The sequence below is a fragment of the Artibeus jamaicensis genome, unplaced genomic scaffold (assembly GCF_021234435.1).
Source record: "Artibeus jamaicensis isolate MK-2021 breed Jamaican fruit bat unplaced genomic scaffold, CSHL_Jam_final contig_601, whole genome shotgun sequence".
Taxonomy (NCBI): domain Eukaryota; kingdom Metazoa; phylum Chordata; class Mammalia; order Chiroptera; family Phyllostomidae; genus Artibeus; species Artibeus jamaicensis.
This window is the reverse complement of record NW_026521902.1, coordinates 3,153,668-3,223,649: the sequence shown is the minus strand read 5'-3', so window position 1 is coordinate 3,223,649 and position 69,982 is coordinate 3,153,668. Positions and strand designations below refer to the sequence as shown.

The 69,982-nt window shown below is 44.3% G+C and overlaps 4 protein-coding genes, 1 long non-coding RNA gene and 1 pseudogene across 8 annotated transcripts in view; 2 read left to right on the top strand and 4 right to left on the bottom strand.

Moving 5' to 3' along the window:
- The window catches only part of TAP2 (transporter 2, ATP binding cassette subfamily B member), a 12,908-nt gene extending 4,571 nt beyond the window's left edge, over positions 1-8,337 (bottom strand). The window contains exons 1-5 of the mRNA XM_037146061.2: positions 8,194-8,337; positions 7,276-7,775; positions 7,074-7,188; positions 2,161-2,291; positions 1,767-1,972 (exon numbers count right to left, since the gene is read on the bottom strand). Of these exons, the coding sequence (XP_037001956.2) occupies positions 1,767-1,972; positions 2,161-2,291; positions 7,074-7,188; positions 7,276-7,768 (945 nt within the window). The 5' untranslated portion in view covers positions 7,769-7,775; positions 8,194-8,337. The remainder of the gene's footprint in view (positions 1-1,766; positions 1,973-2,160; positions 2,292-7,073; positions 7,189-7,275; positions 7,776-8,193) is intronic.
- A 1,440-nt stretch (positions 8,338-9,777) lies between these two features.
- Positions 9,778-13,101, bottom strand: PSMB8 (proteasome 20S subunit beta 8). The gene is made up of 6 exons (XM_037146059.2): positions 12,596-13,101; positions 11,724-11,871; positions 11,456-11,567; positions 10,894-11,023; positions 10,314-10,518; positions 9,778-10,079 (listed from the first exon to the last, which is right to left on the bottom strand). Exons 1-6 carry the CDS (start codon positions 12,740-12,742, stop codon positions 9,991-9,993), a joined length of 831 nt encoding a protein of 276 aa, XP_037001954.2. The 5' UTR covers positions 12,743-13,101; the 3' UTR covers positions 9,778-9,990.
- Positions 13,102-14,029: 928 nt separating this feature from the next.
- Positions 14,030-21,919, bottom strand: TAP1 (transporter 1, ATP binding cassette subfamily B member). Of its 3 annotated transcripts, none has more exons than XM_037146058.2 (11): positions 21,788-21,919; positions 20,349-20,463; positions 20,083-20,213; positions 18,951-19,156; positions 18,317-18,514; positions 17,358-17,486; positions 17,012-17,200; positions 16,303-16,476; positions 15,889-16,051; positions 15,406-15,542; positions 14,030-14,627 (listed from the first exon to the last, which is right to left on the bottom strand). In XM_037146058.2, the coding sequence occupies exons 2-11, from the start codon at positions 20,456-20,458 to the stop codon at positions 14,415-14,417; spliced, it is 1,650 nt and encodes a 549-aa protein (XP_037001953.2). In that variant the 5' UTR covers positions 20,459-20,463; positions 21,788-21,919; the 3' UTR covers positions 14,030-14,414. The 3 variants fall into 3 exon arrangements, with proteins under 3 accessions (XP_037001953.2, XP_037001951.2, XP_037001952.2); XM_037146056.2 differs by lacking the exon at positions 21,788-21,919 and adding an exon at positions 20,944-21,743; XM_037146057.2 differs by lacking the exons at positions 17,358-17,486; positions 21,788-21,919 and adding an exon at positions 20,944-21,744.
- A 132-nt stretch (positions 21,920-22,051) lies between these two features.
- PSMB9 (proteasome 20S subunit beta 9) lies at positions 22,052-26,768 on the top strand. Its single transcript, XM_037146060.2, has 6 exons — positions 22,052-22,204; positions 23,928-23,995; positions 24,707-24,838; positions 25,496-25,625; positions 25,873-26,014; positions 26,590-26,768. The coding sequence occupies exons 1-6, from the start codon at positions 22,145-22,147 to the stop codon at positions 26,715-26,717; spliced, it is 660 nt and encodes a 219-aa protein (XP_037001955.2). The 5' UTR covers positions 22,052-22,144; the 3' UTR covers positions 26,718-26,768.
- Positions 26,769-55,608: 28,840 nt separating this feature from the next.
- On the bottom strand, positions 55,609-57,204 carry LOC119038049 (40S ribosomal protein S3a-like; annotated as a pseudogene).
- Positions 57,205-69,055: 11,851 nt separating this feature from the next.
- Positions 69,056-69,982, top strand: part of LOC128628231 (uncharacterized) — a 1,349-nt gene continuing 422 nt past the window's right edge. Inside the window, exons 1-2 of one of the 2 annotated variants that reach the window (XR_008392554.1) lie at positions 69,056-69,119; positions 69,212-69,982. The exon at positions 69,212-69,982 is cut by the window's right edge and continues 49 nt beyond it. This is a non-coding gene — a long non-coding RNA (uncharacterized LOC128628231). The remainder of the gene's footprint in view (positions 69,120-69,211) is intronic. The other variant, XR_008392553.1, reaches the window with a different exon arrangement.

Here is a 69,982-nt window from a genome sequence, read left to right as displayed (position 1 = left end):
TGTAGCTCAGTGGATTGAGCGTGGGCCTGGGAACCAGAGGATCGCGGTTCGATTCCCAGTCAGGGCACATGCCTGGGTTGCAGGCCGGTTCCCTGCAGGCTATTTCCCAGCAGGGGAAGCACTAGAGGCAACCATACATTGATGTTTCTCTCCCTCTCTCCTTCCCCTCTAAAGATAAATAAATATTTTTTTTAAATGAACAATGGGCTTGAATAGACATTTCTCCCAAAAAGACATAAAAATGGCCAATAAGCATTTGAAAAGATGCTCAGCATCACTCATCACTAGGGAAATGAACATCAAAGCCACAACGAGGTATCAGCTCACAATCATTAGGATGCTTATTTTAAGTGACATATACATTATTAGGCCCTTAAAAATAGAAATCCTGCCTTTTGTAGCAACATGGACCTTGATGACATTATGCTCAGTGAGATAAGTCAGATAAAGACAAAAACCATGTGAGCTCATTTATTAGTGAAATCTAAAAAAAAAAAAAAATTCACCCAATTGAAAGAAAAAGATATCGATTTGTGGTTACCAAAGGCAAGTGTGGACAATAGGAAAATTGGATGATGGTGGTCAAAAGGTACAAACTTCCAGTTAAAAATAAGTAAGTACAAGAAATGGAATAAAAAAACACAGAAGGTAAGTGTTGCAGAAGGATGTGGAAAAATTGAACCAAACCCTGTGCATAGCTGGTGGGAATGTAAAATGGTGCAGCGCTGTGGAAAACTGCGCGGTGGTGCTCCAAACATTAAAAATAAAGTTACCATGCAATCCAGCCATCCTACCCCTGGGTACACGCCCACAGAATTGAACACAGGGATGCAAATAGATACTTGTGTGTTTATGTTCACAGTAATATTATTCACAACAGCCAAAAGGTGGGAGCAAGCCAAGTGCACGTCGACAGATGGCTGGGTGAACAAAACCTGCTGTCTGCACTGACGGAATATTATTCAGCCTTAAAGAGGAGAAAAACTCTAACACATGCGACCACATGGATGAACCTTGAAGACCTTATGCTAAATAAATGTCAGTCACAAAAAGACAAGTATGTATGAACCCATTTATAGGATACTTAAGTCACCAAATTCACAGAGACAAAAAGTAGAATGGTGGTTGCCAGGGGCTGGACGAGAGGGAATGGGGAGTAGTTGTTTAATGAGCACCAAGTGTCAGCTTGGGAAGATGAAAAGAATTCTGCAGATGGATGGTGATGGTGGTTGTACGACAATGTGAGTGTATTTAATGCCACTGAAATGGCACTTTGAAAAATAGCTTACAAAGGTAAATTTTACATCATGAACCTTTTACCTCAAATTTTTTTAAGAGAGAAGGTGGAGTAACATTCAGATTCAGGTTCTACTGACTTCATGTTCTACTTTCTCTGATTGGAGAATCTGAGAAAGACTATAAAGGGGAAAACTTTATAATCTGATTATAAAGGGGAAAACTCTATCTAAAACCCCTCTAAGATGGCATTTTTAAGCTTTTGTGGGGAAGGTATGTACGAACACCTTTGAGAACCTGATGACAATTATCGTCTCCCTGGAAAAACGTGTCTTCCTCCTTCCTTCCCTTTCTCTCAAACACACACACACACACACACACACACACACACACACACACACACACTCTTGCATACGGCCCCAGGGGTCCTGGACCTTCTAAAGCCTGTCAGAACTACTGCTCTAAGGGCTGAGAAGAGAAGATCTCCAGGACCAATTCTTCTCTGGGGGTTCCCTAACAGCCACATGTACCTGATGACGGACATTGTACACCTTTTCAGCCGCTATCGCAAGAGGCACATCGAGCAGAGACAGGAGGGTGAGTCGAGGTGACAGTCTGAACATGAAGCCGTACAGTCCCAGCACTTTCACCAGGCTTCGCAGGAGCACATTGGCATTTAAAGGAAGCCAGGAGCTCATCAGTTTGGTATCGGAGTTCAGCCGTGAATTCAGCTCCCCTGGGCAAGACATAGCAGACAGGGAAACCCTGTGCAACTAAACCCTCAGAAATCCGCTCCAGACCTTCCCCTCTGACACAGCCCCCTCCTCTGAGCAGCCTCCCTCACTTGCAGAGAGACAGGTGCAGGTGAAGGGACAGGCTGTGTGCAGGTGCAGGGGAACCCCACACCTGGACTCCAGGTCCCACCTGTCTTGGTCTCCTGGAAGAAACCGAGGTCCTGGCGCAGAAGGGAGGAGAAAAGCTGCTCTCGGATCCGCAAGTTGACTCTGGACATGGTGAAGGTGAAGCAGCCTCCTCGGCAACCTGCGGATAGTGAGCTGCAGAGTAGGGAGGGGACAGGAGAATGAAGGGGATAGAGAACAGAGAGTGAGGGAAAAGAAGAGGAAGCACAGAATGAAAAGAAATGCAAAGTCGGGGGAAGTATACCATGAGAAGGAGAGAAACAGGAGAGGGAGCGTGGCAAGAGGGGCAGAAACAAACAAAGGAAGAAAAAAGGGCATGATGAGCTCTACATGAGAACAAAATCCTAACCCCTAACCCAGACAAACTCACCAGTATTTATGGAGTTCACTCTGTGCTAGACACAAGGGGAAAATACAATAGAAGTGAAAGACACTGTAAATAGAAACAGGCAGTGCTGACAAGGCCCCCCCCCAGCTAGCCCTCCATCCAGGCGTCCCTGCTGCCTTGGTCCTTTTACTCCCCAACCTCAAAGTCCTTCTTCCTAGTCCTGGACACTTCGGATACTTCAGGTACTTCACTGTGTGAACCACAGCAACAAACTCTGCCCCACCAAACTCCTGAGCCCCGGTCATGCTGTTCCCCATTAGAGGAGTCCCTGAAACTGGACAACTCCTCTTACACCAACCAGATTTTTACAATAAAATGTGAAGGAAAAATGTGAAAACATGGAAGCAGGTATTTTATAAAATATAGGTTTCTTATACAAATCTAGTTACTATATTTAGAAGACTATGAGGAGATAAAATGATGGTGTGGACTTTGGTGATCAAAATGAGAATGAAGAGAGAGGACACAATGAAGAAAGAAAACTACAGACCAACATCACTGAAGAAAATAGATGATAAAATCCTCAACAAATATTGGCAAACCAAATCTAGCAATACGTTAAAAAAATCATACACCAAGATTAAGTGGGATTCATCCCAGAGATGCAAGGATGGTACGATATTCACAAATCAATAAATGCAATACATCACATAAATAATACAAAAGACAAAAACCACATGATCATATCAACAGATGCTGAAAAAGTATTTGATAAGGCACAGCACCCATTTACGATAAAAAACACTCAAGAAAGTAGGAACAGAGGAAGCATACTTCAACAATAATAAAGGCCATATATGAGGAATCTACAACTAATATCATACTCAAGAGTCAAAATTTTAAAGTTTTCTCCATAAGTCAGGCATAAGACATGGGTGTATGCTTTCACCACTTCTATTCAATGTAGTATTGGAAATTCTAGCCACAGGAATCAGACAAGAAAAAGAAATAAAAGGCATCCAATTTAGAAAGAAGGAAGTAGAGCTGTCACTGTTTGCAGATGTCATGATAGTGTACATAGAAAACCCTACAGACTCCACAAAAAAACTACTCAACTTAATAAATGAATTTCGCAAAACAGTGGGATACAAAGTCAAAATTCGAAAATTGAAGGCACTTTTGTACACCAACACTGAAACATCAGAAACAGAAATTAGGGGAAAAATTCCATTTACCATAGCAACAAGAAAAATAAAACACTTAGGAATAAACTTAACCAAGGAGGTAAAAGACCTATACTCAGAAAACTACATAACACTGAAGAAAGAAATTAAGAAAGACACAAATAAATGGAAGCATTTAACATATTCATGGACTGAAAGAACATCACTAAAATTCCCATACTACCCAAAGCAATCTATAAATTCAAGGCAATCTCTATCAAAATACCAATGACATTTTTCACAGATATAGAACAAATATTTCAAAAATTTATATGGAACCATAAACAATTCTGAATAGCCTCAGCAATTCTGAGAAAGAAGAACAAAGCAGGAAGAATCACAATACCTGATATCAAACTATATTACAAGGCCACTGTAATCAAAATAGTCTGGTACTGGCATAAGAACAGACACATAGATCAATGGAACAGCATAGAGAGTCCAGAAATAAAGCCATGTCAATATGGTCACTTAATATTTAACAAAGGGGACAGGAACATAAAATGGAGTAAAAAGAGCCTCTTTAATAAATGATGTTGAGAGATTTGGACAAGTACATGCAAAAAAATGAAACTAAACTACCAACTTATACCATACACCAAAATAAATTCAAAATGGATAAAAGACAAATATAAATCATGACATCATAAAAGTCCTACAGAACATAGGCAGGAAAATTTTAGATATCCCACAAAGCAATATTTTCACCAATACATCCCCTAGGGCAAGGGAAGGAAGGACTAAACAAATGAAACTGCATCAAACTAAAAAGCTTCTGCGCGGCTTAAGAAAACATCAACAAAATGGAAAGGGAACCCACTCTACTGGAAAACATATTTGCCAATGATGCCTCAGACAAGGGTTTGATCTCCAAAACGTATAAAGAACTCACACAACTCCACACCAAGAAATCAAACAATCCAATTAAAAAATGGGCAAAGGACCTGAACAGACATTTCTCTTAGGAAGACATACAGAGGGCCCAGAGACACATGAAAAGATGCTTAGCATCACTAACCATTAGAGAGATGCAAATTAAAACCACCATGAGATACCTCTTCACACTGGTCAGAATGGCCATTATTAATAAATCAACAAACAAGCGCTGGCAAGTTTGTAGAGAGAAGGGAACCCTAGTACATTTTTGGTGGGAATTCAGACTGGTACAGCCACTGTGGAAAACAGTATGGAATTTCCTCAAAAAACTAAAGATGCAACTGCCTTTCAGTCCAACGATCCCACTGCTGGGACTATACCCCAAAAATCCTGAATCACCAATTCAAAAGAACCTATGCACCCCAATGTTCATAGCAGCATTATTTATAACAGCCAAGTGCTGGAAAGAGGGTAAGGGCCCATCAGTAAATGAGTGGATCAAAAAAAACTGTGGTACATTTACACAATGGAATGCTATGCAGCAGTAAGAAAGAAGGCGCTCCTACCCTTTGTGACAGCATGAATGGATCTAGAGAACATCATGCTGAGTGAAATAAGCCAGGTGGTGAAAGACAAATGACATATGATCTCACCTGTAAGTGGAACCTAATCAACAAAATAAACAAGTGATCAAAACAGAGTACGAGACAGTAAAATTAAGAACAAACTGACAGTGACTAGAGGGGAGGAGGAAGGGGAATAACGGGACAAAGAAGGGGAAGGGGCAAGCAGAAGAACAGGAAGAGAGGACTCATGGGTATGAACAGCCGGAGGCGGGGGGTGGGAGTTGACTGTGGGAGTGGGATGGGGACCAGGTAGGGGTGAGCAATGGGGAAAAAGGTGGGACAACTGTAACTGAATAACAATAAATAAAATGAAAAATAAAATAAAAATAAAAATAATGGCCCTGGCTGGTATGACTCAGTAGATTGAGTGGCAGCCTGCGAACCAAAAGGTCACCGATTCGATTCCCAGTCAGGGCACATTCCTGGGTTGCTGGGTCAGGTACCCAGTGAGGGGAGCACAAGAGGCAACCACTCATTGTTGTTTCTCTCCCTCTCTTTCTCCTTCCCTTCTTCTCTCTCTAAATATAAGTAAATACAATCTCCTTTAAAATTGTTTTTTAAAAGAATGACAAGAAGGGAGCTACAGGAGAAACATTTTGGAAACAGAAATGACAGGGCTGGTTTTGACTATGAGAAAGGCATTGGTGTTGCTGGTGCTTATAGTGTAGGATACTGATGGTCTCATAAAGGGGAATAAGGAGATGAAGCCACTTCCAAGAAGACCAGGAGGGAGTGTGATGTAGTTGGAGCTCTGGGTATGTGGAGCATGAGATGAGAGTGGGCTGTCCAATGGGGCTCTCAAAGAGGCAGCTGGATTACAAGACCAGAGCTGGGCAGGGAAATATGGACTTTGGAGTCACCTACAGAAACGAACATTTTCCTCAATAGGAAAAATGTTCTTAAAGGTAAAGGACTGAGTCATGAGAAAAGTCCATGTTTAAGGGTCCAGAAGAGAAAAGCTCACCTGAGTAGGGAGAGTAGGTTGGGAAGTAGAAAGGGAGTTCAGAAATGCTAACTTGAGAAAGAGATCAATAATAAGAGATTATTCTAGTGCCAAATGCTACAGAGAAACAAAGAGAATTGAGGACCTATTTTTTAAGTTTAATTTTAATACAAACTTCTGGGTAATTGGTTTCAGCAAAAAGTAGCAAGAATGAAATGACGACACGATGAAGAAGAATTGGTTTCTGTGACACTCTGAATGAAGTATGACCCTAAAAGGAGAGCTATCAGGTTCTAGGGGGAGGACAGGGAGGTACTGGCAGGACCCTGAGAGTGAGCAATGCCTTGAATTTTGCATCCTAGGTGCCTCACTCACCTCATCCCAGTCCCAGCCTTAGTTAGTTAGGTAGCTGACAGCAGATTCCTGTCTAAAAGGAGAGGAATAGCAAATGAAGTGGAAAAGAGAAAAGATGCATCAGGGAACAACTTCACAGAGTCACAGGAGAGTCAGGGGGAAGGCCAAAGGAAGAAATACGCCTACCCTAACAAGAGGATAACTTTGGAAACAAACTTAAGGTGGGAGGTAGAAGACAAAAGAGAACTGGAATTTCCTGGAGACAAAAATGTTAAGAAGCCACTGAGAAACATTTCATTTGATACATGAACACCTTTTGTACCGCATTCACTGTATTTGTACTACAGTAATGCAATGTAAACTTTACAGATGGTGAACAAAAATGGAGAATGAAGAAGTGAAAGAGTGAATACATGAAATAGAATGGTGAATAAATAAATACATGCATGTTTTAGTGTTAAATAGTTTGTGCTTTGTGCACAAAAGCATCTGAAAACAGAGTTAGGAGTGTGTGGGCCCCTGTAAAGATTTGGCTCTTAGCAAATAACCCAGTCGCCCATCACTTACCTCCCAACAGAGAAGAGACACATGAAAAAGATGGCGCTGGTGAAGGCTTCGGGGTCAAAATCACCTCCCAGGATGTCAATCACTCGACCAGAATAGTAAGGGATTAATGTCTCACCTGAAAGACCAAGCAGGTTGAGAAATGAATATGCTGGTGCCAAGCACCTTTCCCACCTCCAGTTCCCAAAGCCTTCTCCTGACTCACCCAACACAGCAACCACAAGGAAGAAGAAGGCAGCGGTGAGGAATGGCAGGTCTGGCCTGGAGAGCCTCAGCAACCGCCACATCAAGGCTTTGCTGTTTTCCTGGCCCTGCTCCCTCTCCGGTGCTCCTGGAGGGCTCAGCACGGCCCACACCGCCCAGCTTAGCGCTGCAGCCCCGCACCCGACCAGCAGCCAGCTCCATGGGGCTGAAGCTACTCTGACTGGGGGGGCACTCAAGGCCCCGGGGGTCAGGGCCCTCAGGGAGACATACAGGGGAGTCCCCAGGCAGAGCGGGGGCAGCAGTGTCCCCACGAATCCCAGCAGTCCCCCCAGCTTCAGCAGGCACCACAGCCCTCCAAGTCGCAGGGTCCCCTCCAGCCACAGGCCTGGAAGCCCTCGGGGTAGCAGAGCCCCCAGAGTCCCCCGAAGCAGCCAGAGTAAAGCCGCGTCCGTCAGCAGCAGGGAGGCCCAAGGTCTCAGGTCAGGGAGCCGCATGGTGTGACTATGGGATGGAAGGTGAGAAATTATAGAGGTGAAAGCCCGGTCCTTGCCCCTATGCTCCCGACTCCCACTCCGCCGAATCGCTTTCTCGCCTTAGCTGATCCTATCCTGAAAGCTCCCCTAGGTATCCCGTGCTCATCAGTACATCCCTCTCCCGACAGATGGCGCGCTGCCCTTCCGAGGGAGCGGGAGAGCCGGGCCCACCGCGGCCTCCAGCGCCCCGCCCCACACCTCCCCCACCTCCCCCACCAGCCCGCGCGGAGTTCGGAAATGTCAGGCGGTCCCTGCCCCGCCCCCTACACCTCCCTCCACCCACCACCACTGGGTTCCAGGGGTATAGGGGGCAATGGACGCGGGGTGCTGGCGGGTTGGGACGTGTCCTGGTAGCACACTCCAGGTTTCCATCCGCACAAACTCACTGGCGGCTGCTCCGGGGCTGCAGCTCCGGAGGTCTTCCAGTGAAGCGCTGAGGACTGAGCTCCGGCTCCCGCTCCCTCTGTCTCAGCCTCCCTTCCTCTTCTGTCCGCCCACCGCGCTCCCCAGCGAGCGCGTCCCCGCGCCACCACTTTCGCTTTCGCTTCCCGCCGGGGCGGGATGCTGGGCCACGTGCGCAGCGCGGGGACGAGTGGGGCGCGACACCCGCAGACTCTGCACGCAGGCCTTAACCGCTTGCCGGCACTTGCCAGACCCTGTTGAGTATCTCGTCCTTGGCAACAACTGTTACTCTAGTAGAAAACTATCGCAATTTTTAAAAATTGTCACGAAGTAGAATAAAGCTAGAACCCGAGAAGCGCTGGGTTCTCTTACCTCGATGTCTAACTACCTTAAGCTTTGAACCTGTTTTGAAAAGTGCCCTCCTCCCTACCCAAACTCCAGTTTTAGGGTCTTGGGGTAAAAACAGCCAAGTTCTGAGCGGAAAAATACATAGGGTCTCCTAAGCAGAAGTCAGCAGCCAGGGCCTAGGATTTCCACTTACAGATTTGATGAGAAGGTCCTGACCCTCAGTCACCCTCAACGCAGCACCTTGGGCAGAGCCGGTGTTCAGGGGCCACTAGGCGTGTGTTCCAAATTACGTTGGAGCACCTTCCGCACAAGGCAATAGACTTGGTTTCTTGGTTTGGTTTAACACTGACTAGAACGGTCATCAAGGTTCCCTAGGTCCTGCCTGATCTGGAGAGCCTATCTATGGCGCCAGCAGGTTTGTTGATTCCAGAAATGACTCTTCTGGTTGAAACAAAGAGGTGATCACTGGGATTCCGGATCCCCCTTTGCAAATGTTATTGAAATGACTACCAGTGAATCACTTCAGATTGAAGATAATGGGGGAGGGGAGAAATTTAAAGTGGGGGATTACTAAAATTTCCCCACCCCTGCCCATTCTGGGAATTTAAGGGTCTCTCCCTAATGAAAAAAACTTCATGCTCAGCTACTTCCTACTTTCAAGTTCTTCCTTTTACTAACTCTCCTGAGAGGTGAATTGTCCATGTTCCAGCCTAATACAGAAAAATCTCAATATTTTTCTCATTTTTCTAAACTTACTTTTCCCTCAGAATCTCCACTTGAGGGTGTCCTCTTTATCTCTTCCCCTTCAATCACGGTTCTGCCATCTTGCAATTAAGCGTGACACACCATGAAACTGAACCTCTAATGTCTATATTTATATTCACTATCCAGTATCTCCAAAGTGCTATTGGAGGTCAATGGTACCATGTTTACACTTACCACATACATTCAAGGTAGAAGCTTGTTCATCTAACTCTATGAACTCAAAAACAGTTGTTCTAGGTGCCCTAACCTGAATTAAATTGCAAATGAGTGTCCACAGATAACAAGGGTCAGGCTTCCTGAGGTCCTGAAGAGATGATGTGGGAGGAACACCCAGGAGAAATATTTGGTGAGGCCCCATTTCTTCTTAGGTAGGGGTTTGAGTCTGTCTTCTCAGGAAACGTTTTTCTTTATTTCCTGTTCCAACCACCAAGCCCACTCAGCCACAACACAGAAGCTGTTATAACCGTTTTTGCTTTATTGTGCTTAGTAGGGGGCACCCAGATGGTTGAGGTGGGGGATGCTTTTTGAAACAGGCAGCATGTGTAGGATAAACATTGCTCCAACCCCTCTGGATGCAGGTTCTCTGTCTCTGGGCTCAGGTTGGGCCTCCCTTTCTCCTGGACGGTGAGCCGGCTCAGGTTCCAAAGCCTGCCCAGCCGCCACCACTGTTACTGACTGGCCTCCCGGTACTGGTGCATCAGGTCGCTGACATCTGTACTCTCCACCTTCACCCAACCATCTTCCTTCATGTGGTACACTGTGGATGAATGAGAAAGAACATGGAGTCATCTTTCACTTCAGCAAGTTCTTGTTAATGATGTCATGTTCCAGGCCCCGACAAGAGCACACACACCACAGCCTTTGTTACTGAGACTTCAGTGTCCCTCTTCCAACCCTGAAAACCTCCTCCCTGCACTCTACCTCCCCCAGTCTCCCAATGTGAAATCCCCTTTCCCCACCCAGGGCTTGCCAGTGGGAGCACTGGTCTTACTATTGACAACGCCTCCAGAATAGCTGTCTCGGTGGGTGGCATGAACAATAGCCCTGCGGCCCAGGTCATAGGCCTCTTCGAGGCTAAGATCGGGCCGGTAGCCACTATCCATGACCCCGTAGGCATAGCTGTTCCCACTACCAGTGGAGAACATGCTTCCTGAGAGCCGAGTCCCATTTTCATCCACGTAGTAGAGTCCAGGACCCTAATGGATGCAAGAAGGATCCAGGTTGGAAACAGAGGGAGTTGCTGGTCACACACAGTTTCAAGTATGAATCATAAAACATGGACGAAAGAAGAAAAGTTTACCACAAGAATATTTGAGCTAGGACAGCACTTTTTTAAACAATCATAGAACTTTGGAAGGGGGTAGAATAAACTTCAAATCAGCTAGTGTATCAAAAGGGACAAGCTTTTGAAACATCTGGACCCAGAAATGGCCATGGATATACAGGGACAGCCTCGTATCAATAACAGAGCACCCCATGCGCCGCATACCTCGTAGGGGAGGGAGTGGGAATGTACAGTGGGGAACTGATCTCTCATCACCAGGGGGGCAGTGTGAAGGATGACAGCCCACCTTCTTGTCCCAGCCACAGATCATGCTGCCCATGGAGAGGCCCAGGCCCCGGTACTGGCACATCATGTTGGAGAGCAGTTTGGAGGCTGCTGACACTGAGATCCGCTCGCCATTTCTCAGGTAGTACAGCCTGGGTGAGGACAGGGTTGGGCGGGGAGAGGGCTTAGAGGTGGCAGAAGGCGAGATCTGTGAGCTGCCTGCTTGATGGGCAGGAAGTAATTAAAGAGATAAGCATTTGAAGGGAATGGCTTTGTAGGATCAAGAATTAGGAAGAGATCTGAGATTTAAAGTATCTAAACCACAAAGAAATTCTAGTAATGATACCACCCCAGCAGGATTGATGGTGACAGTGCTAAATAATTGACAAATTATCTGGCTTATTGATAAGAACACCAAGTGAGATTTGGGGGAAGGTTAACACCAAAAGGCTATTTTGAGCAAACCTGCATTCGCACTAATATTCTGCATTAGCTCGGGGGGGGGGGGGGGGTTAGTGGTCTGGAGGATCCAGGATCCAGAATTGACCAGTAGCCTTAGAAGGGACATGAAAGGCCCCCCTTACCTGCACTCCTTCGCCAGCAGCCGCTCCCAGTACTGACAGTCCGCTGCACAGCCGGACATGGTGCCCAGCAGGTAAGGGTTAATCTCAATCACCTTATTCACCCTTAAGGTGTCTGGAAGAAGATGGAGTTTTGAGAGAACAAGAATGAGCCCACACTTTCCCTGTGTGTCTTACTTCAATATCTGCTTCCACTTCGGTGCAGAAGTTGGGCCCCTGGTGAGAAGAGGGCCCAGCTCCCCAGGGTCAGCCTGCTGGGACAGGGCCTCACCAATGTAACTCCCAGCAGAAGCCCGAGAATCCACAGCCACAATCACTCCATGTTGGAACTTGAAGGCGAGGGTGGTAGTGCCATGGGCCATCTCAATCTGAACGTTCCTTTCTCCATTCCCACCCAGAGACTGGAAGAATTCAGTGGGCTAGTCAGAGAGAAGAGGCAGAGAAAAGGGCAATGAAAACTTCTGATGCACGAAGCTCCCAGAAAGGGTCTTAGAGAGTGTTCTGGTGAGGAGATACACAGAGAGATCCTTCAACCATGAGTAAATGGAATAGTTAATAACCCGTCTCTACAAGGAAATGGCCCCGGGGAGAGGAAAAGAAAGAGACACGTGACACCAATCTTTTCCAAAAGAAAATAAATGCCACCATAACTAACTTTTAAGGGTGACTTTAATATTTTAATAGGTCATCTAACCCTCACAAAACACATTTACTACTGCTATCCCTACTTTACTGAAGAGGCCCAAAGTCTAGTCTGGGCGACTTGATCCCAGTCACCCAGTGAGTGACTTTTTAAGGCAAGGCTAACCGCCCAAGTTTATAGGTTTTTCCAAAGCACGGCATGCACCGTCCCTGTATGAAGTGAGAAAGGCTTCGCGCTTTGTGTGTGATGCGCTCAGGGAAGGAAAGTGCTCCTGTCTTTCCACGGGCGCACCCACCCACCTCTAACTTTGTCCTGGTCCCGCACTTCTAACCCTCAGATGGTCAGTCGCGAGTCCCACGTGGCCCCTTCCTTGGACGTGGCTCTCCAAGGCTCAAGGGTGGCCCCCTCTGCGTCTCCCCGCCTCTGGGCCGCCCCAGGCAGACCCTTCGTTCCTCCGCGCCCTCGCCGTGCCTCCCCCAGGGTTCTCTGACAGCCCTGACCTGCATTCCCCGCGGGAGGGCGAGCTCCGGAGACCGCATAGAGAAACTGTAGTGTCCTGGGTCCGAGCAGTGCCGGCTTCCCGCAAGGGGCAAAGCCGGGTCCTCCGACAGCCCTCGGGGGGCTCCGCACACCTCCAGCAGCGCCATGACCGCCTGGCACCCGGAGACCTGCCCGCACTCGCTGAAGGAAGTGAAAGCGAAAGCCCGCAGCCTTACGGGGAGGGAACCAGAATCCTTTCCACATCCCCCCTGACCTTTCCGAGAAGAAGCTAGTGGGGGTCTGGGCACCAGGTATGTTGTACTGGGGATAAGCTTCTCTGCTCCGCCTTCAGGAAGGTCGGGGAAACAATGGGTGGTAGACAGGCTGTGGCAAGAAATGAAGAGATGGAGCGGCTTCGAAAGCCCCTCTAGCGATGAGATTACCGCGAGGGACACCAATGCTCGGGGCACCCTCTGGGAAGTTACGGCGTGGGTAGTGGGCGTGGGTAGTGAGACGGTACACGCCATGGGCCCGATCAGCTAAAGAGGTAGCCTCGACCAGAGAGCTGGAAGTCAGCAAGAAAGAGGCTGCGAGCGGTTCCGTGTCCGGGGTGGGGGAGGGCTGTTCTCATGAGCATCATTTTTTAAAAGTGGGGGAGGTGTACGAGTTAAGTGGAGGCACCGAGTCTTGAACACAAGTCTTGAGGCAACAGAATGTACCGGCAGCGTGTGGGGGAAGGGGCACCACGGAGAGAGCGCAGACTCTGCATCTCCACACGGTCCTTGATCCGGCCTCTCGGGGCCCAGCGGTCTCCCAGACTGTAGCCACCCGCAAGAACTACCCTTTCTGCCCACACCTCCTGGCTTAATTCTTGCCTGTCTGAGCAAAGCTGAGTTTAACTCCTCTAAGAGAGGCGGGGCGCCTCTCTTTGCAACCTGTGTTGTCCTAATCTGCCCAGCAACTGTTACTGTCACATACCATGACCCTCCCTGATTGGAAGGAACTGCCGAGACAACTCCTGCCACTGCGCTGAGACTTGCCAGACAGGTGCCACTTTCGGTGGCAGTGCCGGCGGAACCCTTACACGGAAGGACCTGAACAGCGAAGTGAAGTGTGAGGTCCTCTGCCCGCGCGCGCACTTGCGCTTCCTGTAACCGCGCTGACCCTTATCTTCCACCTTAGAAAGGCTCTGGCTATGAGCGCTGCTGCCGGTGCCTTAGGAGGCACCATATCCCAGTCTGGCCCACCCTTGGGGGTGGGCACGGCGGGGGTTGGGGGGAGACTGGGAAGTGCAGGAGCGACCATAGGATACAGAACACTTAAGGGAAAAGATGGCGCACACTGGGCTGTGTAACACGGAGGGTACTAAAGGAGAGAAGACACCAGGCTCCTGAAACGTGCACTGCAGAAGTCAGTGAGCCATTTGAGTGTGCTGAGAACCAAAAAAACCACAGTACAAGACACCAATTTTATTATAAATACCAAAAATCTACACGGTACTTATGGGCCAGCATATATATGCCTTTGGTTTCCTTGGAAGTAGCTGATCTTTCCTTTCTTTATCTTATAACTATTTTCAGAGTGCTATCCACGCTGACCCTGGCTGTCCACCTAGTTACACTAAGGAGTTAGTTATAAACTGGGTTTTCTTCCAGGGAATCTGTTTTTTCAAGAGGATCTTCGAGAGAGGGTAATATTCGTGGCAGAATTTCAAGTATCACCTGGAGGGTTACATTTTAGGATGTCACTCCTGACAACCCTGCGACTCTGGTAAGATCTTGGTTCCCAAATTCTCCAGTATACAAAGGAGGGAAAAAAGGGAGGGCGATGAGAAGTCTTTCATTCTGGAGCACCCAACCCACCAGGAGCCTGCACCATCGTCCAGTAGCGTTCCCTGTTCTGCATGAGCTGCTGGTGCGTTCCTGCCTCACAGATGGTGCCTCCTTCCAGGAAGAGGATGTGGTCAGCCTGTTCCACCAGGCTGAGGCACTGGGTGATGAGAAGCACAGACCGGGAGCACCGCTTGGGACTTTGATAGAGGAGCTGCTCCACCTGAGAAAGGACACAGACTCTGTCAGAGCTGGGGACCACTCCCCGCCCAGGGAGACATCTGTGTTTCCAGAGCCAGGACAGACCTCACCAGGATCACCACCATTTGTGTCAACAACCCCATGGGATGGGGGACAAAGAAGATTCAGTTCTGAGTGTTTCTCTGTAAAATCTTTGATTTGTTAAGGACTTTACTCAAGGGGCAACAGTGGAATAAAAGTCAGAGTCCTAGAGTAAAACGAATAAGAAAAGAGAAAATATTAAACAGTGTCTCTACTTATAGACTGGGAATTTTTATATTGTTTTAAAGAAATATAACTTAGTGGTAAAGGGCATGAACATTCAAGTTAGGCTAACTTGAATTTGGGTCCAGGATCTGCTACTCAACAGATGAACATGACCGAACAGGTTATTCAACCTCTCTTAGCCTCCACTTCATCCTCTGCAGAAAGAGGATGACAGCGCCCAGCTCACTGGCATTCACAACAAATAATGAGTGAGGCAATGCATGCAATGGGCCCAGTAGCATGCCTGGCAATGGTATAAGCTCAGTTAATATTAATATTGATACTAGGATTTTTTTCCTTACATCCGGCTTCAGAGATCCTAAGAATGTAGACACTTTCTTGTAACTGGTTCTACACATCTTGGGGAGAAGCTAATAGGAGCTGAGAATTACAAGGACCAATTCAAATAATTATGATGTTAATATAATTAACATGACATGAGAGAAGGAAGAATGATTGGCGAGATACTGGCATTAAGAAGAGGATTATCTCACCCATAACTGGTTGTTTGCATCCAGGGCACTGGTGGCATCGTCTAGGATGAGTACACGTGGTTTTCGGATCAGTGCTCGAGCCAAGGCCACTGCCTGTCGCTGACCCCCTGATAGCTGGCTCCCAGCCTCGCCTACCTCTGCACAGACAAGAGCCAAGGTGACAGCTGGACAAGCACATGTGGACCCACGCACTTATACACACACACACACACACACACACACACGCACCCCCCTCAGGACTGCAGCCACCCGAGACAAAATATGACAAAGAATCATGGAAGAAGGAGTACACGGATGAAGTTGGACAGGGAAGCTCTGGGAAAGTGGAGGAGTTCTGAGGATGTGTGGATGAAGGAACCGTGGGAAAGGATCTTAAAACTTCAAAATGATGTCAGTGGGATGAGAAGAAGTGATGAATAAAGACAAGACTACTGGAATTTCAAGGTCCAGATGCCTGAGTGGTGACAAGAGTGGAGAGAGCACCTGTGCTGTAGCCCTGAGGGAGTTCAGAGATGAAATTGTGGGCCCTGGACTCCACTGCAGCGGCTGTGACTTCCTCCATAGTTGGCTTCTGGATCAGGCCATAGGCAATATTTTCTCGGAAACTTCTTCCAAATAACACTGGCTCTTGTCCCACTGCAGCTACCTGGGACAAAATATAATGAAGAGTCAAGAAACAAGGAATACTGGAATACTTATACAGAAATTAAAGGCTCAAAATCTGTACTGGTATCTTATTACAAAATTACACACCCTCTCTTCTGACCACACCCCCATCTCCACCCAAGGTCTCCCATCATTCCCTAACCCTCCTTTCAGAGTTTTCAGGGATTGCTTAGTGAGAATATTCTTCTTACTTGGTGCTCCCACCCTTCCCCAGACCACATTTCCGCTCACCTGTCGGTGCAGGTATCGGTGTTCATATTGGGGCAGGGGCTTCCCATCCAGCAGCAGCTTCCCCCCGGTGGGCTGGTACAGGTTCTGCAGCAGGGCAGCCACTGTGCTCTTCCCAGAGCCGTTGGGCCCCACCAGTGCTGTCACCTCACCGGGACGCAGGGTGAACGTCAGCCCCTGGGTGCCAGAGGATCGATCACACAGTAAGAGGCAGATTCAGGCCCCTAAACCTGAGGATGTCACTGTCTGTTACATCACATGATGTTTTACCACAGGAGAAAAATGGGGAAATATAGTCACTCCTACCCTCCCACATGTACAGAGTAGGGATGGAAGATGAAGCTAAGACAGGAACAAAGACTAAGCACCACTATGCCACACACTTGCTATCAGATACCATGAGAAAACAGAAAAAAATTCACATTCAAAATCACAAAAGACAAGAAAGAGGAATGACGGGAGGCTGGAGGCCAGATTTTGCTTTAGCAGTTCCTTAGGATGTGAGAGCTTCCTCGCTGAGCGCCTCCTCTGCCCTTCCCCTTAGAAACCCAAACTGGCAGTTTTATGGAATAGGTGATGCTCATCTTCGCCTTGGAGGGGCTGGGAAGGATCTCTCTGTACCTGGTGTTAAGCAGGCTGAAGCGAGAAAGACAGTTTAGGATGGCAGAGGTGAAGGAGTGGTTGGTGGAATGCAAGCCCTGGGAGGTTATACCTGCAGCACCGGGACATCTGGGCGGCCGGGGTAGGCGAAGGAGACATCTTGGAACTCAACAAGGCCCTCCAAGTTTGAAGGAGTCAACACTCCACTGGCTGGGCAGCAAGGGATCCGGTCCAGGTACTCAAATATTTTCTCTGAGGAGCCCACAGCCTTCTGCACACTGGGGTAGGTAGAGAGCAGTACCTGGAAGGGAGATATGAAGAGTGAGTGGCAGAGGCACCCACTCTACTAGCCAGGGCTACGTGATGCCAGAAGGGTAGAGAATGGAAGGAAAGTGACACGGATGGTGACGGAAGAGGGGAAGGAGGAGCGCCGGGGAGTGAAGCTGGAAGGAGCGCACCTCAACGGCTGCGGTGAACTGGATCTGGTAGAGGACAAATGTGACAAGGTTCCCACTGCTCACAACCCCACTTGTCACCAGCTGCCCACCAATATACAGGATTCCCACCTTCAGCAGCATCCCTGAGATCTGTGGAGAAACCAGAGGAAAGGGATTGTGGTAGAAATCTAACGGAGAAAGAACCAGAATCCTTGGCACTAGGGAGATCTAAAGTACCTTTCCCCCCCGGTAATGGCAGGAAGCTCAACAACCAGAAGGAAAGAACGAACCACAGAGACCCATGGAGTCTTACTCAACTACACACGATAGAAGTCATCATTATCACCACACCATCACTATTATCACCTCGTTTGGGGAGCATTTTGCTCTGTAAAAAAGGTTTCCATGAATCATCTAATATTCATATCAAGAGCTCTATAAATGAGGTTAAGTGTCTCCCATTGTTTAAAGTGAAGAAACAATCTCAGAGAAAATAAGTCACAAGGCCATGGTCACAGAGCGTGAATTGCAGCACCAAGCCAGGAACTTGTGAATGCTGGTCTAGTTCTTTTTTGAGGACATCACAGATGCCACCGCATGTTTGGCTCTGCTACTCCCATGGCTCTCACTAGCACATCCACACAGTCCCCGCATGAGGCAGGCCCAGATGGAGGAATTTATGGCTTATTGAACAACTCCTGAGAAACAAGGGGAGGTCCTAGGGCTGGAAGACACTGCGTCTTCCCAAAAGGGGGTCAGGTAGTTTTTGAGTATCACAGTGAGAGGAAGCCCTCTAGCCTAAAAAGCAGAAGTGGGTCAGGAACACCGAGTAGGGTGATTGAGCCTCAGATTGCTAGGACGAGAACACTGAACCAACCATTGCCCAGTGGGAGAGGAGTGTGGAGCAGGGTCACAGAAAAGTGAATGGACCCAAGGCCCCTTAGGGACAAGGGAAAGGGCATTCATCTCCAGGTGCTCACACTGGTAGTCCAGAGGTTAACTGCATAGGCCAGGGCCTCTTTCTGGTTCAGTGCCTTCATTTCCTGCTGTTTTTGCCTGAACTTCTGGGCCTCACCCTCCTCGTTGGCAAAGCTCCGGACCGTAGGAATGGCTGATAAAACCTCAATGGCCACCTGGCTGGACTTTGCCAGAGATTCCTGCACCTGTGCTGCCAGTACCTGTGGAGACACAGACAAGAGATGTCGCACAGGATTGGCAAACCACAAAGAAACTAGTACCTGGGTTACCTGGTTGAAGGTTAAAGGTGAGAAGAGGTAGAGGGACAGGAGAGAAGTAAAAGGGACACAGATCCACCCCTTGAATACTAAAGGAATCCAGAAGAGAAGAAAATGACTCGGGAGGTCGATGGTGGGGGTGGAGGGGATCATATTCTTGAGATTAGCTTAGCAATCATGTTCTTAAAGACCAACTGTGGGCAGAAGTTAGAGGACACTGAGATTATGAAGATCAACACTCCCACTGAGTATGGGAACACAGACTACAGAGACGAGGAGTCCATGAACAGAGAATCACTGAGGTGCCAGGAAAGAAATCTGAGAGGGACTGAGTGGGAGATGAGAGTCTGTGCAGGTTGAGGCAACTCCCTGGACATACCTGGTACCACTTCCCCAGCTTCTCCGGTAGAAGGAAAAGCAGAGGCAAGGCAACTAGGGTGACGACGGTGAGGGACAGTGATCCCCAGAGCATGAGCCCCAAGAGACACAGCCCCCGCACCAGGTACCACAGCAACAGGCTCAGCTTCTCACTCAGAGACTCACTCAGGGTGGATGTATCCTCTGTTATCCGAGAGGTGATGGCTCCTGCCAGGGGTTGGGGAAAAACGAGGTGGAGTGACTTCAGGTCTTGGAGAAATGGGAGGGACTGGCAGTGAGCCAGGATGCCAGGGGGAGGGGTGTCAACATGTTTTTCTAAGAGTGGTGGGGAAAAGGTCAGGGGGTATAGGGAAGTTCTGAGATTTCAATACAGGGAGAGTGTGTTAGATCAGAAAAGTCTGGCCAAAAGCCTTCATTTAGCTATACAGAAATTGACACCCATGTAAACTCCCACTTCTTGGCAGATTTGTGTTCCTTGAAGAACTTGTGCATCCCCCTCTGCACACGTAGGCCGGTGCAGCTTCAGCTGATCATGGGCCAGAGCTGGAGAAAAACGGAGGGTCCTGCTGGAGAGCAGTCCAGGACCTGTGATGTTGATGACTTCTATCAAATGAGACTCCACAGGTCTCTATGGTTCATTCCTCCTTTCTACTTATTGAGTCTCCTGCTGTATGTATGCAGAAAGAGACCTTTTATTTCTGTAATGCTGAGAATCCTGGTTCTCTGCACCCCTGTTAGATTTCTACCAAGCGCTGAATTAGAAATCAAGAAATGGGTTTGGTCCCCAAGTTTACCTCTTGCACATTTACCTAATGACCATGCACGTTTCAGCATTTAGGGTCTAGGCCTCAGTTTCCTTTTCTGTAAAATGAGGCACTTGGGCTCTGCAATCTCAAAATTTCCAGGTTTGCCAATTCTTCTAAATACATATATAGTGATAAATTTATGTAAAAGTCTTGGGTGGAACTAGTTTTTTCTGAAGGCAAAGAGTGCAATGTTTTGCTCTGGGGGTACACCAAGAATAAGAAATGACAATGTCTATGTGTGAGAGGGAGATCAAGGCTGTAAGTAAAAGGGGACGCACAGGGATATAACTAGCATGCGATGTATAAGGAAAGGGTTCCAGGAGAAACCTGTTTGGTTCTGTTGGAAAAACTCTGTTTCCTGGCGGAGGACAGCGCGAAACACCTGGCCCTGCAAGCGGCTGTGCAGGTGGCCCATGGTGATGTTGTAGATCCCATCGCCCACGAACTCCAGCACTGCACTGGAGAGAGAGACAGAGACAGAGGTGGAGGGTCGGGTGTGTTCGGGAGCAGAGAGAAGGTTCCCACGGAAGTGCACTTCGGAGGGCACTTTTTCGGAGTCCTCCATTCTCAGACTTCCCCCACAGGCCGCAGACCTGGCTATGGTGAGAATGGACATCAAAGTTATGTTTTGAGTGAAGGCAGTGGCTGTCCCATCTTGTAGAATCCAGTCAGTGAAGCGGCCGGTGAAGAATGGAATGGCCATCTCGCCTGGGGAGGAAGAGGAGAGACGTGTCAGTCACAAATATCAAGTCTCAGCAGGTCAGCCAGGATCAGTCTGCCCCGCCCGCAGCCCTCTTCCACCCCTCACCCATGCCCCGGAGGGCAGCTCAGGCACAACACTGAGAACAGAGCCCTGCACCTGAACAGGCCTCCCTGGAACTCCCAGTCCTAGAGCCCCATCAGACCTTTACGAGTTGAATTAGGAAGCCTAGAGGTCGTGGAGCCAGATGCACGAGTATGAAAGGCGCTGCCCCAGAGGAAAGGCCCTGCCCCGCGTGGTCCAATGAAGCAGTGCCTGGAGTCCTGACTGTTGACTCCCACCGGGGCCAGAGGTGGCATCCTCAGCCGGAGCTGGGTCGTCTTCCCCCAATCCACATTTCCCAGAACTCACTAATCTATCTCACTAACCATGCTTCTTGATTCCTGCCCAGTTCCTTAGCGCCCGTCCCTCTCCCCCGAATCCCTTACCAAGACAGGAGAGAACCAATACGACCAGAACCAGCGGAAGGCGGCGTATCTCCGAGCCCAGGCAGCCTAGAAGCCGACGCACCGCGTCTCCTGAACTGCCGTGACATCCCCGCACCCAAAGGCTCCTAAGTTTATGCCACAGAGCAGCTGCGGGCAGTGCCGCTGCGTAGCTAAGGGCGAAGGCGTCGAGGCGACTTCCCCAGTGCAGTAGCCCGGTGCAGTCGGCGTTCCTGGGGCCTCCCCACGAGCTCAGCTCACGGAACAAGGCAAGTCCCGGCAGGGCCAAGCCCAATGCGGCCGCCAGTGGCTCCAAAGAAGGCAGCCATCCCTGGACTCCTCCGCTTTCACTGTCGGTGCCAGCTGTGGCCCTGAGGACCCCACGGGCCCCCAGCCACAGCCCAGCCCAGCGGCTCAGACCCACCACCCAGACCCGGAGCAGCGGCAACGCGGCGGGCACCAGCAGGGACGACACTCCGGGCAGCGCCGGCCGCAGCAGCACCCAGTCGGCGAGAAGCAGCAGCGCTGCCCCCAGCCACGCGAGGGAAGCTCGAGGGAGGCAGAGGCACCCGCAGGGAGCTGGGAACCCTGAGCTGGGCATTGCGCACGGCGATCCCGCCGGGCCCGGAGCTCTCTGCGGTCCCGGCTGGGCTGGAGGCTCGCTGTGCCGCCAGAGCGCCCTCCCGGGCGCGCGGGGAACGCGGCTGGCGAGGGAGAAGGGCGGGCGGGGCGGCGCTCCCGGAAAGTCCCGGGAACTGGCCGAGCCCAGTGGCGCTGGCTAGAAGCGAGCGGTTTAGGGGAAAGAGAAAACGAAAGCGCCGCGGGCTCACTGGACCCGCCCACTTACCAACGCGCCAGCCCAGACTTTCCGGAGAAAGGGCGTGGAAATCAGACCTGAGGCTCCAGGGAGAAGCGTAGGTGCTCTCCCTTCCCCATCACGCACACCGCGCCCCCTCCTTTCCCGGTCGGCTCCAGCTCATCCACTGGTCCAGACACCCCTGCCTCAGCCTCAGGGCGGGGCTCTTCCGTCACCAGTCTCCAGGCAGATCTGCCCCACGCAGGTTAGCGCCAAGGTGCGAGCCTCGCGGAGAGGGCTTTAGCGCCCCCTGGCGGGCCTGGCGAAGGGGCGGGGCTGCAGGCTGCTCTCTGCGCACAGTCCGAGGTTGGACTTCAGTGCCCCAGTCAGCAAGCAGTGCGGTGCGTGATGCTGCGGCCGGGACCACCAACAGGGGACTTAACCCAGGCCGGAGAAGTCCACACTGGGGTAATCAGTCTGGGTTTGAGAGTTAGCAGAGGGGTGGAGGAGGTGGAGTGACTGGGGGCTCTGGAAGCACCAAGTAGTGCTTCCAACAGTGAGGAAGTAGCTTGTAGTCCTCAGTGCCCCAGTCACCGCAATGAATATAGGGCGTTTCTGTTCTGAAGGGGATCATCTAGGGGTTCATGAGGGGACTGGGCCCGCGAGGCTGGTGGAAAAGGGGGTGCTTTGGCTCTTAGCTGGAAGCTCTAAAGCGCTTTCGCTTTCACTCTGGCTAGAAAGAGGGGTGGTCAAATCAAGGCAGGGGATTAGAGAACGTGCGAAGAGATAAGGAAATGGTGCCCCGGGTGAAATAGGACAGCATTTGGGAGAGGGTTACTCATCACACAGACTTTTGATAAAACTGGCACCTGAGTAATCCTGGTCCCAGCACTGATAATGGTGGTTCCATGTGAGACGGTGGTGCCCTTCTCCAGCTTGGCCCAGAAGGGCGCCTGCTACCATCCCTGCCCACTGCCACGCTCGCGCCAGGGGCTGCCGGAGGGGTGGGGGCGGCAGCCCAACGCTGGCTAGCTTCTGCTCCCAGACCACTGCCACCACCTTCTCTTGGGGGCACTTTGTTACAGAAGATTAATCCTGAGGATATGGTTGCCCGTCCTCTGGGCCTCTATTCGGTTAATCAGTAGATAAATCAGTGTTCAGGAAAGCATTGCACTCACAGTAGAACTGTATCCCTGAGGGCCAGAGTTACTTATGGAGTGGTGAGAAGTTAGAAAATCTCCCTTCGCTGCCGATGGGCAGCAGAAAGTAGGAAACAGAAGCCCATCCGGAGATGGCAGTCAGACCTGGATTCTAGTCTCAGGCCTGCTATTAATTGTGTGACCTTGGACAAGTCACTTACCTTCTCTATGACTCAGTTTCTCGTTTGAACTAGGGATCATTAAGGCTTTTTCCAACTCAATGAAAATGGGAAAAGTGTACCTTTATCCTCCTTTACCCTTCCTTAATTTCTCTTCTTGACCTGGAAAAGTCAGCTCAAACTCTTCAAATCATATCTTGGTACAGATCTCTTCTCCTGACTGCTGAGTATCTATTTACCTCTTCATCAGAAATCCTCAAATGAAATCTTTGTTTTAAACTGCCTCGTGTGCTTTCCTCCTTCCTTAAGACATGGCCCTGCTGACCACGACCCCCCTCGATGTTTTCCTGTGTTCATTAAACTGAAGGGCTCGGTCCTAAATAAGGAGGGTGTGGGTAGAGAATTCTGGACCCAAAATAGACCTGAACTTGTTTCCAAGGTCACAGTAGTTGCTCCGTCGCGTCCATACCACATCTGCACACACAAACACATGTGGTGGAAATTGTTTCACTGGTGAGGCTGCCTCACTGGTGCCTGGAAGGGCCCCCCCAGCACCAGACTTCTGCCTCTAGGAGCCTCATCCCCTGCTCTCTCTTTGCAGTGGGAAGGATTCCACTCGGAAGGGTGGGGGGTGCACCTCAGTTCCTCCCGTGCTGTACCACGGCCAGGCTGTGGCATTCCCTTGCAATCAGGAAGGACAATGAAGAAAATGAGAAGATGGAGAAAAGTCCTACACTGGGAGTCAGATCTGGCCTGAGTAAATGTGTGACCCTGAGCCAGTCCCCTCCCCTCTCTGCGAATGTCTCCTCACCTCTGACCTGAGGGGATCAGGGCTCTTCTTGCTCTGACATCCCATCCTCTGTGTCTCTGCAGACAACCATTATGGCGGTAGAGTTCCATGGAGGCGTTGTGGTGGGTTCTGATTCTCGGGTGTCTGCAGGGTAAGTACCAGTGAAGGTATATGCTTTGGTAAGAAGCTAATGGCCCCAAATATGCAATTTTTATACCCATTCATGAAGAGCATGGTGAACTAGAACTTTGGAGAAGTGGAGTTAACCTTTTAGAAAGGTCACTATAATAAGATTCTGGATGGGTGCTTGCGTCTCTGAATTCACAGAGGAGGTCCAGGGCCTGAATGCTATGTGGCCCGTCCCTGGAAAGAACAGGGTGTGAGAAAGGGATACAGATAGAGATTTGAGGGGCCCACCATCCATCTATATTTAGAGATAGAAAAAATGGTTCTGACAAGCAGGTATCCTGGTTTCTCATCTGTCACATGTTGAACTAATTGTGTCTTTCTCCCTCTTTGCCAATTTCCTCACATGCAAAATGAATACAAGATTACAGCAATGCTACTTTATGTCCTATAGAACACATAACTTCCTCAGGATGGTTAACAGTAAAGGAAAATTTGTAAGAGTAACATTATTCTTAGCTTAATATTTTTATTTTATTATAAAATCTAAGCCTGAAAAATAAGTGTAATTTTGATTACTTGCAGTGGTTTACCTGAAATGATGTTTTGCTTCCTGCTTTAATGCAAGCATTAAATTTCATGCACTCCACGCTGTTCTCCTGTCAAATGAATTTGGGAAACACTGGACAACCTCCTGCAACTCTAACACTGATGACTGTTGACTCCTTCCCTACAGAGAGGCTGTGGTGAACCGGGTGTTCGACAAGCTGTCCCCCTTACACCATCGCATCTACTGTGCGCTCTCTGGTTCGGCTGCTGACGCCCAGGCTGTGGCAGACATGGCTGCCTACCAGCTGGAGCTCCATGGGTATGAAGCTTTGGGGTCCTCACACTACCCCTGCTAGACTTTCCCCAACCAGTGAACCCCCATACAGGGAGTGCCCTGTTCCAGGAGCACTGCACTAGAAATTTAAAGAAAAATTCTGGTTTTAACTCCTGCTTTTATTAACTTTTAACTGGCACTTGCATGTCTCTGGGCTAATTCCCACACCTGTGAAGTGGAGCTAATAGAACCTACCCAACTCGCCAGATAGTTATTTTGAGAATCATATGATAGACGTGAAGGCAGTTTGAAAACTGCATATCACTATCCCAATATAAATAATAAGGGAGAAAATGGTGATGTGGCCCATGTATCACATCGCCCTGTAGGAAGCCAAGGTCACTGGGGTGGAAGCAATGCTTATCTGCTTTTACCCACAAGGACAGGGCTCTGGTAGCCCAGAGAGTCGTATCATTAGGCAGGGAGGGGTGGCAGGTGGAACAGGGTGAAAGAGGGGAACGATTGAAATCTTATCAGTCGATGGTGTGGTTTGACTCCCCTGCACATGTGGGAGGGGAGCTGGAGTTTGACCCCTCTTACAGCTATGGGTTTCAGTGTCACTTGGCAAGGCCGATGGTAATGGCACACAAGGGTGGAACAGCAGGAAATTATATTGACCCTTCTTCCTAACATTTCCTTCAGGATGGAACTGGAAGAACCTCCACTTGTTCTCGCTGCTGCAAATGTGGTGAGAAATATCAGCTATAAATACCGAGAGGAACTGTCTGCACACCTCATGGTAGCCGGCTGGGACCAACGCGAAGGTGGCCAGGTGAGTCTCTCCCAGTGCCCTCTCTCCCGTGGGATTCCCCACTCCCCCGGAGAGGGAGCTGGAGGTCACTTGTCTTCTAGCATTGAGTTCCAAAGACACTGCCTCTAAAAACGTGGGACAGTCTGCACTGATGGGGGTAGGAGACACTGAGGCTTCACTGCAGACCACGGAGACCACCTGCTTGTCTCAGTGGCAAGAAGAGGATTGGCGCTTCTTTATTCTGACTTGAGGATGCCTCCTCCCCCAGGTATATGGAACCCTGGGAGGAATGCTGACTCGACAGCCCTTTGCAATTGGTGGCTCTGGGAGCACCTATATCTACGGTTATGTGGATGCAGCATATAAACCAGGCATGTCCCCTGAGGAGTGCAGGCGCTTCACCACGGATGGTAATTAACCAAGTGGAAGGGTACCAGGGGCAAGGGTTTTAACTCGGGAGGGATGTAGAGTAGGAGGAACAGGAAGAGGAATATGTCAGGTGACCATTTAACTTCATGTCCAAACTGGGACAGTGTTGAAAGTGAAAGGGGGCAGGACAAATGCTAAACTGTACAGATGGGACTTCAGGACAAAGTTTGGTGTGCAGCAAATTAGGACAAGTGGTTACCGTAAGAACCAGTGGTGTGCTGGAGCTGTCTTGGGCTAGCGCATGAGAGCCCACTGTCAAATATTCGAGGATTTGGGAGCTGCTGTTAAGCTATTTATAACTTAAAATGGATCATGGTGGGAATATTGAGACCATGGGACATTCAGAGATATTTCATATAAGGTGTGGGGGTTTGTTTTTCCTTTATTTTTTTACTTTTAGGTTGGTTTATTAACACACCACCTAATATGCCTCTCTAGGAGATGGGTTTTGAGGTTAAAAAGTGGTAGTTGGCATATGGACAGGAGGGGAAGGAAATGTCTTTTGAAGTCGAGCCATTGTCTCTCTCCCTCTCTTTCCAACTTGAACCCTCTGCAGCTATTGCTCTGGCCATGAGCCGGGATGGCTCCAGTGGGGGTGTCATATACCTGGTCACTATTACAGCTGCTGGTGTGGACCATCGGGTAATCCTCGGCAATGAGCTGCCGAAATTCTACGACGAGTGAATCTTCCTCAGATGCCTCTCCTTATTTTGTAATAAACTCTCTAATAAGTAACCCAGCCTGGTTGATGGGAAATGGGTATTCAGAGAAATGAAGCTTCGGGGAGGGGCTCCTTCCACCCCAGGTGTCAGCATACCCTTTTTATTCTTTTGCCCCCAGGTCTAAAACACCTTTCCCAGGAAAAGAAGGGTGGGGAGTATACCAGACAGAGCCCCATACATGGCAGGTCATCATGTACTGAGTGATATTGACATATTAGAAACAATAAAAATTCATTCTGACACCCCAAGGATGAGGGTGGAAGTGGAAGAGTAGAGATTCATCCCTTTAAGACTAATTTTCAAGTTTTAAATTAGACCAGCGATTTCCAAGTGGTATGCCGCAGCGACCAATGTGCGGCAAGAGTTTTTAAAACATGCAGTACCTCCCCATTTAGTCAGGGGCACAGACCTCTTTTCTCTTAGATTGTCAAATTTAAAAAATGACAACAGCCAACATAACAATAGCCGTTAGTTATGAATGAATCAAAGTTATACTGTTTTTTTGTCAGATCAGGAAAAATATATTTTTCCATGTGCCACAGAATTTTGGTAACTGGTTTACGTATGCCATGAGGTGAACAAGGCTGAAAACCCCTGGCCTAGACTGAGAGGTAGATAAGACAGCAACACGTGTGAGAGGTCGCTAAGGGCACCAGCAGCCTCACCTGGAAAAGAGTTTCTTTCATAATACATTCATTTACACTAGAGCTCAGCAGGTGATAAACGCTTAGGTTTTCTTAAAAAGCATTTCAAAGGGGGTACTTGTGAATTTCAAAGGATAATAACAACCAAAAAATCTATATTTATTAAACAAGGCATTTGCTAAATGCTTATAAACGTTATCTCTTAGAACCCAAACAAAAAAGCCTGTATGGTGTCAGCTGATGATTGTTAGAGCCAATTCAGCACCAACGGGAACTCTCAGTTGGGGTTCAGTGGAGGACACTTCATTCAGTGCAAACAGCTCACTGAAGGGACAGCACAGCTGTGGATACAGCATGGCTGGGAAGCCGCCCTGGGACCAGGCCTCTCTCCAGCTAGCCAGCTCAGATCTGTCCCGGTCTTCTCTGGGGAAACACAGACTTCAGTCTTGGGTGGAAAGGGGAGCTGGTTTATATTGACAAGAGTCCTGGCCCCTAGTCCCTGACTGGTCCATCTTCATGCAGATAAGAACTCCAACTCCTCAAAATTTGATTGGTCCAAAAGACACTGTACTGATTGGTCAGAATAGAGCCACACTGATTGGTCAGAGTTATGCAGCTACAGGAAAAACCTCAGTTCTTTTGGTTAAAATAGGATTCCAGGACTGGCTCAGATGGCAGGAGGACAGTGTAAGCCTCTCCCTGAAGAGCATTTTGTGCAGAGGTCCCTCTGCAGAAACAGTTACTAGGCATTGCTTTGGGGGGGGGGCTTTTTTTTTGTTTTAATTTGAGCCCAGTTAGCCACCAGGAGCCCTTTTTTCTCAGGGTTCACAATAGGTCCTACTACTACTTCTGTTTAAGGACAGATTGGGGCTTAGAAAGAGCAAGTCACTTGACCAAAGTCATAGCAAGTTCAAAAGCTGAAATGTGCCTTTCCTCCCAGTACATAAAACTTCCCATTCCCTAAAGCTTCATATATCATCTCCTCCTTGAAATCTGCAATAATTAGCCAAGTAGCCAATAGTTGCCACTTAGGAAATTGAAGTTGTTACCAGATACTTGACTTAACTGTATTAAAGAAGCTGAGTTCTGGTCCTATCTTTGCTGTGTACTTCTTTTTTTTTTTAATTTTATTTTTATTTATTTTTAATTTTTTTATTGATTATGCTGTTACAGTTGTTCTATTCCCCCTCTTCATTCCCCTCCACCCTACCTCCCTGTCCCCACCATTACCTCCCCTTTAGTTTATGACCATGTGTCTCAAGTCCTTTAGATTCTATATTTCCCATGCTATTCTTGCCCCCCCATCTATTTTCTATCTACTGTCTATGCTACTTATTTTCTGTACCTTCTCCCCCCTTCTCCTACTCCCACTCCCCTGTTGCTAACCCTCCTTGAGATCTTCATTTCTATGTTTCCACTCCTGATCTAGCTGTCCTTTTAGTTTGCTTTTGTTTTAGGTGTGGTTGTTAATAAGTGTAAGTTTGTTGTCCTTTCACTGTTCATGTTTCTTTAACTTCTTTTTCTTACATAAGTCCCTTTAACATTTCATATAATAAGGGCTTGGTGATGATGAACTCCTTGAATTTGATCTTATCTGAGAAGCACTTTATCTGTCCTTCCATTCTAAATGAAAGTTTTGCTGGATAGAGCAATCTTGGTTGTAGGTCTTTGGATTTCATGACTTGGAATACCACTTTCCAGCCCCTTCTTGCCTGTAAGGTCTCTTTTGAGAAATCTGCTGACAGTCTGATGGGGACTCCTTTGTAGGTGACTGTCCCCTTATCTCCTGCTGCTTCTAGGATTCTCTCCTTCATTTTAATTTTGGCTAATGTAATGATGATGTGCCTTGGTGTGTTCCTTCTTGGGTCCAACTTCTTTGGGACTCTCTGAGCTTCCTGGATTTCCTGGAAGTCTATTTCCTTTGCCAGATTGGGGAAATTCTCCTTCATTATTTGTTCAAATAAGTTTTCCACTGGTGGCTGTTCCTTTCCCCCTTCTGGTACCCCTATAATTCAGATGTTGGAGCATTTAAAGATGTCCTGGAGGTTCCTAAGACTCTTCTCATTTCTTTGAATTCTTGCTTCTTGACTCTTTTCTGTTTGGCCATTATTTGCTTTCTTCTGGTCCACTCCATTAATTTGAGTCCCAGTTTCCTTTTCATTGCTATTGGTGTCCTATGCAATTCCATTCATTTCAATTAGTTTTGCCTTCATATATTTGTCTAATTTGTGGCTATAATCAACTAGTTCTGTGAGGATCCTGATGACCAGTGTTTTAAACTGTGTGTCTGAGAGTTTTGCTATTTCTTCATCACTTAGATTTATAGGCTCTGGGGCTTTGAGATCTTCTTGAGCCATTTTTGGTCTGTTCGTGCCCTTTAAGTGTGAGGAGCGGAGCCTTGGACTCCCAGGTCGCTGGGTTGTGACGCTGTATGTGGAGGTGGGGTCAGAGCAGGGAAATGGCGGCGCCCTCCCTGCCGCTTGCCGTGGGGACCCGCTGGGTTCCGGTCCAATCGCCCACTCCCTCACTTGTCTATCCGCGCACAAATGCACGACCACAGTCAACACGCAACCCTGCTCTCCTGCTGTCTCCCCCGAGTTCGCTTGCTTGGTTGCTCGCTCGGTTGCTCACTAGGTCCAACACTGTGCCTGGATTCCTCGCGCCTGGATTCCGCACACCTGAGTCTGTCTGACCCAGTTTTCCTGTGCTACCCCGCTCCACCAGCCGCTGGTTTCGCCCCTTACTGGTCAGGCTGAAGAATTTGTTGTTAACAGACTTCCGAAAAGTTCAAATTTCTGTGTTCTGGCCGTGTTTTCTGTTGCTAATATTTAGTCGTCTCTAAACTTGGTTGTGTGAGAAGGCACCGCACATCCACCTATGCCTCCATCTTGGCAGAAGTCTAAGTGAATCTGCTGTGTACTTCTTGAGTGACAGCACAAATTATTCCCTGCTGGGGCCCTAATTGCCTCTTCTGTAAAATGAAATTGTTGAGTGACTTCTACTGCAATGTACCACTTTGACATTCAATGGCAGTTTGCTAACAGGTGAGCGGTGAAGAGAAACACAAGGACTTAGAAATCTTAGTAGACTCCCTTGGAAGCTCTGTCTGCTTGTCTTTCTGGACCTCAGGCCAAACATACAAATTCAAATTACCCTAAAAACAGTCTTACGCCCTTGGAGGGATGATCTAAAATTACTAGATCCTTGAGGTTTTTTTTTCTAGCCATAGCATTTAATTTATTTTAAAGTTTAAAATAATAGTTTGGAAGCCCACCTCACCTAGTGATCACAACTAGGAACTGGAGAGCAGACAAAATCAAGTACTAAAGGACTCTGAAAAAGAAACCAAGATTGTGAAGAGTCAAATCTTGGAAAGACAGCTCCCTGGGGTGGTTTTCAATTGTTTTTCCTCTTTCTTCTCACAGTCTCCAGTGAGAGCTGCAGTGCAGAGCCAGGAGACACCCCTTGTTCTGGCCAAAGGAACTGAGAAAAGCATCCTGTGGGTGGGAGACAGTCGGGGAACCTTCAAAATGGGGGTGGGAAGAAGGGGAGTCCCCCGCTCAGGAGACATGAACCTCGTGAGTACGCTCGACCACTGAGCTGCACAAGCCCACAACATGCCTGAAACAGCACAGCGAAGACTTAGACCTTTTTAAAGCAGAAGGCTGTCATTTTCTTAATTGGCCAACAAATTATCCTCTTACACCCCGTATTCAAAAAAAGCGATTATAGCAATTTACAGAGACAGACACAATTTAAGAAGAAGAAAGAGCCCTGGCTGATGTGGCTCATTGGATTGAGCACTGGCCTGCAAACCAGGGGGTTGTCAGTTTGATTCCTAGTCAGGGCATATGCCTGGGTTGCAGGGCCTGGCCCCCAGTTTGGGGGAGTGCATGTGTGGATGCGAGAGGCAGCCCATTGATGTTTTTCTCTCACACTGATGTTTCCCTCTCTTTCTCCCTCCATTCCACCGTCTCTAAAAATAAATAAATAAAATCTAAAAAAAAGAAGAAAAAAGAAATTGGAACAAAGAAAAACTAAAATTTAGAAATAAGTGAAGGCAAACAGACTCATGAATAATCGAGTCAAAGGGATGTTGAACAAAATGCAAAGAAACCAAGAAGGGGGAGGGTTAATATTAGTATTGAACGTGCTGTTAAGGAGGTAATTTTACTGGGCCCAGCTGGTAGCTCAGTTGATTAGATGTCATCTCCACAGGCCAAGGCTGCAGGTTCCGCCCCCAGTCAGGGCAAGTACAAGAATCAGCCAATGAGTGCATGAGTAACTGGAACAACAAATCAATGTTTCCCTCTTTCTCCCGTGCTTCTTTTTGCTCTAAAATCAATTAAATTTTTTTAAATTTCTTTTTAAAAAGCAGTTAATTTAATTAAAAGTATTATTACTTTAAAAAAAAAGAAAGAAGTGAAGCCAAGGGGTAAAACTAGTCTACAGCATAAATATGATTTTTTAAAAGATTTTATTTATTTACCTTTAGAGGGGAAGGGAAGGAGAGAAGGAGAGAAATATCAATGTATGGTTGCCTCTCGTGCGTCCCCTGCCAGGAAATGGCCTACAACCCAGGCAAGTGCCCCGACTGGGAATCGAACAGCAGTTGTTTGGTTCACAGGCCTGCACTCATCTGCTGAGCTATACCAGCCAGGGCAACATAAATATCTTTTTTAAAAAGTGTGTGCTGGAACTGTTTTATACTGGCTAATAAGAGCAGATTGTAAACTACTCATGAATTTTGAAAGGAAGCTGTTAAACCTTGACTATGGTGAAAAATTTATGCCACAAAAACCAGCAATGCTACCAGTCAGAGCTTTCCCCGCAGAGAACCAGATCACCAGGACACGTGCTTGTCAGCCACCTATGGATGGGTAGGAACCAACTGGCTCTGAACCACAGGGTAGTGAAAGCAAAGAAGGAAATGAAATTAGGTACAAGATTCAAATGATTCATTAAGAAATGAAAAGCCATAAAAACATAAAAATTTTCAAGTCACAGAACATTTACTGAAATAGAATGTACACTAGACCACATAGAAAACTCCAATGAATTCCAAAGTATTTGTATCTTTGAAAATACCTACATTCTGTGGTCAGACTGTATATAAAATCAGCACTTAAGAACAAAAGGATACCTGAGGTTCTCATGGAATGCAAACTAAAAATAAAGCTAATAAATTACGTGATTTTAAAAGCAATCATAAAGGAAGTTACCTCATTTAGTAAAAATGTTACATACCAAACTTTGATACATAACAGTTAAACACAGTTTAAAAAGTACTTAGAATTTTATAGCTTCAAATATACATTTATTAGAACTAGAAAACTTAAAAGTAAATAACCTAAAAATTTTTCTAAAAATCTAGAATAAGGGCAATTGAGCAAACCTGAAAAATAAGAGAGAAATTATAAGGATAAGAATAGAAAGCAATTTAATAGAGAACAAAACTATGCAGTAAAGACTCACAAAACCCCAGCTGCTTCTTAAAAATTAGTTGTGAGATATTCAGACTTAGAACCAGACTGACCATGAATAAAGGGGTGAAAGGAATGAATAAACAAAGTATCGAATGAAAAGGAGGGAGTAGCTATCAGATATAATAGAGATATGAAAAAGAAATGGTTTTATGAACAAGTAGATGCTAATAAATTTGAAAACCTCTGTGAAATAGATTCCTAGAAAAATTTAAGCTACCAAAATGATCAAGAATACAAAATTTGCTATGTCAGTAAACACTGAAGAAATAGAAAAAGTTGCCAAATACCTCTGATAAAAATAATTTGTTTAAAAAAACCTGTTTGCATGGTTTCACAGGTGAAAAACATCAAACATTCAAGTAATATGCAACTCTTATCCTATATATTTTAGGGAAAATATATCAGATAAGAACAGGAAAAATATAGAAAAAAACAGGAAAAAAAGATTAAAAGTTGCTCAGCTAATGTTAGCATCAGGCTAGCATAATCTCAATTTCAAGTTGAGTTGTGGAAAAGTCAAGGAAAAAATAGGCCAATTTCACCTTGAACGTTGTTGGGAAGAATAAATAATTATTTATGAACTTAATTCAACAGTATTAAAAATAATAAAGCTATATCAAGATTAAATGGAGAATCCTTAGAATGCAAAGATATTCAATATAATAAAATATATAACTGTAAGTCACCATATTCATAGACTAAAGAGAAAAAATCCCCTGCTTTTCTCAATCAATTTATAAAGCTAAATATCCACTTATGATTTGTGAAAAAAACAGTTAAGGAACCAGGAATCAAATAAACTCTTATTTTAGTAAAGATTCTATTCCAAAAGATCTATGATGAGCGGCATAGTGAATGGAAAAAAATCTTCAGTGCACAAGATAAGAATGTGCCCTGTAATTACTAGTGAACAAGCACTGGAGTTCAGGCTGATGCATCAGGAAGGAAAGAGAAATAAGAGGACTGGATAAAACTATTGTTACTCGAGAAAACATATTTGCCAATGATACTTCAGACAAAGGTTTAATCTCCAAAATATACAAAGAACTTACACGACTCCACTCAAAGAAGACAAGCAACCCAATTAAAAAATGGGCAAAGGACTTGAACAGACACTTCTCCAAGGAGGACATACAGAGGATCCAGAGACATATGAAAAGATGCTCAGCATCACTAGCTATCAGAGAGATGCAAATTAAAACCGCAATGAGATACCACTTTACACCAGTCGGAATGGCCATCATAAACAAGCAACAAGCAACAAATGTTGGAGAGGTTGTGGGGAAAAGGGGACCCTAGTTCACTGTTGGTGGGATTGCAGACTGGTACAACCACTATGGAAAACAGTATGGAATTTTCTAATAAAACTAAAAATGAATCTGCCTTTTGACCCAGCAATTCCACTGTTAGGAGTATATCCTAAGAACACTGAAACACCAATCCAAAAGAACCTATGCACACCAATGTTCATAGCAGCACAATTTACAATAGCCAAATGTTGGAAGCAACCTAGATGCCCATCAGTAAATGAATGGATCAAGAAACTATGGTACATTTACACAATAGAATTCTATGCAGCAGAAAAAAAGAAGGAGCTCCTGCCCTTTGCCACAGCATGTATGGAACTGGAAAGCATTATGCTGAGTGTAATAAGCCAGGTGGTGAAAGACAAATACCTTATGATCTCACCTTTAACAGGAACCTAAACAACAAAACAAACAAGCAAGCAAAATATGACCAAAGACACTAAAATACAGAACAGGTTGACAGGGACCAGAGGGGAAAGGGGGAGAGAATTTCAGGGGAAAAGGGGAAGGATTCACAAGAACAAGTATAAAGAATACATGGACAAAAACTAAGGCAGGGGCGGGGGGAAATGGGAGGGAGGTGGGGAGCACTGGGGGGGGGTGGGCTGGGATGGGAGGAAAAGACAGAAAACTGTACTTGAACAATAATTAAATAATTTTTTAAAAAGATATAAACTATGTTCATGATGAGGAAACTCCCCGTAGTTCAATTGCTCAGTCATGCCTGCAGAAACTGAGCTGCAGTGTAAACAACCCTGCCCTCCTCTACCCAACATGGGAGCAATGAGAGATCAGCGCCCGCTCTGAGACTCAGAAAAGTTTAGACTGTTGAAGAATCTCTCAATTATTTGGAAGGGTTGAAAGAAGAGCAGAAAATACATGGGCATTATGTGACATTCTACTTGGTAAAAAAGAAAGGGAAATTGAAAAAAAACCATTGTTACTAGAGGATTATATAATCATCTACTTAAAAATAAAAACAACAGAAGCAGCAAGCTATCAAAATAACAAAAAAATTAACAAGATTTTTAGCTGCAAGAACAAGAAAATTAGTAGCATTTCTCTGCATTGGAATAACCAATAAGAAGTAGAATAAAAATTAGAAATAATTCAAAACAGCTAAAAAATTATTAAAGTATTCACTGACTAATTCAATTAAGAATTCATTGAAAAATTTAAAACTCTAAAAAAGTTATTGAATATAACTTCAAATAATAGAAAGTCATTTTGCATTCATGGATGAGATAAGATATCAATTGCCCCTCCCAAAATTAATCTTTAACTTGAGTGCAATCCCAATTTAAACTCCATTTGACCTTTTGGGAAACTTTATAAATTTACCCTAAAAAATACATAATAGGCCTTGGCCGGTGTAGCTCAGTGGATTGAGTGCTGGCCTGGAACGAAACGGTCACCAGTTCAATTTCCAGTAAGGGGCACAAGCCTGGGTTGTGGGGCAGGTCCCCAGTAGGGGGCGCATGAGAGGCAACCACACATTGATGTTTCTCTCCCTCTCTTTCTCACTCCTTTCCCCTCTCTCTAAAAATCAATAAATAAGATATTTTTTTAAAGAATATATATTTAAAAAAAGAATATATATTAGGACAAAGGTCTTCAAATAGCTAAGCAAAACTTTAAGTAAATGCAATATAAAGAGATACTTGTCTTAAAAAAACATCAAGACATTACATGTAACGATGATTATTATGGCCAATAGATATATGAAAAGACTCTCAACTTCACTAATCATCAAAGCCATGCAAATTACAACCACAATGAGATACCATCTCACACCCATCAGAATAGCTATCATCAATAAATCAACAAACAAATGCTGGACAGGATGTGGAGAAAGAGGAACTCTTTTGCACTGTTGGTGAGAATGCAGACTGGTGTGACTACTGTGGAAAGCAGTATGGAGATACCTCAGAAAATTAAAAGTGGATCTGCCTTTCGACCCAGTTACCCTACTTCTGGGAATATATCTGAAGGAACCCAAAAACACTAATTCAAAAGAATATAGACACACTTTTGTTCATTGCAGCATTATTTACAATAGCCAAGATATGGAAGCAGTCCAAGCGTCCATCAATAGATGAGTGGATAAAGCAACTATGGGACATTTACACAATGGAATACAACTCCAAAAGAAGTTTGGAGTTGTATTTCTCCAAATACAGGGCCACCCTTTGCAAACAGCATGGATGGACCTGGAGAACATTGTGCTAAGTGAACTAAGCCAGTCAGAAAATAAGCCAATCATGGCCAAATACCATATGATTTCACTCACATGTGGAATCTAATGAACAAACTGAACTAACAAAGAAAATGGGGACGGACTCATAGATGGAGAGCAGGATGACAGCTAGCAGGAGAGGGAACGGGAGGGAGCAGAGGGACTGAGCAAAAAGGAAAAAAAAAAACTCATGGACATGGACAACAGTGTGGCAATTGAGGGGGGAGGGAGGTATAAGAGGCCTGAATCATAATGAAAAAAATACAATAAAAATTAAATTAAAAAAAGAAAAAAGCATACTATAAACCCAATAGTTATCTTAAAAACATAATAAATTGACAAAGGAATGGAAATCCAAAATGAGGTATGGAAGTAGAAAGCTGACAGACAAGCCCATATACATATGGGAACCTAATATACAACAAAATTGGCACCAAAAATTAATAAGGAGATTATGGATTGTTTAATAGGTGTTATTATAAAAATGGCTCACATATAAGGAAACACAAAGCTAGATTCTGACCTAATGCCACATACAATAGCAGGTAAATTGAAGCCCCAAAAGAGAAATGGGAAACTTTATATGTGATAGAATAAATCATAAAAATTACTTGCGTGACTAGAGACAAAGAAGGACTTCTTTATATAAATCCCCCCAAACCATAATGGGATATATTATCTCATTGCATCAGAATTAAAGACTTTTTTTAAACAAAGGCCATGGACAACTCGTACAGACAAATGACAGACTGGGAGAGGATATTTGCATCATCTCAAGCCGACCAGGGATAATACCCAGAATATGAGATGAAATGCAAATCAGTAACAAAAGGCAGCAAGCCCTCGAGAAAAATGCACAAGGGACAGACACAGACTTTACAGAAGAGGAAACAAAAAAGATAACGAGCATTTGAAGAGATAACTGAACTCAACAAAAATCACAGGCAAACAAATTTATATGTTAGAGCTGTTAGACTGGAAACATTAGAGACTTAGATAATGCCAAGTACTGGTGAGAAAATGAATAAGAAAGCCTGTGGTGAAAACAAACGAGGGCAGCCTTTCTGGAGAGAATTCTGTGATGCTTAATCAAATTCAGTGCAAAAAATATTATGATCCAACGATTCCACTACTGGGAATACACCTCGCTCCTTCCTCCTGCAGGCCCATGAGAAGACCTGTACAAGGACGTCAACTGTAAGTTATTGTGTTAGCAGATAAATACAGGCCAACTTTGTGTCCACCAGAAAGACCATAGGAAGAAGTTACAAAGAATTTCATTAAATGCACACACAGTAACACAGGTGGATCTTTAAAACAGAGGGTGGAGGGGAAACACAAGTAACAGGATGAGCTTATTTAGCACAAAATTATTCACTTTAAGTAAAAAAAATAATAAAACAATACACATTTTGGAAGAATAGATATAATAAAAAGATACACATAAGACACATTAGAATGGTTGTACTCAGTGAAGGAACAGAAATTGGAAGTGGAAAGTAGGGATAAAAATGAATAAGGAATGACAAACAGGTTATTTTGTGTGGAATGATGAGCAGGTGCCATGAACTGAAAAATATAATTAATTCTACCATTTTCATCTGAACACTTTATTTTTGTTAAGATGTATTTATTTTTAGAGAGAAGGGAAGGAAAGGAAAAAGAGGAGAAAAACATCAGTGTGTGGTTGCCTCTCATGCGCCCCCTGCCAGAGACCTGGCCCACAACCCAGGCATGTGCCCTGACTGGGAATAGAATCAGCGACCCTTTTGTTCACAGGCTGGTGCTCAATCCACTGAGCCACACCAGCGAAGGCTGCATCTAAACATTTTTAAAAGTCAATGACTCAAAGAAAAACATAGCTCTGAAAGCAATTTCTTCTACAGTTTCATGATAAATAATAGATAATTTCTTTTTTATCTAATAAATAAACAGGAAACAAAGTGTTCAGTTGAAGATCAGGATTTAGAGAGGATAGGAATTAAAAATACTCAGATTTTCTCTACATTTGTAGCACCTCTCTCCAATGTATACGCATAACTTGATTCCATCTTTTAGAATCTAGTCAACATGTTCCACTTATTTATTTACTTATTTAAATTGTTGACACTATTACAAATGTCTCCCATTCTCCTGCCTTTACCCTAGAGAACATACAAAGCAAGAAGACTAAAGTCAAAGCTTTTCATCCAAACTCAAGACAAGAATGAAAAAATTTGAAAAGCTACTGTAACCTTTTCTCCTGTAACCCAGCACAGATGCAGATGAGGGCCAAGGGTAGGGTCTGATGATAAAGGCTGTGAAGTTGTAGAAATATTAATCGCATAACCCCACGGGGCCTCTTATGCTGAGGTAAGGCCGCCTGTTGGGATGAATGTGGAGCCTGAGATATGAAATGGGGGCATGTGAACAGGTACGGAGGAGCCTGAGAACTGTGAACCCCCAAATTCCTGGCACAGCTTTGCAGAAACAGACCCAGTGCTTTTCATCTGGGCACTATTGAGACAATCAGGAAAACATGACCATGGACATGAAGACTTGATAATATTGAGTCAACTTTCAGTGTCCTGGGGCGATGCTGCTATTGTGGTCATACAGGAGACATGTCCTCGCTCTGTAAACACACAGCAAACTGTTTAGAGGCATGATGTCATAGTGCCTACAGATGACTGTCAATTGTTTATCAAAATAATTCCTCAACAGTAGATGGATAAATAAAATGTAGTACACTGCCCTGGCTGGTGTGGCTCAGTGGATTGATCACCGTCCTGCGAACCAAAGGGCCTCCGGTTTGATTCCCAGTCAGGGTACATGCCTGGGTTGCAGGCCAAGTCCCCAGTAGGGGGTGTGTGAGAGGCAACCATGTTTCTTTCCCTCTTTTTCTCCCTCCCTTTCTCTCTCTCTGAAGATAAATAAAATCTTTTTAAAAATGTAGTACACTCATATCATGAAATACTATATAAGGAATGTATTTTAACCAACTGCTGATAATGCAACAACATGGAAAAATGTTACAGAAATAATATTGAGTGAAGATGCCAGATACATACAAAAATACACAATATATGTTTCAGTTGTCTATTGCTGTGTGGGAAACCACCCCTAAATTTTGTGGCTTAAAACAAAAACAATCATTTTATTATTTTTTGTGAGTAGGAGGTTTAGTGGGCTTTAAGAATAGTGATGCATCCCATGAACCAAAGCACCCCTCCGCCCCCGACACCGCACCGCCCCCGCAGCCACTTGGCAGCACCTTACACTCGGATTTGATTTGAACATCTTTAGGATGCTATAAACATGTCCCCCACATTTCGAGTCTGGTCTCCCCATAGAGAGTTCAGAACACTCACTTCCCTAGTTCTCTTGGAAGCTGGGGCACATATGTGGGACCTAAGTCCCACCATCAAATTCATCCACCTGAGACTTCAGTTCAATCTGAGCAACAGGAGGAAGTGGGGGTTCATTCTGCATCCCTCTCACTGACGAAGGTGACCAAAGACACGACTGGCTTTTGGAGAAGCGGTGGTCAAAAAGGGGAAGTTCCCGGAATAACAGTGGCTCAGGAAGTACGTCAAGTCCACTTGCATCCCCTTCCTCAGGAGGGAGTGACCCCGCAGCAGTGATGCGGTTTATCAGATCTGGGGCGGGGGGGATGGGAGCACCTTCATCTGTTTGTGATGAGCTGCTCATCTGTTGTTAGAATTCTGAGAAAAATTTGTTAGACTTTAAAGTTTTATCAAACCAATTATCCAGGAAGAATACAAGAGACTTATTCGAAGAGTATTTGCAAAACAAAGTATGTATGTAGTCAGAAGAAATTGATAACTTAGAGATTCAAAGTGTTAACCGTACTACAGGGCAATAAAACCATAACCTTGGTGTTATCTTCATTATCAGAGAAAAAGCAAAGCCATCGTACTGTATCGGCTTTCTACTAGTACAGGGCCAGCTGGGCTCTTTTTAGCCAAGTGCAATCACTCTAACACTCAGACTTTGGTCGGGCAGGATTATGAGAAAACATTCAGGTGTAGTATTAAATAATTAAGCAAGCACAATTCTGACTTATTTATAATTTTTGAAACACTTTCCCTGTTCAATTCCTGCTCCTAAGGTACAGAAATGACCAAATAAAATCTTTCCAGAAATGTTCCAATTCAGTATCATTAATTGGATAATCTCTTATTTGGCCTGTTTTAGGACTAAGATGTTAAAGACCTCCTGATGTGTTGTCAACAAAACAAAGGTTTTAAGATATTAAATCTAGAGAGTTCACATCCGTCTGGAAGCATTTAGCCTGTAAGGTTGTAATTTTAATCACTTCTATCATAACCAGAAATATTTTTGTTGCCACATGTCAGCTCATCCATTCAGAGAGCCCTCCCTTCACTCACCTCTGCTCAGAAGTAGCGTCCTTTCCCACCTGTCAGGCGGGGACTCAAACCATGAGCCAGAGCACTAGGGGAGCTGTGTGGGCTTTGTCTCCATACATACACTGCAGGCTTTTCTCTTAAGTAGTGACTTGCCATTCCCAATTGAATGGATCTTCCTTTATTTTACTTTATTTATTTTTTAAAGCATATTTGGCATTTATTCTGGTAATTCGTGGAAGAAGTATTTTTTAAAGATTTTATTTATTTATTATTTTTAATATATTTTATTGATTATGCCATTACAGTTGTTCTATTTCCCCCTTCATTCCCCTCCACCCTGCACACCCCCTCCCCCACCATCCCCCCCTTTAATTTATGACCATGTGTCTCAAGTTCTTTTTTTTTTTTCAATTAAAAAGTGGGAAAGGATTTGAACAGACACTTTTTTTTTGACATTTTGTATAAATTATTTATTCAGTATATAGACAAAAGTTAATAAACACATAGATTCATTCATGCCCTCCCCACAATCTGAAAGCCACTGCTATTATAATAGTAGCAACATTTATTGAATAATTGCTAATATATGTACAATGCCTATTTTAAGCATTGTACATGTATGAACTTATTTAATTCACATAACCATATGAGATAGGCATTATTATTTTCCCCACTTGTGGCATGGCAGTTTTTTTTACTTCCTTATACTTCTTACCTTTTCCTTTACTAAGAGACCCTAATTTTCTTTTCTTTTTTTTTTAAATTAATTTATTTTTTAAAATTGATTATGCTGTTACAGTTGTTCTATTCCCCCCTTCATTCCCCTCCACCCTGCCCCCCCAACCCCACCATTACCCCCCTTTAGTTTATGTCCATGTGTCTCAAGTCCTTTAGGTTCTATATTTCCCATGCTATTCTTGCCCCCCCCATCTATTTTCTATCTACTGTCTATGCTACTTGTTTTCTGTACCTTCTCCCCCCATCTCCTCCTCCCACTCCCCTGTTGCTAACCCTCCTTGAGATCTTCATTTCTATGTTTCCACTCCTGATCTAGCTGTCCTCTTAGTTTGCTTTCGTTTTAGGTGTGGTTGTTAATAACTGTGAGTTTGTTGTCCTTTCACTGTTCGTGTTTCTTTAACTTCTTTTTCTTAGATAAGTCCCTTTAACATTTCATATAATAAGGGCTTGGTGATGATGAACTCCTTGAATTTGGTCTTATCTGAGAAGCACCTTATCTGTCCTTCCATTCTAAATGAAAGTTTTGCTGGATAGAGCAATCTTGGTTGTAGGTCTTTAGATTTCATGACTTGGAATATTTCTTTCCAGCCCCTTCTTGCCTGTAAGGTCTCTTTTGAGAAATCTGCTGACAGTCTGATGGGGACTCCTTTGTAGGTGATTGTCCCCTTAGCTCTTGCTGCTTCTAGGATTCTCTCCTTCATTTTAATTTTGGCTAATGTAATTATGATATGCCTTGGTGTGTTTCTTCTTGAGTCCAACTTTTTTGGTACTCTCTGGGCTTCTTGGATTTCTTGGAAGTCTATTTCCTTTGCCAGATTGGGGAAATTTTCTTTTATTATTTGTTCAAATAGTTTTTCCACTGGTGGTTGTGTCTTTCCCCCTTCTGGTACCCCTATAATTCGGATATTGGAGCGTTTAAAGATGTCCTGGAGGTTCCTAAGACTCTCCTCATTTCTTTGAATTCTTGCTCCTTGACTCTTTTCTGTTTGGCCATTATTTGCTTTCTTCTGGTCCACTCCATTGATTTGAGTCCCAGTTTCCTTTTCATCTCTATGGGTTTCCTGTGGAATTCCATTCATTTCCCTTAATTTAGCCTTCATATGTTTCTCTAATTTGTGGCTATAATCAACCAGATCTGTGAGGAAGCTGATGACCAGTGTTTTAAACTGTGCGTCTGAGAGTTTTGCTATTTCTTCGTCGCTTAGATTTATCTGTGGGGCTTTGAGGTCTCCCTGCGACATTTTTGGTCTGTTCTGGCCCTTTAAGTGGGAGAAGCGGCGCCTTGGAGTCCCAGGTCGCTTGGTTGTGACGCTGTATGTGGGGGCGTGGTCAGAGCAGGGAAATGGCAGCGCCCTCTATCGCCTTGGCCGCCGTCTATCGCCGCCGCGGCCGGTCCAACCGCCCACTCCCTCGCTCACGCGCAATTAGGCAACCGCAGTCAACACGCAGCACCGCCTCCCCACTGTCTCCTCTGCAGTCGCTCACCCGGTGGGTTGCTCGGTCGCTCACTAGGTCCAATCCTGGGTTTGGAACCCGTGCGTCTGGATTCGCGCGTCTGGATTCCGCGCCCGGGTCCGACCGAGCCCTCCTTTGTAACTCCTCACCAGACGCCGGTTTCGCCCCTTACCGGTCAGGCTGAAGAATTTGTTGTTAGCGGACTTCCGAAAAGTTCAGTTTTCCGTGTTCTGGTTGTGTTTTCTGATGCTAATATTTAGTTGTCCCTAAACTTGGTTGTGTGAGGAGGCACGGCAGATCCACCTAAACCTCCATCTTGGCGGAAGTCCTCTCTCAAGTTCTTTAGATTCTATATTTCCCCTCCTATTCTTGCCCTCCCCCCTATCTGTTTTCTACCTACTATCTATGCTACTTATTTTCTGTACCTTCTCCCCCCTTCTCCTCCTCCCACTCCCCTGTTGCTAACCCTCCATGTGATCTCCAGATCTATGGTTCTGCTCCTGATCTAGCTGTCCTCTTAGTTTGCTTTTGTTTTAGGTGTGGTTCTTAATAACTGTGAGTTTGCTGTCCTTTCACTGTTCATCTTTTTTATCTTCTTTTTCTTAGATAAGTCCCTTTAACATTTCATATAATATGGGCTTGGTGATGATGAACTCCTTGAATTTGATCTTATCTGAGAAGCACTTTATCTGTCCTTCCATTCTAAATGAAAGCTTTACTGGATAGAGCAATCTTGGTTGTAGGTCTTTGGATTTCATGACTTGGAATACCTCTTTCCAGCCCCTTCTTGCCTGTAAGATCTCTTTTGAGAAATCAGCTGACAGTCTGATGGGAACTGCTTTGTAGGTGACTGTCCCCTTATCTCTTGCTGCTTCTAGGATTCTCTCCTTCATTTTAATTTTGGCTAATGTAATGATGATGTGGCTTAATGTGTTTCTCCTTGGGTCCACCTTCCTTGGAACTTTCTGAGCTTCCTGGACTTCCTGGAAGTCTATTTCCTTTGCCAGATTGGAGAAGTTCTCCTTTATTATTTGTTCAAATAAGTTTCCCACTTGTGGCTGTTCCTCTTCCCCTTCTGGTACCCCTATAATTTGGATGTTGGAATGTTTAAAGATGTCCTGAAGGTTCCTAAGTCTCTCCTCATTTTTTCTGAATTCTTTTTTCTTCATTCTCTTCTGACTGGATGTTTCTTTCTTCTTTCTGGTCCACTCCATTGATTTGAGTCCCAGTTTTCTTCCCATTACTATTAGTTCCCTGTGCATTTTCCTTTATTTCACTTAGCATAGCCTTCATTTTTTCATCTAATTTGTGACCAAATTCAACCAATTCTGTGAGCATTCTGATCACCAGTGTTTTGAACTGTACATCTGATAGGTTAGCTATCTCTTCATCACTTAGTTGTATTTTTTCTGGAGCTTTGATCTGTTCTTTTGTTTGCGCCATTTTTTTTGTCTTGATGCACCTGTTACATAGTGAGGTGCAAAGCTTTATATGTTCACCAGGGTGGGGCAACCCAGTCACTGGGTTGTGATGCTATATGTGGGGGAGGGGGTCCAAGAGGGAACAATGGCACTTGCTCTGTTCTCTGCCAGATTTCAGTCACTTTCCCTGCTTCCCACAAGCAAATTGGGCCCTTCTGGTGCTGATTCCCAGTGGGTGGGTTTGTGTACGTTCCAGGACCCTGTGGGTTTCTCCAACAAACTCTCCTGTGAGGCTGGAAGTTCCTCCAGGTGCCTCAACCCCCATAGATGTTTTCAACTGGTGTTTTGAGGCTTTATTTCCCCGAGCTGGGACCCTAGATTGTGCAGTCTATCTCAATCCCCAGTTTCACCTGGTTTGCCTGTGCAGGAATGTGGGACTGCCTGGTCTGCTCACCACTGCCGCAGACCAGCCACAGCAGGGTCCAGGGGTTTCTGCAAGGTGGGTAAGGCATTGGCAATGGGTAACAGATGACAACACGCCTCAAAGGACAGTGAAGCTCTGTTCTGTTTATTGCAAGTACAAGCAGGTTTTTATATTTTCATTTTAGGTAGTGATTAACATTTGCAGCATAGCATGATCAGTTCAGCAAAAAAAAAATCAATACAAAGGTATCCAGGAAAAGTACAAAAGTTCCCACAGATTCAGTTATAATAAACAAAGATTATTTTGACCAGGACAGCCATGAATCAGACAATTAAAAATAGCTGTATGTACAGAATTTGAATGTCTTATTGTATACTAAAGTTTCTCAGAATTTGTCATGGGGCAAAAGGATACTCTAGATTGAGTAGAGGTAATAGGAAATTTATTATAAGGCCTTTGTGATGTCTAACTTAGCTATCTATTCTTTTCCGTCTAAAATGTTTCTCTGTGTACTATAAACTCTGACTCTCTAGTAACTGTTTCTATGTGTTTAGTTTGTAATAACTAACCAGCTCTTCTTATTTCTTTGCCTGTCTAATTGATATATATTCCTATTCAAGGTAAAGGAGGGGCTGTTACTCCAACAACTTTTAGACATACAGGGACTTTGTTCTCTGGTCAAGAAAATATTTTGTACAACTTCATTGGAATTATACTAATCAATGAACCTGAAATACAAGTGTCTAACAATCTCACCACCTTTTGATCACCCAAACAAACATGTAACTTGTTTTTCTTATTTCTACTACACCATGGTGGTCCTGATTGCTTTAAGTTGCTCAAACCAGGGTAATTTATACAACTTGACGTGCTTTCCCTTATGGTTCATAATTATATTACCCTGGCTGTCGTACTCCCCTGTATAAGGGAGAGGGGAATCTGTGGCGATTTTTCCATCCTTTCAGGCAGTTCTATGGGGAATACTAATGTTTTCCCCTGAACTGTCTCCTCCTCTTGGATGATTTTCACAGGAATAAGTAAGTACAGTACAATGTCTATATTCAGTAGCAAGAGTAAAATAATTAAAGTAAAGCAGCCAACTGTTAACCCATTTTGGATGCCACATTCTCCTCCGGGGAGACGAATTCCTTGAACTCGAATCCTCCAGGCCCGGGCCTTGTCACACAACATGGCTGGAAGAGGACGTGGCACCCCACCTTGTGTGCTGTGTCCCTCCACAATCCACTGCCTCTCTGGGTCCACCCGCTGCTGCCTTGAGCACCCAGGGTCCACCAGCCACCTCTCTGTTTGCCACAACCCCTCTCTGCCCAGCAACCTGACTCTGCCTCTCCTACCAGTCTGGATGAACGTGTCTACTTCAACTCCTTGGTTATCAGACTTCCATAGAGTTTGATTTTCTGTCAGTTCTGCTTGTTTTTTGTTTTTAAATTTGTTGTCCTTATTTTGGTTGTGTGAGAAGGCACCATGTGTCTACCTATGCCTCCATCTTGGCAGGAAGTCAGATTTTTCTTTAAATGGGACATTTCTGGCCTGATCAGTGTCCCAATGTGGAGATAAGACTGCTGAACCACTGCACATCGGTACATTGCCATGAAATGGAAAGCAGCCCATATAAGCACTTTGCATAGTATTTGCCGAAAAGAACTATAAGCCAAATTTTCGATGGAATCACCATACATTCTACCAGTGATGCTGTCACAGAAATGTTCATTGTGTGGATGTGTGGTAGTTATAAAAAGCAAAATTTCAGTTAATGTCCTTTAACAAAAAATAACTGAGATTTTTAAAAATATATTTTATTTACTTATTTTTAGAGAGAAAGGAAGGGAGGGAGAAAGAGGAGAGAAACATCAATGTGTGGTTGCCTCTCACATGGCCCCCACTGGGGGACTTGGCCTGCAACCCAGGCATGTCCCCTGACTGGGAATCGAACCAGCGACCCTTTGGCTCACAGCCCACGCTCAATCCACTGAGCTACCCCAGCCAGGGCTAGATTTTTTTTAGTTAAAAAAATTGTAGAAGCATTTCTGAGAATTTCAATTAATTGGGTTATTATCATCTGTAATTTCTCCTGATATTTATACTTTGTAATCTATATTAAGATTTACTATAGGATTTTTTCCCTGAATTATTAGGTTCCAATGGAAAAAAGATACCATTCAAAGAATATTTGGTTTCAGTTTCCGTGAGCACAGGCTAAAGTTGAGGGTTATAGATAGACGAATCACGAAGAAAATTAAATAGTTTTCTCATATGCTTATCTCAGAAAATAAAACATTTAAACAGTATTCTAAAACAAATGATCATGACTAAGCATAGGATAGCAGTTTCATCCAGTCTCATTTCTTGTTCTACTGCTCTTGGGCTAACACGCATCAATCGATTCATCTGCCTCCGTCCTAAAAGTCCTATAATTCCAGTGCTTGAACTGGGAAGTTTGTTTTCATAATTCTATTCTCTGCAGTAACCTGGCAGAGTCATTTACACTGAGCTTCTGAGATTGTCTTTTTCTGTTGTTTCCCTGAGAAGACCCAATTTTTAAAAAATTAATGAGGTATGAGGCCCAGGATGGCTATGAATGTGGCCCAACACAACATTGTAAATGTACTTAAAACAATATGAGATTTTTGTGTGATTATGTGTTGCAACATATTTAATGTGTGGCCCAAGACAACTTTTCTTCCTCCAGTGTGACCCAGAGAGACCAAAATGTTGGCCGCCCCTGGAGCAGGCAGTGAGGGCACTGAGAGGTGTCCACGGTCCTCTAGCTGCCCCCTAGCGTGTGTCTTAGGGTTCCTACCAATTCCTACCAGTTCTGGGAATCTTAAACCCCAAAAACAAAATCCTCTTAAAAATGAGTGTCTTCATGCCTAACTCGAAATATGAAAAAAGTATGCTTTTACCTATCCTAAAACAGTCATTAAAAGATATATTAATATTTTTACCTAAACAAAATTAATCAAGAAAGTTTTTTTTTAATTTGTGAGCTTTTTCCACATTGTAGGTTTGATACACAGGATAGCTTTTTGATAGCATAAAATTAATTTAAAACACGTAAAGCATGCCAAATGCACCTAGTTATTTCTAGCCTCTTCGTTTTATAAGGTTGTTAACCTCAAAATAAAGGCCTTTCGAAGTGGGAGGCAATAAATACTTAGTTGAGATTAATAAGAGTAGCCCATGAGGATGCAGTGATTCAGGCGGAAGCCCAGAGAGTGTTCAGATTAGGAGACAAAGGCGATGGTGTTTATGAGAAGGGAGGGGAAGGGTTACATCCACAGAATGAGGGCATTTCTGTCGGTGCAGAAAACAACATAGTGACATTAATTCTAAACCATGTTCTAATGTTCAGTCCCATATTCCTCAGTCTGGTCATGATACCTGCTATCTTTTTTGCAAACAGTTCTTCACACACAGTGTTGCTTCAGGCCCAGTGTGAAGGTTACTCTGCCCTGTTTTAACATCCAAAGGCTTGAGGCATAAGAAACACAAAGTATTTCCTCTGGGGTCACAGCTACGGCTCCATTTTAAAAGTGGATCCATTTATTTATATTTTTAATGAGGTGAAAGATTAAGCTTTTGGTGCTATCTAGTGGTCAAGTGGGTAGTGACTACCCAGCAGGAAAAAAAAAATTTTTTTCAGAATAAAAGATAGTGTGACAGTTTAACATTCTGAATTCAGGCTCTGGGTGTCAGGAAGGCAATGATCAAAAAGAATTTTCACAGAAACTGGTCACTTAATTAATGTAAGTGCACAGGTACCTGAGAGTGAATGATTGCTATAGCTTTTTCTATCCCAATGACCAGAGTGACAAAACATTCTAAAATAAATATAAAGGCCCTAGCTGGTGTGGCTCAGTAGTTGGAGGGTCGCAGGTTCAGTTCCTGCTCAGGGCGCATACCCGAGTTTTGGGTTCTCCTCCCTGGTCTGGGCACGTAAGGGAGACAATAGGTGCTTCCCTCTCACATCAATATTTCTCTCTTTCTCTCTCCCTTCCCCCCTCTCTATAAGCAATGGGAAAATATGTCCTCAGGTAAGGGCATTAAAAATTAAAAACCAACTGATTTCTTCTACAAACATAAAATAAATATAAAGAAGTGTATGATAGTTATAAGAAGTTTTAGAGCCCAAGTGTCTATCAACAGGTGAGTGAATAAAACAACTATGGGATTTTTTACACAACGGATACCACTTGGTCATAAAAAAGAAAAGAAATTTACCCAATGCAGCAGCATGGATGGACCTGGAGAACATTATGCTAAGTGAAATAAGCCAGGAAGAGAAAGACAAATACCATATGATGTCAGTCATGTGTGGAATCCAATGAACAAACTGAACTAACAAACAAAGCAGAGGCAGACTCAGATGGAGACCAGATGACAGCTGCGGTGCGGGGTGGGCGCTGTGGGGAGGTGAGGGGGCGGAGGGAATGAGGAAAAAGGACTCATGGACACAGACAAGAGTGTGGTGATTGCTGGGGGGAGGGGGATACAAGGGGACTAAATGGTAGCAGGAAAAATACAATAAAGATTAAAGTGAAATAAAAAGAAGTTTTAGGTCTCTCAGAAGCAAAGGGCGTTTGTTATCTGCTTTCAAACTGGTTTAAGAACATGACAATGTCAGTCCAAAGCACTCAAAGGTGTCAGGACATTGAATGAAAGTATTCTGATGAGAATAAAAATCTTCACTAGCTGAGCTGATTATACCAAAGGGGGAAAAAACTTCCTCTACCTCTTTTTAAGAGTATAATGACTATTCTAAGACCAATCATGAAGTACAAGCCCTCTCTTTTATTTTTGCTTATTAATTATAACTCATCATTATGTGTGTGTGTTTTAAACATACAGAAATGTGCATATAGTTAGAAGACAATATTTAAAGCTTTCAACTTCAGTGTTAAAATGTTACTAACCTTATTGATACAATACACTAATGTATATGCCACATTGGATTTACCACTTCAATTTTAGTTTTTCAAAAAGTAAATATAGATGAGATGTAAAAGGTTCATGACCCAGTAATTCTTCTCTTTGTCTCTATAAGTTATTATTTCTTTTAAGAATTTTGTAGGTAACAAAAAGTCACTTGTTAATTAACTAAATTTAAATTAGTCCAACATCATAAAAATCATTTAGGTTGACACTACAGAGCACCATAATAACTATTGATCTTACAAGTTTTTTTTAAGAGGTGAAACTTAAATTTTATGAAGGGAATAAGTGGAGTAACCACGTCAACGCCCCGCAGCATCCTCAGAGCTTCACAGGAGCTTTTCTCGGACTTGGGCTGAGATCAACCGAGAGATCTGTTCTTACCAGCCTAACGTTCACTGGAGCCAATAGTTTAAACAAATAAAAGCATTTGTTATGATAATTAACTTATATTAAATGCTTATGTTTACATTTAATTTTGCATCCCAGAAATTGGGACAGAGAATGAGTCTAAGGATGAAGAACCTTTTTTTTTTTTTTTTTTTACAAAACCATTTACAGTGATGGAAAGCAAAGCAGTGGCTGCGGAGAGTGGGGAGGGCTCTGGACTCAGCGGAGAGACCACACCCGCACTCGGCTGAGGAGAGCTCCTTGGGGAACAACAATGTCCTGCATGTTCACTGGGGTGGTGGTTACAGCTGTACACATTTATCAAGATATCAAACGAAATACTTTAAATGTTCCCATTTGTTTATGTAAATTACACCTCGATAAAGTTGATTTAAAACCATAGAATGAGATCAAAAGTTTCATGTGTGGAGTCTGTGGGCTTTAGCAACAGAGAACCAAACAGGTCATTATGTCAAGGATAGTGCAAACATCTTTTTCCTTTCTGCCCCCTAGTTTAGTAGATCAGTCTTCTTTATTCAATTTATTTAAACTAAAAGAGAAAATACAGTTTATCCATTTCTCTCACCCACTCAAATCCTTTTTGCAAGTCGGGGTAGTTCCCAGTTCTTTGCTTCCAACAGAATAGAAAGAGGACTTAACCAAGCCATCAGCTATCACATCATTGAGAGTAATTTTTGATGATTTAGGAAATATAATTCCACAGTATTTCAAACAGTTAAGTAAAAATTTTATGACAAAATCCCATGTTACCACCTACTTACTTATGTGCGCAAAGTTTCCAAGTATATGTATATAAGAGGAGAATTCAAAATAAAACTGATGCTAAATTTTGTCTTATTCTAGAAACAACTATTATTCATCCACAGATACATTAAGCTAACTGAAAAAGCCTCATCTATTCAATTAAAAGATTCACTGCCAAAGTACTTTTTGGTTGACAATTATTTATAAAAAGTGTAATAAATTAATGCTATCTTTAAACTGTTGTGTACTGAACCTAATTGTAGCAAGTCAAACAAAAATTTCTAATTCTTAGAACTTTATGGCCATAGAAACTTTATATTTATTGAGTTTGTTGCACAGAAGTAAGATATGGTGGTCAAACAAAAAATAATTGGGAATTTAAGTTTAGGATAAATTCTGGTAGGTAAGTTGAGAATGAAATTGGGAAAAAGAAACAATGCAAAATGACTACATGTTTATATTTATGACACAGATGAGGGCATGTGTAAAATCTTGGATACATTTTTTAAATGATGTAGCAATTTTATTTTTAAATGCCAATGTTGACCAGAAACTTATACATATTTAAACTCACAATAAGAATCTCTCTTATAGAGAGACAACTTCTGGTTCCAATGAATAGAGTAGATGTCCTTTTTCCTCTTCCTCCTGTTAAGTACAATTACAGATCCTGAACATAATTGTAAAACAAATACAGGAAAACTCAGAAAAGTGGCAAGAAGACAGACTGGCTGGAGACTTCGGGACCCAGGGAATGATGCTTTCTCTTTGCCTCATGTCTCTCAGAGAGACTTTGAGCTCAAAAAGCCAGCAGCCCAGAAACACCAACAGCCACAGGGAACAAAGGGGGAGGGAGGGAGGCCACCTAGCAAGACAGATGGAAAACTTTTCGACAACTGCTCTGCTTCAGCCAAAACCCACAAAAATTTCACTGCACCCCCACCAGCAAAGGCCCATTGAGTAGCCTAGACTTCCATCCACCCTCACCCGACAGTAAAGACCTTACATAAGTGCACATGCACGCACACGCGCACACACACGTGTGCATACCAGGATGCTGCCAGGGAAAGTGAGTAAGGTGTCGGTGGAGATCTAGACATGCTCCCCAGCGCTGCAGAACCTGTTCCCCACCCTCTTGGGTGGTGTCACACAATGCCTAGTAGACAGTTGGGACTTTTATCACAACCCAGAGCTACTCAGGCAACCTCAACACCTGTGACCTGCACCCCCATCGTGGAGTCAGTTCTGCTCCCACGTAAGAAGTAGTAAGAGGCACTCCTGCCCCAACCAGCAGGGGGTTCCAGCGAGGGCCTAGTGGGGAATCAGAATTCCCACTCCAGTAACAAGGGCCCCTCTGGGGTGTCAGTTGGAAGTGATCAGGCAACCAGAGTTCCGGAAGTAATGAAGCTCACCTGCCTAACCCTATTGGAGTGCCGCGTGGAGAGACCATACATGCTGTGTGATTCCATTCATATAATATACAGGAAATGATAATAGAAATGGAGAAAAGGTCAGTGGTTGTCTGGGGTTAAGGAGGTGCTAGGAGTGGGAGGAAGGTGGGGAAACCGTAAAAGGGGTAAGAGGAAGGCTACTTGATGTGAAGGAAATGTTCTGTGTCTGTACTCTGTCGATGTCAGTGTCGCGGTGGTGACATTGTGCTGCAGTTTCGCAGGATGTCACTATGGGGGGAACTGAGCAAAGGGCAGTGTCCTGTCTGTACTGTCTCTTACAACTGCATGTGGATTGACAACTATCTCAAAATAAAAGAGTTAATTTTTAAAATATGTATGAAGATGTTTACAGTTTTTCAAAATAACTTTAGAAAATGCCTGAGAAGAAAGTGAACCAAAATTATACCGGGAATTCTGGTTGCAAATTAGCCTGGGAAAATGCAGCCTGACGCTCATGTGATCCAGCTCTAGGCTAGTTCTCAGGTCTGCTGCCGCTCACTGTTCACATTGGAGCCACGTGTCTCCTGAGTTGCAGAAGCACCCAAAACCCATGATGCCATTTGTCCTCGCTCACCTTGACCTTTGGGAGGGAAAAGAAAAGGAGATGCAGGAGGAGGATTTCCCCTTTGCCCGACTGTCCTCTGTTATAAGCCGAATTGTACTTCTGTGCCCCCCTAAGATTCATGTCTTGTTGAAATCCTAAGCCCCAATACCTCCGAATGTAACTGTATTGGGAGATAGTGCCTTTAGACAGGTAATTAAGTTACAACGAGGAAAGGATCTAATGCAACATTACTGGTGTCGTTCTAAGGAGAGATTAGGACACAGGCACGCACAGCGGGAAGACCGTGGGGAGACCCAGGGAGAAGATAATCGTCGCCAAGCCCAGAAAAGAGACCCCCGAAGACATCAACCCTGCTGACACTTCGATCTCAAACTTCTAGCCTCCAGGACTCTGAGAAAATCGCTCTGTGTTGTTTAAGCCTCCCAGTCCGTGGCGCTGTGTTACAGCAGCCCTGAGCAAGCCAACACTGCCTCCTATATTTGCACCTCGGCCTAGTCCTTACTAATTAAGGAACTGTTAGGTAAGACTGTAGCATTTAATAAGACTTTGCTGAAGGTTTGGACACAACTGAAGAAAGTGACACTATAAAAGCCTTCGATTTTGGTGGCGAATATAAGGGATCTTAGAGACCACAGGCCCAAGCCCATCTAGAGGTTTCCCGACTGGAAACGGACCAGAGGAGGCCGCCGCCCCCAGTGCCTGCCCATGTCCCTGGGCCTTACTACGGCAGTGAACGCTGGCTGGACCCCTTACACCAGCAATTGCATCTCTTTCCTGAAGGCTTTCTCCAAAGCCACGGAGGCCACTCTGACCGCCTCGCAGAGCCTGGACAGTACAGGGAATTCACACGCCGGGAAGCAGCTGCCTCACTCCTCAGCTGCGGTAACTCTGCGGCCCGGGTCCCACCTCGTTTCCCAGGGCTTCCCTGTGGGATTAACCTCCAGTCATTTGTCCTCCGTGAGCTGCCCTCCTTCCCCAACCCTCCCCCATCGCCACCAAAGTTTCCTGCATTTCTGAATCTCCTCCCAAACTAACTAATGTCACTTGTTCTTGTGTCAGGAACTGCTTCTGGAAGAAACCGAACTAAGGCGCTGAGCTGGTTTTCATTTGCCTCAAAGCCCTGTGCGTCACCTCTCCTCCCAGCACCCAGAGTCACTAACCATGACCCTCTCTCGGTGCCAGGGTCTCTTGCGCCCAGGCTCAAGATCTCCGTGTTTCTTTCCTTCCTTGCAAGACCTTTCCTTCTCCAGCATGGATGACCATCCATTCTGCTGAATATTAAGACAGTTTAAAAACTGTCAGAAATATTTTATTTTGTTCAAATATATAATAAGACAGACTACACATCTTCTCTGGTCCTGCCGTTTGTGCCAAAAGTGTCCGAGGTGGGGGTGCTCCGGTCACCTGTGACGGTGGAAAGGATCTGCAGAGTGTGGTGCCCGCAGCCACGCCCCACACTCCCCTCTGCAGCCCATGGACTGTGTCAGCTCCCGGTGAAGAAAACTGGCTCCGCCTTCATCAAGAGTCCTTCCCAGATCTGTTACTGACGCATACGCATTGACTTCAGATGTTTACTAATCTAGGCCTTTCTTCCATCTTGTCTCTACCATAGCTTTCAAAAGTAAAATTTAAATTCAAGAGCTTAATCTTTTGATCACCATTGTTTTGCAGTAGTCACCCAAAGCATGAAGGGAAAATGCTGCCTCTGCTTCTATCAGAAGCAGACAATTAAAGACAACACAATCCTCTGTGGATATCTCAGAACTTTTGGTGCCACACGCCTGAACACCTAATGGCACAGGCAATGTTCCCGCGGGACATGGCAGAGCTCCCTCTGGGAAGCAGAGGGAGATGGGGAGCGGGGTGCGGAGAAATGACAAAGGGATACCTTTTACCCCACACTGTTCTACGCAGCTTGAACGTTTTATAACAAGAATGAATTTAGGTGTGTAGGCGAATTAAACAATGAATGAATTTCCACTAGGTGGTAGTAGAGAATCATAGTATCCCTCTGAAACTGAGGGGCAGGAGGAAATAGTCATTAAGCTGAAGATCAAACACTACTAGTTCAGTCTAAGGTTGTTTTTTGTCAATGCCTGGTGATATGTGGTATGCTTTTTTGAGCAATGCTTTTCTGGTTATGTTCTACCACAACCTGCTTTTCCCTGAACTGGCATGAGACGTATACCACTACTGAAACTGAACAATCACTGTCCACTATGGTCAGAATGCTAGAAACTTGAGAACAGATACACACATTGATAAAAGTATATACATTCTTTTTCCTTAGGTGACATAAAAATGTGGTGATACACACTGACTGGACGAGCACACATTCCTCTCCCTAAGTCTCTCAGGATAAAAGGAGGAACAAAAACGGGGGGGTTGCAGCATTCTCCCCCCAAAACCCCATGTTTAACCAGTCTGTGCAATGACCATTACACCCTTGGCCGGTGACTTTGCCCATTCCTTTTACTGTCTCCCATCCCCAGCTGGGCCCCAGGTCCGATCTGGCCAGCAGGTGTAACATCTGGATATTCTTACCTGGGACATGATATTTCTTTTTTTCTAGAGGCCACATCTGTTTTTCTTTTTTCTTAAATGTCACAAATAGGCCTTTTTATTTGTCACCATTAAATGTCAGAATTTTAAACAGACTCTTGGACTGGGGGTTCAAATCCATCAGTTCGTTCAACTTTAGCACCTGTCTCATCCCCAGTAGCTTTCCCAGAACTGCTACCTTCACCATGAAGCTCCATGGTTTTCCCACTTCAAACCTCGGCTTCTTCAGCATTTTGACTTTTCTAACAAAGACATCATGAAGAGGATAAATAGATTGCCAAGCCTTTTCCATGTCTTTTCCAATGCCATTTGGAGTCAATTTATTGACCACTTCTTTCAAGTCGTTTGTCTGTACCTCTTGGGTCATGATTTCCATCATCCTCTTTCGGATTTGGAGGACCTGTTGATGCTGAGCGAAAGAGGTCTTCTGAATCTGATTGTTGTGCTTTTTAGTAAAACCAACATGGAACAGATGAAGCAAGTACCCATTGGTAGACTTGACATCGACATGAGAGCTTCAATCATGGTCTGCCTTTTTTGACCATGGAGCACATTTTATCACAGGTAAGATCCATGCCATGGAAATTAGTCATGCAGTTTTTTTCCCTGAACATCCTCAGTAATTAGCTTGAATTTTCTAAATGCAACTTCATCATTTTGCAGATGAGCTAGGCTCACTTCAAATACATGACCCTTCAGGCTATCTGATGTGATTTTGGTTCCTTGAGTTCTCATGACTGTGGGGACGACTTTCCTTGCAAGTCCCCCCAGCAGTCACGGATGAGAGTAATCATGACTGAGGCATGATGTGATCTGCGTGGGGAGGAGAGGTGGCCATTTTTCCAGAGGAAAAAGGCCGTGAGCAGTGGCCAGTTTCTTAGGGGAAAAGGCATTGAGCCCCCTCCTCTAGGGACTTTTATTGGGTTGTAATACACAGGAATACAGGGCAGCAAGGAACAAACAGTAGATGATATTTCAAAGAGATCTGAGGGCTTAGTATGAGTCAGAGTCTGTCAGGAACAGAGTTTTAGGGTTTCCTGCTTGAACCCTTAACATATGAATGAAAGCACTCTTAGCAGAGCAGATTTCACAGGTTTATCAGGAAGTCTTTGTGATGCCAGATTTTTCCCCAGGACACGCTCTAGCAAGGCAAGGAGCTGCACCTCTCCCCATCAGGTATTCAGGCTTAAGGGGATTAGAGCCAGGAAGAGCTTTCCCCAGAGGACATGGGGACTCAGGCTATGTTAAAGCCAGGGGGACAAGAGTCCATTGCTCTTTGTTGCAGCCCCCCCCCAGTCCTTCCATGAAGGCCTCCCAAGTGATCGAGTCTGGCTTAGGTTGCCCCCCACTGTAAGGGGTCTTAACCATCATTGACTTCCAACCAAGCTTTGGGGGCAGGGAGAGAAAACTGAGGCAGTGTTTGCCACCAGAGACAGACTTTGTCTCCTGCGTGCGGCTCGCATTCCAAAGGTCGTCCCTCGCCCTTAGCCACAAGAGATACAATTCCTAGAACCCGGCAGAGTGGTCTACAACATGTGACTAGTGTTTTTCCAACATTTCATATATTGAGCATAGCTGGTGCTTTCACATCATACCAATCTTTCTTAGAAAATGGTTCAAACACTTTCTTTTTTTCCCTTTTTGCCGCCTTTTGTCAGGCACTGGTTTGTGCCCACTGCCATGGTGCTGCTCAGAGAGCCTAAAGCCAGATCTGGTTTCTAATAACGACGTCTATCATCTTGCGGGGACCCTCTGAAGTGCGTGCCAAATTCACTCCCCTATGCCTGGGGCTCCCATGACCCCTCAGATCCATTTCCCTTGGGATCTGAAATCTGCCTCAGTGTGTTCTATCAGACTGTGGTTCATGACCCTTGCTACTCATGCCCCCTCCCCGCCAAGCTGGGCCTTAGTTAATTTTCTTTAATTCTAACTAGTGCCAATTCCAGAGGAGGCACAAGTCAGGTTCCAACATCACTGGTCAGAGTTCCCAGCAAATAGGGCAGGAAATCTTTAGCATTTTAACAATGAAATCAGTACTCTCCTCTGACTAAAGGACAAACCAGGCTTCTTTCTTTTTTTTCTTTCTTTTTAAATGCATTGATTTTTTTTTTGAGGGAGAGAAAGAGACATCAATTTGTTGTTCCACCTATTTATGCATTCGATCATTGTATGTGTCCTGACCAGGGATCTAACCCCCAACCTTGGCATATGGGGACACTCTCTGACCAAGGGAGCTGCCTAACCAGGGCCAGACCTATTTTAAGTTCAAAAATCACCCTCTCTCTCATTACTTATTTTAATTGCCTAGCCATTTTCTTTCAATCCCCACAGCATTTCTCTCATTACTATTTATTTTCAAATTTGATAACTTGCTTGTCCTTGTGCTCTTTCTCCCACTTTAGCACACTGAGCCCCTTATCAAGTAAACTTGGGAATGTTTACTTGATAGGGGACTCAAGACTTGGAAAATTTTAGCTTAAGGTAAAAAGTTATAAGTCTAGCAAATAATGTGTATGTTAAAGCTTTTGTTTCAGAAACTACAGATAAGGCCCATCCTGGCTCCTAGGAAAACAGCCGACCCTCTGGGGCACTGCTAGAGATTACCTCCTGGGGACAAGTGGGGGCATCCAGGCTTTTGTGTTCCAGAGACAGACAGACAGACAGACAGACAAATGACCACTCTCCCCTGGGAACAGCTAACTGCCCAGGACAGGAATGTTGCAGCTTCTGAATCTCAAAGCCCTCACCCCCACCTTATAAAAGGTCTGGCCTGGAAAGAAAAGATAAGATGGTCTGTTAGGGTATGAACCCACCATCTTCTCTGATCACCAGCCATCTGAATAAAGCCCCCGTAAAGATTCCATCGCTGTCATTGCTTATTGGGTTTGGTAGTGACAGGCAGCCTGAACACCAGTGTCTTTTCCAGTTACAGTTAGACAGTTAGATTTTTGTCTGCCCAGTGATTTTATTTTTTAAATTATTTTAAAATTATATTTTATTGATTATGCTATTATACTTGTCCAAATTTTCCCCTTTTGCCCCCTCCACTGAGTACCTCACTCTCTCAGGCACTCCCCACACCACTGTACATGTCCATGGGTCATGAGTGTAAGTTCTTTGGCTGCTCCATTTCCTACACTGTACTTTACACCCCCATGGCTATTCTGTAACTACCAATTTATACTTCTTAATTCCCTCACCTCTCCACCTGTTCCCACACATTCACTCCCATCTAGCAATCTTGAAAATTCTCCCTGTATCCATGACTCTCTCTCTGTTCTTGTTTGCTTAGTTTGTTTTATATATTTTTGCTGATATGTGTTTGCCATTTTATTGTTCATAGTTTTGATCTTCTTCTTTTTCTTAAATAACCCCCTGTAACATTTTGTATAATAATGGTCTGGTAGATGATGAACTCCTTTAGTTTTTTTCTTGCCTAAGAAGCTCTTTATCTGTTCTAATTTATTTAAAATATATTTACTGGTCACTTATATTTCCTTTTCATGAAATTCCTATTCACATCTTTTCATTAGTTCATTTGGAACACTTGAAGTTGTCCCAGAGTCTGCTTACATTATTCTTGGTTATTTGTTGTTGTTTTTATTGCTTTTTCTTCTTGTTGTTCTGCTTGGTTGTGGTTTTTTTTGCTTCCTTTTGTTACAAATCATTGATTTGATTCTTGCCTTCATCCACTCTACTGTTGTTTCCCTGTAGATTGTTCTTTATTTCAATTAGTATATCCTTCATATCTGAGTGGATCTATTTTATGCTTTTGAGGTCCTCACTAAGTTCCTTGAGCATCTTTGTAACCAGTGTTTTGAACTCTGCATCTGATAGATTACTTACCTCCATTTTATTCAGTTATTTTTCTGGAGTTTTGATCTGTTCTTTCATTTGGGCCATGTTTCTTTGTTTTCTCATTTTGGCAGCCTCCCTGTGTTTGTTTCTGTGTATTAGGTAGAACTGCTATGACTCCCTGTCTTGTTAGTGTGACCTAAGGTTCTGGTGTCCTGTAGGGTCCAGTGGCACAGCCTCCCCTACAACCCCAGCTGGGTCCTTAAGGTGCACCCTTCATGTTCGCTGCATACAGTCTCCTCTTGCAGTTGAGCCTTGATTGCTGTTGGCAGGTCAATGGAGGGGGAGGGATTTACCCAGGCCAGTCATCTTCGAGGACAGGCTATGACCACTGACCACCAACCTCCACCCTCTGTGAAGGATCAGCTGTGCAGGAGCAGGGTGGTGGTGCTCCAGCATGGTCTGTAGGTGTCCACTGGGTGCACAGGCTCTGGGGTTTTCCGGGTGGTGCAGGCCAAGCTCAGCCCCCACCTGTGTTTTGCCTCAGGTCACCCTACCTGTGCTATAAAGCAATCTGAGATGGCTGCTACTTCTGCTGGGCTTAGAGATTCCCGGGCAAAGCCAAGCTGTGAATTTAGGCTAGCTACTGCTAATACTTGATTGAGGTACCTTTGCAAGAGGTACAGGGCTGGGGGCTCACTGAAGCCCTGTTGCTCATTTGAGAGGATTTAGGAAGTTGTAAAGCATAAGCCAAGACCAGCCATTCACAGGCAAAAATCTCTGTTAACAGCTTGGGTTGGCCGAAGATTTGGGTGGGCGGAGTCTCAGGGGATTTTACTTTCTAATAGCTCTGGAAGTCATCCTGGCTAGTGATTTTAAAATGTGAGATTTCAAAGGTAGTTATAATTCATAATTCTCTGGTAACTACTATAGATGTACATAATTTTAAAATAGATCTACTGGTCACTTATATTTCCTTTTTCATGAAATTTCTATTCACACTTTTTCACCATTTTCCTCCTGGATTATTGTTAAATATTCTGGATATAATCCTATGTAAATTATGTGTGAGGCAAGCCCTGGCTGGTGTAGCTCAGTAGATTGAGCATGGACCTGCGAACCAAAAGATCGTGGTTCAATTACCCAACAGGGCACATGCCTGGGTTGTGGGCCAGTTCCCAGCAAGGGATGCACCAGAAGCAACCATACATTGATATTTATCTCCTTCTCTCCTTCCCTTCTCTTCTAAAGATAAATAAATTAAATTAAAAAAAATATGTGTGAGGCAAATAAATCTAATTTGTGGCTTTTCAGTCTTTTTTCTTTAGAGTGTACTTTAATAAAAGTTTCTGACTTTAATGTAGCCAGATTTCTTTTACTTTTATGTTTTTTTAAAAATTTTGTGTCATGTTTAATCAATATTTCCTCTATTGAAATCATAGTTATTTGTTTTGCATTTTTGTTTGAAACCTTTAATGTTTTGTCTTCAACATTTTAGTCCTTAGTTCATCTGGAATTTATTTTTATGTATGATGAATGTATATACAATTATTCCAGCATCATTTATTGAACAGTACATCTTTCACCCCATCTTTAACATCCACTCTTCATATTCAAGGGGGCCTGCTGCTGCTTTCCACCCTATTCTGTTGGTACAGTTTTCCACACACCCTACCACCACCAATAGTGCCCAGTCTTGCTACAATGACATTATACTCTCTTGTTATATTTTTGGAAGCACCCAACTTCATCTTTGTCTTCACTTGTATCTTGCTGCTTCTTGTCTAAATTCCATAAACACCCTGTGTAGATTTTTGTAGAAATTGCATTGAACCTATAGATCATATTGGGAAAGACTCACACTTTTGTAACATTGATGTTTCCTTACCATAATTATGATATATCTCTCCATTTATACAGGACTTTAGCAACATCTTTTAGTGTTTTTAATTTTCCCCATTAAGATCTTGCATGTAAAAAAAAATAAATGAATAAAGTACCTAGGAGTAAATTTAACCAAGGAGCCAGAAGATCTGTACTCAGAAAATTATAAGATACTAAAGAAAGAAATTGAGGAAGATACAAGTAAGTGGAAGCATATACTGTGTCCATGAATAGGAAGAGTTAATATTATGAAAATGTCCAAAGCAATCTATAGGGCAACACAATTCCTATCAAAATACCAATGGCATATTTCACAGAACTAAAACAAATATTCCAAACATTTATATGGAACCACAAAAGACCCCAAATAGACACAACAATCTTGAGAAAGAAGAATAAAATTGGGGAAATTACACTACCTGATATCCAACTATACTACAAGGCCATAGTAATCAGAACAGCATGCTACTCTCATAAAAATAGACATACAGATCAGTGAAACAAAATAGAGAGCCCAGAAATAAACCTATATGGGTTTATGGTCAATTACTATTTGACGATGGAGGCAAGAACATTCAATGGGATAAAGACAGTTTATTCAATAAATGGTATTGGGAAAACTGGATAGAGTTATGCAAAACAAATGAAATCAAACCACTTTCTTATACCACACATGAGAAATAATGCAAAATGCATTAAAGACAATTGTTAGACTTGAAACTATAAAAGTCCTAGAAGAAAACTAAGGCAATAAAAGCTCAGACATTTCTCAAAGCAATACCTTTTTTTATATATAGCCTGGGTCAAGGGAAACAAAAGAAAAAATGAACAAATGGGACTACATCAAAACAAAAATATTTTGTACAGCAAAGGAAATCATTAACAAAATGAAAAGACTGGGCACTGAATAGGAGAATATATTTGCCAATAATACTTCTGATAAGGAGTTAATATCCAAAATTTACAAAAAATTAAAACCACTCAATACCAAATATACAAAAATGAAAAACTCAATTAGGTTCTTCCGCCAAGATGGAGGCATAGGTGGATGTGCCGTGCCTTCTCACACAACCAAGTTTAGAGACAACTAAATATTAGCAACAGAAAACACAGCCAGAACACGGAAAAATTGAACTTTTCGGAAGTCCGTTAACAACAAATTCTTCAGCCTGACCAGTAAGGGGCGAAACCAGCGGCTGGTAAAGCAGGATTGCACAGGTCTCGGTTAGCCAGACTCAGGCGCGGAATCCAGACGCGCAGAATCCAGGCTCAGGGTTGGACCTAGTGAGCGACTGAGCGTGCCACCAGGCGAGCGACAGCGGGGGAGACAGCGGGGGAGCGGTGCTGCGTATTGACTGTGATTGTGCATTTTTGCGCGGGCGGACAGGCGAGGGAATGAGCGGTTGGACCGGGCCCGGCGGGTCCCCACGGCAAGTGGCAGTGTAGGGCGCCGCCATTTCCCTGCTCTGACCCCACCTCCACATACAGGCGTCATAACCCAGTGACTCTGAGTGGCCCGGCCCAGGTAAACCACCTAAGACGCTAATCCTCACCCAGCTGTGAGAAACAGCAGAGGGGGTCGCCATTTCCCCGCTCTGACCACGCCCCCACATACAGCTTCACAACCCAGCAACCTGGGAGTCCAAGGCACCGCTTCTCACACTTAAAGGGCCAGAACAGACCAAAAATGTCCAAAGAATATCTCAAAGCCCCAGAGCCCATAGATCTAAGCGATGAAGAAATAGCAAAACTCTCAGACGCACAGTTTAAAACACTGGTCATCAGGATCCTCACAGAACTGGTTGATTATACCGACAAATTAGACAAACATATGAAGGCGAAACTAATTGAAATGAATGGAATTGCACAGGACACCAATAGCAATGAAAAGGAAACTGGGACTCAAATCAATGGAGTGGACCAGAAGAAAGCAAATAATGGCCAAACAGAAAAGAGTCAAGAAGCAAGAATTCAAAGAAATGAGAAGAGTCTTAGGAACCTCCAGGACATCTTTAAATGCTCCAACATCCGAATTATAGGGGTACCAGAAGGGGGAAAGGCACAGCCACCAGTGGAAAACTTATTTGAACAAATAATAAAGGAGAATTTCCCCAATCTGGCAAAGGAAATAGACTTCCAGGAAATCCAGGAAGCTCAGAGAGTCCCAATGAAGTTGGACCCAAGAAGGAACACACCAAGGCACATCATAATTACATTAGCCAAAATTAAAATGAAGGAGAGAATCCTAAAAGCAGCAAGAGCTAAGGGGACAGTCACCTACAAAGGAGTACTCATCAGACTGTCAGCGGATTTCTCAAAAGAGACCTTACAGGCAAGAAGGGGCTGGAAAGAGGTATTCCAAGTCATGAAATCCAAAAACCTACAACCAAGATTGCTCTATCCAGCAAAATTTTAAATTTAAAAAAAGAAAAAGAAAAATTCAATTAAAAAATGGGCAAAGGACTTGAATAGGTACTTCCCCCAAAACGACATGTAGTTGGCCAATACGTATATAAAAAGATGCTCAATGTCACTAATCATCAGAGAAATGAAAATTAAAACTATGAGATATCACCTCACACACCTGTCAGAATGGCTATCATCAATAAATCCACAAATGACAAGAGTTGGTGAGGATATGGAGAAAAAGGAACTCTCATGCACTATTGGTAAGATGTAGTTTCTGCAACCACTGTGGAAAACAATATGGAGTCTCCTCAAAAAAGTAAAAATGCAACTGCCTTATGACCCAGTGATTTCAATTCTAGGAATATATCCAAAGAAACCCAAAATACTGAAACAAAAGAATAGCCCTGGCAGACTGATTCAGTCGGTTGGAGCATCAGCCCACACACTAAAGTGTTGTGGGTTCGATCCCCATTGAGGGCACACACCTAGGTTTCGGGTTCAATCCCCAGTTGGGGTGTGTATTGGAGACAACCAATTGATGTTTTTCTGTCTCTCCTCCCTTTCCTTTCTCTCTAAAATCAATTTTAAAAAAAGAATACATGCACCCCCATGTTCTTTGCCATGCTATTTACAATAATCAAGATTTGGGAGCAGCCCAAGTGCCCATCAGTAGGTAAGTGGATAAAAAAAATCTGTGTACATTTACATGATGAATACTACCCAGTCATAAAAGAGGAAATCCTACCTTTCATGAGAGCATGGATGGACCCTAGAGAGTGTTATTTTAAGTGAAATAGACCAGTCAGAGAAAGACAAACACCATATGATTTCATTTATATGTGGAATCTAATGAACAAAATTTAAAAAAATAGAAACAGACTCAGAGGTATCATGAACAGACTGACAGCTGTCAGAGGGGAGTGAGACTTGGGGAGTCTGGGTGAAACAGGTGAAGGAATTAAGCCCCCAAAAAACCCAAACCAAAACACACACAACAGCATGGCAATTACAGAGGGAAAGGGAATGGGGCGGATTGAAGAGGGTACACGGGGGATAAATGGTACAGACGCAGACCATACTTTCAGTGGTGAACATACAGTACAACATACAGATGACATACTATACAATTGTACACTTGAAACCTACATAATTTTATTAACCAATATAACCCCAATAAATTCAATTTAAAAAGATCCTGCTTTATAGCATTTTCCATTTCACATTATAAAATTTGACTTCCTAAAAGGCTCTGCCTCTTTAATTCAGTGCCAATAATTAAATTTTAGTTCTTAGCCTTGAAATGCTGGTGACAAAATTCTCAGCCAGATAAGAAGGAAAAAAGGTTCTTTCCTGCCCCAAAAGCAAGGGTGAACAACAAATGTATTTTTTAACATAAATCTGTCTTTATAAATATTTTTAACAAAGATAATTTGTCAAACCTGTAGACCTCCAAGACTTTGGACAGACCTTTTAAAAATGACCCTTAACCTATAACACATCTGTAATTTTGACCACTCATCTTAATAATTTAATGCTCTGGTGAGAATGTTAACGTCTTCATCTACATAAAGGTAAAATTATTTGTGATTTTTTTTTTGTCAAACCAGAAAAGAACCATCAGCATTTCCCTTTTCTCTCACATACAGAATAAAATGGCTTTCCTGGGTTTTTCTTAAACAAAGTGTGAGAGACTGTGGGATGACAGAACCAAGCAGGGAGGGGGAACATAAGGAGGGTGATTCCATGCTGAGCCTAAAACTTAGCCCATAATAAAAAGAAAAAAATTTTAAGTTAAGTAAGCCCTGGCTGATGTGGCTCAGTGGATTGAGCACCGGCCTGCAAACTGAAGGTTCTCAGGTTCCATTCCCAGTCAGGGCACCTGCCTGGGTTATGGGCTAAGTCGGGCCCCCAGTACGGGGTGTGCGAGAGGCAACCACACAATGATGTTTCTCTCCCTCTCTTTCTCCTTTCCTTCACCTCTCTCTAAAAAATAAATAAACAAAATATTTTTTTTAAAGTCAAGTAAGATGAGTTTCCATTTGGGTCTCAGGGGGAGCCTACCTACTTCTGTTATATTTCCCTAGTTAAATCAAAACTTTGTTAAAGAATTATTTGTACTGAAAATCCAGAGCTATTAGAAAGTGAGACAATTATGAGATTTTACTATGTTGATGATTTTTGTCTAGAGGATTTTGCAAGAGGTCACTGGCGGTACAGGCAGCAGTTTAATCAAAGCAGATGGTCCCAAACTTGAGTGCGTCAGAATCATCTGGAGGGCTGTTAAAATGCAGATTCCTGGGCTCCAGACCTGCCATTTCTGATTCAGTGGTCTGGGGTCAGACTTGAGAATTTGCATGTTAATATATTTCCAGGGGATGCTGAAGCTGCTGGTTTAGGGACCACATTTTGAAAACTACCGGCATAGAACAGTTGTTATTCCAACATGTTCTATCATTTGCTTTTCTGAGTTGATCAAGTAATAATTTCATCTGATTTGAAATAATTCTTTGTGAGAAATGAGGCTAAGATGGAGTGTATTCCCACCCTGTGGGCAGACATGATGCAGAACACAGAGGATCCAGCTGGTTGCTCCTCCTCCGTAACCAAGAACCACAAGCCACCACTCCAAGATTAAAGACAAGAAGAAGAAAAGAAAGGGAGGAAGGAAGGAAGAAAACTTAAGGAAGCTATGTATATATGTATATATTTTTCTCCTCTAGATATACAGGGTTGGGCTAAAGGAGGTTTACAGTTGTAATACAAATAAATACAATAATTAATTAATAATAATACAAGAATAAACTCTGTTTCTGTACTCACAACTGTAAACCTACATTTGCCAACCCCGTATCTTCTCCTTGCTTTTTCTTGGAAGGAAGTGCTGCTGCATGATCTTCCGCTTTCCCAAGAAATCAATGATATCTTTTATTTGAGTGGGACGTTTATTTTCCCTGTGTGAAAGCTCATGGGAATCTGTGTTTAGGGATCTGTATCTATATTCATGAGTGTGACTGACATAATTTTTCTGTCTTTAATGTCTTTGTCATGCTTTTGGTATAAAAGTTATACTAGCTTCATAAAATGAGGCGATATATCCTCTTTTAGTTTCTGTACAAACTCGTCTAGGATTAGAATTACTTTTCCTTAAGTATTTGGTACAACTGGCGGGTGGTGTAGCAAACAGGGCTTTGAGTTTCCTTTGTGGGAAGATACTCAACAATCAATTCGATTCTTTCTATAGATGATGACTAAAAAAAAGCATTCAATGTGACTGAAAAATTAGTTCATTAATCATTGTATGGTACCCCCAACTAGCAGCTATTTTCAAAGAGAGGGCAAAACCCATTTCCATCACGGGCCATTGCCTGAAAGAAGGTCATTGGTTTAGTGTTCCCTCCCTTATAGATGAGTGTAAGGGAGAGGAGGGGCGCTCAGAGAAGGCCTCTGGGTTACTTCAGGAGTTCAGTTCAGGGGTAGGAATAAGTGTTTTCCAAACTTTTAAAAAAATGTTATATACATTTCATAAATCTATACTTATGCTCACTATCTGTGATGCAGGCTGGTATTTTCTTTCTTTTTTTTTTTAAAGATTGTATTTATTGCCCTCGCTGCTGTAGTGGATTGAGCACAGCCTGCGAACCAGAGTATCGAGGTTTGATTCCCAGTTGGGGCACATGCCTGGGTTGCAGGCCAGTTCCCAGCAGGGGACTCATGAGAGGCAACCATACATTGATATTTCTCTCCCACTCTCCTTCCCTTCCCCTCTAAAGATAAAGAAATAAAATATTTTTAAAAGATTGTATTTATTTATTTTTAGAGAGGGGAAGGGAAGGAGATAGAGAGGGAGAAAAACATCAGTGTGTGGTTGCCTCCTGCACACCCTCTCCTGGGGACCTGGCCAGCAACCCAGACATATGCTCTGACTGAGAATTGAACTGGCAACATTTTGGTTCTCAGGGTAGCATTCAATCCACTGAGCCACACCAGCCAGGGCAGGCTGGAATTTTTCATTCTGTTTTTCTATACTATTTTTAACTATGTATATATAAAATATTTGTTATATACTTTTTATATAATACTATACTGTATATATTTATAAGTAATTTATGTCATTCCACCAATACAGTGTGTGTGTGTATATATATATGTATATATATGTATATGTCTAGTCTTTCAGGGTCGTGGATGAGGTTTGAAAGTGGACCTAGGACCACGACCAATGCTTTCAGGTTATTCTGTTCGGGGATAAAGGAGTCTTTGCCTCTTGCCTGTGGGGAAGATTCCAGTTACTCAAGATCCGCATTTATCAGGTAGGCTAGAGTGAATTTACGTGCCAAGTTCCTGATTCATGCCGCAGCATGGAAAGAACCGAAAGGCACTACCAGAAATTCCCCTCCTGCTCTTCTCTTGGCCCGCTGGAGAGGGAAGAAGCCATCAGAGTCCTGCTGAGAGGAAACTATACTTGGGAGGAAAATGCTGGCGCAGGAACACTTCCTGCCCCCGCCCCCCCAACTTAATCCCACCTCCTCTCCCAACTCTGCACCTATTTCCTCCTCCAGTCTACCTTCCCCCTCCCCCATCCTCCCTGCAAATGAATAATTGGCCCAGCCACCAGCCACTGTGAGGGGTGGGAAGGTCAGAAGCCCACCCTGGAGTCCAGGAAAGGTTGCCAGGGGTCACGAGTGAAAGCATAAAGTCAGCCCCACTTGCTGTTGTGGCACCACTTGCAAGCAGGCCTGACCTTGTTAAACATGACCGCCCTTTTACTCTCCTGAGTTTGTGCCCCCGGGACAGAAAATTACTAGAAAGCAGGAACAGAACTAACCCGCTCCCTACAGCCAAAGGCAGAAGATAACATTGGAACAAACTCCAGCCTCCTGTTATGACACCCCAACAGCCCAGGGGCTACACAACAACAAACCCCCACTTTTGTAATCCAATTATAATCCAATAGAAGCTCCAAGCCCCACCCCTCAAGGCTGGTATAGCTCACTGTACCCCTTAAGAAAGTAAATGTAAAAACCCTTTACTCCCTGCACTTTCTTCTCTTTGCGAATTCTTTCACAGCCCGCGACATCGACCACCCTAATAGCGCAGACGCTCACTAGGGATATTTCTGGGTTGCGACCCATCTGGCTACCAGGCGTAGGTCAAGGTTGGGGTCTCAGTCTGGAGGAGGCGAGACAACATGCCAGGTCACAGCCCCAGGCGCGGGAATAGCGTAGACAGGACGAGAAAACCTATGGGTAATGTCCGAGGGCTGGCAATCTCCAGTCAGGGAGGGACTTGGGAAGATTGGCCCCACCCTCTCCTCCCACTCAGCTCGGAGAACCACCTCGCTGGGATTTAAACTGTGATTTCGCTTGACGTTTCTCCTCACCCACCACGCCCAACCCTGAGTGGCGTTAGGCGGGACCAATCATAGCCTCAAGACCGGAGGTGGGTGGGGCCAGAGGGTTAGAGCGGAGCCCTGAACCTGGCTGTGAGGTGCATCAGTCCGGAGGTGGGGGTATGGTGCATGGCGATTTATGCTTCTCTCACGAGCCCTCACCCGGTCCTTGAGACACTGACGGAAGTGGACATTGCATCTCTAAACCCCAGGTTCAATGGGAGACGCTTGTATGCAGCATCCTGGAGCGCCTGCCTGGAGGAAGAAGGCATCCAGAGGCTCTGCATATACTTGCAGAACGTGCAGGCGCCACTTACCTTGCAGACGCCACTTCAGGTAAGGTCTGGAGAGGTAATTGTGTCCCCCAGGAATCACCCAGCGCGAGGAATGAGGAGGGGTTTGGACCTCTAAATCCCTCCGTGGGGCCCTGTGAGGTGCGGGAGCAACGAAAATGGGTCTCCTCCCTGACCTAGTAGAGGAGATGCCGGACTAAACCGTTCAAGACCCTTTACTTGTAGGAGGTGTACTCTGAGTGCTCCTTAACAGGACACAGGTTCCCTTTTCAGGCCCTTTCCCAGAGCTAGCTGGACGCCATAAAGCACTACTGACCCTAATTGTTTTATGAGCCTTAATCCCCAGGACTAGAAAGTTACTAGAAGCGCCCCCCAAGGCACCGAGGCTCCAGGAACTTACAAAACAGGACATACCCGACCACGACGACCCGGACCTGACCCTGCACCGAGATAACGTGGAAACAAGTCGCAGCCTAACTGAAACACCCTGCTCTACAACTACCCCATTACCGATCAGACGATCCCCGCTCCTCAGGGCGCACATATCCGCACACAGCCCTTTCCCTCTCTTGGGAAAGTAAACAAAAAATCTTGGCTCTCTGACAGAAAACTACTTGAACAGCGTTCAAATTTTTTTAATTGTTTTAAAATCTCTGCTCTCTGCACTTTCTTCTCTTTGTGAATTCTTTC

Excerpts from the sequence above, each read along its gene's own strand:
- PSMB8 (XM_037146059.2), bottom strand. The coding sequence starts at position 12,742 with ATGGCGCTGCTGGAGGTGTGCGGAGCCCCCCGAGGGCTGTCGGAGGAC. Across the intron at positions 11,872-12,595 it reads CCCTCCCGCGGGGAATGCAG|CCCACTGAATTCTTCCAGTC; the intron begins GTCAGGGCTGTC and ends CTCTCTGACTAG. Across the intron at positions 10,080-10,313 it reads TTCTGGAGGCGTTGTCAATA|TGTACCACATGAAGGAAGAT; the intron begins GTAAGACCAGTG and ends ATTCATCCACAG.
- TAP1 (XM_037146056.2), bottom strand. The coding sequence starts at position 21,541 with ATGCCCAGCTCAGGGTTCCCAGCTCCCTGCGGGTGCCTCTGCCTCCCT. Across the intron at positions 20,214-20,348 it reads TCCATTCTCACCATAGCCAG|TGCAGTGCTGGAGTTCGTGG; the intron begins GTCTGCGGCCTG and ends CTCTCTCTCCAG. Across the intron at positions 17,201-17,357 it reads AGTTCACCGCAGCCGTTGAG|GTACTGCTCTCTACCTACCC; the intron begins GTGCGCTCCTTC and ends TCTCCCTTCCAG.
- PSMB9 (XM_037146060.2), top strand. The coding sequence starts at position 22,145 with ATGCTGCGGCCGGGACCACCAACAGGGGACTTAACCCAGGCCGGAGAA. Across the intron at positions 25,626-25,872 it reads ACCAACGCGAAGGTGGCCAG|GTATATGGAACCCTGGGAGG; the intron begins GTGAGTCTCTCC and ends CTCCTCCCCCAG. Across the intron at positions 26,015-26,589 it reads CAGGCGCTTCACCACGGATG|CTATTGCTCTGGCCATGAGC; the intron begins GTAATTAACCAA and ends AACCCTCTGCAG.